Here is a 72,089-nt window from a genome sequence, read left to right as displayed (position 1 = left end):
AGAATTCTTGATTAAAAATAAGCTTGGCTAATTAAAGGATTAACGTGAGTTAATTTTTTTGTGATATTTTGGACTGTGCTGGAGTCAAAGTTTCATTCGAACCCATTCAAATCAGGTAGCAGTGGCCAGACTCAGCTGCAATAATGCTTCCTACTGGCTTATGACAGTACTCGCACATGTACAGCTTCATGTGTTTTTGATGCTTCACAAGTACGTTGGTACTATGAGAATGTAAGGCACATTACATTTAAATTGCACATAATTCTGCTGTGCAATAAAAATGAAGGGTCAGATTTATGAGGCCTTTACGCCGCTGTTGCTTCACTTTTTGTGACGCTGCGGCGGTGTAAAAAATGCACCACACTGCGCCATATTTACAAAATGACTCATCCAGGCAGATGCGTCGCTTGGTAAACCCCAGCATTACATTATACCTGCGAAAGGTATAATTTATACAGGGTGGTCGTTCCAGCGCAGAAAAGGCTCGTCAAAGTGTCACAGACACCTCTACGACCTCACTGCGTCAAATCCTTACGCCTGCTTGAAGCAGACGAAAGGGGTGACACAGGCCTTTTCACATGGGGCTTACTTGATTTTTTTAATGTTTGGTGCATGCATGCATGAATATTTGGGAGTGAGTGTTGTGAATGGATATGTGTGTGTGTGTGTGAATGCATGGTTGTGAGTGAGTGAGTATGTGTGCGCGTGTGCCCCTTTCACTCCCCTCCCTGCGAAAATGATCAGTCGCCACTGATCTGGACTCTAGAGCTTACCTCCCTCTGCCCAAGCACCCATCCCTAGGTTTACACTCCTTCCAACACTCTAAAAACAAACAGAAGAGCTCATATATCCTTCCCCTGATCATCAGTATTAGAAGATCATTCTCACAAACAGAATTGCCCTCCGATTTAAAAATAAAAAATTACAACTCTTATGACAATAGTGTCCTTTCTTGCTTACTTTCTCACGCCATTAACACTCAAACAGAAAAAACTAGAAACCCTTTCCCTAGAGATTGGGAGATAAAACATAGAAGTGAAAAACACCAGAGCGGCCATGTTTAGTCTCTCCAAAAAGTTGTAAGTAGCTGCCTGCATAAGCTTCTCTGACCTATTTCCGCTGGAGATCAAGACAACTGTCCCAAGACACCAGAGTAGATGTCCCTTAGAATCCCATCTTCTCTTTTCAAGTTTGAAATGCTTCATGGTGACCAGGAGTCAAACACAAAAGAGAGTAGCCTAATGAAAACTAAACTGAAATGCCTGCTCATCCCAATACAGACAGGACACAAATCATGCTCTTGATAAGTTTCTATACACAAAAAAATGCAAGCAAAATGTATCAAGACCATAACACTCAGCTCTTCCTCAGCAAATTAAAATATATCTGTAATGTCTGCAAAGTCTATCTCAGAATCTTGGTCTTATGCTTCTGAGAGAAACCCGATGAACTGAACAGTACCATAGGATTAGTTGATCATCCACCTTGATAAGAAGGCAAGACAGGGATAGTTTATTTCTGATACATAGCCATTCCATCTGCTGGAAGCCTTTAGAATAAGACTGGTTTTTATGTGTTCCACTTTTTGGCAGTTGAACTTACTTCTGCCTTCCTTTTACCTAGCTATCTCAATATCATATACCACCAACCAGAAAAAGAATTGATTATGGAACACTGTATCAAGCACACGACCCCCACAATCATATGCTTAAACAGTAGCATTTTATTCAGAGATGTCAATCCCTACTAGGAATACCCGAAGATCTAATTTCATTTGCATCTCCTGTGCCTTATCCTCATGTAAAGGGGCAGTTCTAGACCTCATCATAGCAAAGAAAGGCAGTCTTAGGATGGAAGAATCTACACTCGTGGGAAGGCCTGACCATTGCCAACTTCCCCTTTTTCTATTCTTTTTTAAAATGACTACACCTGGCCAAAGGAAACCCATGTGCACTTGGGCTGGCAACACAAAACTGTGGACACTGAAAAGCTCACCTCTTTCATTTCTACTAAGGAAAAGAAAATCCTCACTGAGTCTGGAATGGAATTGGGGGCAAATTGTTTTGTTGCAAAGTTAGAAGGGCTGCATGCTGTCAAGAATTCCTGTCATACGAGGGGAGGAAAACGGTAACCAGCGAAAACGGACTACATCTCCCAGGATGCTTAGCGGTTGAGAGGTTATGTAAACAGGAGAGCTGTTACATAACTCAAGGGAAACACGCCCTTATGTAAACAGGAGAGCTGTTACATAACTCAAGGGAAACACACCCTTATGTAAACAGGAGAGCTGTTACATAACTCAAGGGAAACACGCCCTTATGTAAACAGGAGAGCTGTTACATAACTCAAGGAAAACACGCCCTATAAAGGGAGGAACCGGGAGGTACAAGGCTGTCGGATATTGTGTTTACACCAACGTACCTGCTTCGTGAAGAGCAGTGTTCCGGAGTGGTGCTCCAGTAAGGCAAGAACGGAGGTAGGTCGAGTCGTTACTCCCTGGGCCGTGTCTTGCCCCATCGTCACCTGTGAAGGACCCGGAAGCTCTACCGGTCAACCATTGAGCTTCGCTTTTTGACTCGGCTGAGTCCAAGCGCTTTTGCTGGTTGGAGTCGTAACTCCCAGCCCGACCAGAGACACAGGGACTGCCAGCTGTAACGCACACCAGGAGGTGTTTGCCGCGTTACAGACTCGGAAGTCCACAGGATCGATCGAGCGGCTGCTCTCGGTTCAGTCTTCTTGCTTGTGATTGGGGTATCGGTGACGCATCACCAGGAGGTGACTCCGCGTCCCGGTGCAGTCTGAGGACGAGGTTGAGCGGCTGCTCCCTTCAGGTAGAGACCCCGGCTGGGTGTTTCCCTGACTCCTCGATTCTCCCCAACACTCTTCGTGCCCCTCACAGCCTACCGATTGGCATTGTCGGCCATTGCATTTCTGCCCTCTGTTGGCATACGCCGGGATCGGCGTATATGCAGAGGACGGTTAGGACCATCCGTGCTGTGGGCTGGTAATGTACTTAGCCTGGAGGATTCCAGTGACTATAACTTTTGTTTGTTCTTTGTATTTTATTTGCCTTCATTAAAAGAACTAACCCTTCACAAGTGGTTGCGTCCTCATTGTCGTGTCTGTTAAACGATCCTGAGACGTTCAGGGCGTTACAAAATATCCGACCTTAATAACACTAACTGTCTCCCGGTCGATAACAGACATGGCAACACTTGATGATGTGCTGGCTGCTTTAGCGGCCATGCAAGTTGAAGTGGCTCTAGGCAAGAAACAGCCGATGTAAAAGCCAGACTGGATGCTATCCAATTGGACCCGCTCACGCCCAGCACCTCCCTCACGAACCAGACCCCTGCGGTAGTAGTGGAAATGCCGGTAGCCATCCCCTTGGCAACACCAGAGAGGTACAGTGGGGATCCTAACGCAGTGCAGGTATTCCTCACACAAGTGGCGCTACATTTATCGTGCAAACCAAAGGCGTTCCCCACGAGTCAGGCTCGTGTGGCTTTCCTTATATCCTATTTGGCTGGAAACGCGGCACAATGGGCCGTACCTCTGGTGAGCAGGGACGACCCCCTCTCATGTGATTGGGGTGCTTTTCGCGAGGAATTCCTGAAGGTCTTCGACAGAAGGGCTGACTCGTACACGGCGGACCGTGAAATGCTTGAGTTGAGACAGGGATCCAACGACCTGGTGCAGTATCTCAACGCGTTCCGAAGGCTGGTTGCGGAAACCAAGTGGCCTGTTGCTAAACAGACGGCGCTCTTCCATCAAGGGCTGTGCGATGAGCTCAAGGACGCCGTGGCTCATATTGACCCTCAACCCAAGACATGTGAGGGCCTTATCAACCTGGTATTACGGCTGGAACATAGGCTAAGTGAAAGAAAGGGGGATCATGGGAGAAAAGGAAAATCCCTTCCATCCTATGTGACGGTGGGAAGTCCTGAAACTTCCACCGCATCCAAGGGAGAACCCATGGACATCAGCGCAATACGAGCGAGCCTCACAGCCACGGAGAAAGAGTCACGCCGTAAACAAGGATTGTGCCTATATTGTGGCAAAAAAGGCCACTACGTACGTGAATGCCCTGCCAAACCGAAGACGTCACGTTATCGGGCCAACCGGTCGGTAACAGCCGTGGTGGACATACCGGCGGAAAACTAGAGGACTCCAAGACCAGAGAAGGGGCATCTCGGAGTCACTCATCCATCCCTTCACTTTCCAACTCGGTCACTAAGGGACAACGACACCTGTTTATCACGGTGCACGTGGGAGTGCATGACCAGTGGATACCCGTTGTGGCCATGGTGGATTCAGGGGCCACTGGCATGTTTATGGACCACAACGAGGCATGCAGGCTAGGGCTAGTGCTTCTTCCCAAAGCAGTACCCGAAGACGTCTATGCGGTAGACGGAAGGCGATTGGTGACAGGGCCCATCGGACAGCACACGGGGGTCCTTCCGATGAGATATGGGAGGAACCATTTGGAACAAATCGATTTTAACATCATCCGAGCGCCCCAATATGGCGTCATATTGGGATTGCCGTGGCTACAGAAACACAACCCCTTTGTGGATTGGCCAACACATCGCATCGAAATGACGTCACCGTATTGCATCCTGCATTGTGGAATAAGAACGGAATCCCTTGACGCAGATGAGAGCGGGAGTCAGACGGTGGCTACAGCGGCAGAAAAAGATGTGGCTCTCCCCCAGGCTTATCACAGTTTTGAGGATGTATTTGATGAGGTGAAGGCGGAAGTGCTACCACCACATAGACAGTTTGACTGCCAGATCGACTTGGTGCCAGGGGCCAGCGTTCCCAGCGGCAGGCTGTATGCCCTGACGGAGCCTGAAAACGTGCATCTCCGGGGGTACCTGGATAAACTCCTCAAGCTAGGATTCATCCGCCCGTCCAAGTCTCCGGCCGCCTCGCCACTCTTCTTCATCCCGAAGGCTAATGGAGAGCTGAGAGCCTGTGTGGACTTTAGGGCATTGAATGCGATAACCATAAAAAAATCGGTACCCCTTGCCTCTCATCAGTGTACTTCTGGAACAGGTCAAGAAAGCTCGTATCTACACCAAGTTGGATTTGAAAGGGGCATACCATCTGGTGCGCATGAGGGACGGAGACGAGTGGAAGACCGCCTTTAAGACCAGGTTCGGCCTTTTTGAGTACCTCGTCATGCCGTTCGGTCTGTGCAACGCCCCGGCAGCCTTTCAGTACTTTTTGAATGAGGTATTCAGAGAGGAGTTGGATATCTACGTGGTCGTATATATCGACGACATCCTCATCTATTCGTCCAGTGTGGAGGAGCACGTACACCACGTCAAAGCTGTGCTCCAAAAGCTGAGAGAAAACATGCTGTTTTGTAAACTCAGCAAGTGTGACTTCCACGTCACATCCGTGGAATTCCTCGGAGTGATGCTGAGTCCAGAGGGACAGGAGATGGCAGAACGAAAGATCAAGGCGGTGAAAGAATGGCCGGTGCCCCAAAGCGTGAAGGACGTCCAAAGTTTCATTGGCTTCGCCAACTTTTACAGGCGGTTTATAGATGGATTTTCAGGAGTGGTGGCCCCAATCACACAGCTACTGAGGAAGTCCAAGGAGTTTGTCTGGTCCCCTGAAGCGAACGAAGCCTTTGAGGCCCTGAAAAGCGCCTTTGGTAAGGCGCCGGTGTTGGCTCACCCCGATCCGGATCTCCCCTACGTGGTGGAAGCGGACGCGTCGGATGTGGCGCTGGGGGCTATCTTGTCCCAACGCAACCACGACACAGGGGTGCTTCATCCCGTTGCGTACATGTCCCGCAAACTCAACGACGCCGAACGCAACTACCATATTGCGGAGAAGGAGCTTCTCGCAATCAAGGACGCCTTCACCGAATGGAGGCATTGGTTGATGGGGGCAAGACATGTGGTATCGGTGTACACGGACCATCGGAACCTACAGTTCATGACGGCCACTAGACACCTTTCTCCCAGGCAGCTGCGGTGGATGATCTTCTTTGCGGGGTTCAACTTCCGCATCACATATCGGCCGGGGACGGAAAACTGGAAGGCGGACGCCCTGTCCCGTCAATCTGCAGTTAAGGAACCATTGCCTGCAACCGAGCGTTCCATCATTTCCCCGAGGATGGTATTGGGGGTTATCCAACCGGATACTTTCCTGAGGGGAATAGAGAGAGGGATCAGGTCATTCGCATGGCGGAGGTGGCTCCTCAGTCACAGAGAATGGCAGCTGAAGGACGGGATACCCCTGAAGGGCAGGTGCCTATTGATACCCACGCCTAGGCTAAGGAAACAAGCATTCATCTGGTGCCATGACTCTCCATGCGCAGGTCATTTGGGCTTTGAAAAAACGGTGGCTAGCATGGGACGGCATTTCTGGTGGCCAACCATGAGAGTGGATGTCAGGAGGTGGGGACAGGAGTGTCCTACGTGTGCTACCATGAAGGCCGACCATGGCCGAACCCAAGGGCTCTTACATCCACTTCCGACCCCGGATAGACCATGGGATAGCATATCACTGGACTTCGTGGTGGGCCTACCGGTAGACCAGGGGATGACGGCAATACTGGTGGTGGTGGATTACTTGACGAAAATGGGGCACTTCATCCCCTGCAAGAGAGTCCCTACGGCCGGGGAATTGGCGTCACTACTCCTAAAGAATGTGGTACGACTGCATGGATTACCTGGGGTGATCGTGTCGGACCGGGGGTCGCAGTTTACTGCGCAATTCTGGAAGACTTGGTGCACTGCGCTGCATGTTAAGACCGCCCTGTCCACCAGCTACCACCCTCAAACGGACGGCCAAACCGAGCGCCTGAACCAAACGCTCAAACAGTATCTGCGATGTTTTGTGGACCAGGGCAGGGAAGAATGGGTCGACTTGCTATGGGTTGCAGAGATAGCCTATAACAACGCCACTCACAGCTCCACACAGTCATCTCCGTTCTATAGCAACTATGGCCAACATCCCAGGTTCTTGCCATTTCTACATCCGTTCAGAGAGGACAGGATTCCCGCCACAGCGGACAGGGTGGCACACATAAAAGACACGTTGATGCGCTCAAGGGCTGTCCTAATAGAGGCCAAGAGAAGATACAAGGCTGCGGCAGATAGGAAGAGAAGGCCCGGGCCACTGTACCGCACTGGAGACTACGTCTGGATATCCACAAGAAACATGAGGTTTCGAAAGAACAGTGTGTTCCATCCCAAGTACATGGGCCCCTATCGAATTACCAAGTGTATGGGTCCCGTGAACGTGAAGGTGTGCTTGCCCCAGTCATTGCGGATACACCCTGTCTTTCATGTATCATTGCTCAAACCAGCACCCTCCAAGCCGTCTGGGACACCTAGGCCGGTATGCGTGGAGTCAGAGGTGGAGTATGAAGTGTCGGGCATACGGGCGTCCAAATGGCGCAGGGGGAAGCTGTGGTACCTGGTTGCGTGGAAAGGCTATGGCCCGGAGGAGCAGTCATGGGAACCGGCTGAAGGGGTTCATGCTCCGCGCTTGGTCTCCTTGTTCCATCGGCGTTTTCCTGCCAGCGCTGGACCCGTGGGGAGCCGCTGAGAGGGAGGATGTACTGTCAAGAATTCCTGTCATACGAGGGGAGGAAAACGGTAACCAGCGAAAACGGACTACATCTCCCAGGATGCTTAGCGGTTGAGAGGTTATGTAAACAGGAGAGCTGTTACATAACTCAAGGGAAACACGCCCTTATGTAAACAGGAGAGCTGTTACATAACTCAAGGGAAACACGCCCTTATGTAAACAGGAGAGCTGTTACATAACTCAAGGGAAACACGCCCTTATGTAAACAGGAGAGCTGTTACATAACTCAAGGAAAACACGCCCTATAAAGGGAGGAACCGGGAGGTACAAGGCTGTCGGATATTGTGTTTACACCGACGTACCTGCTTCGTGAAGAGCAGTGTTCCGGAGTGGTGCTCCAGTAAGGCAAGAACGGAGGTAGGTCGAGTCGTTACTCCCTGGGCCGTGTCTTGCCCCATCGTCACCTGTGAAGGACCCGGAAGCTCTACCGGTCAACCATTGAGCTTCGCTTTTTGACTCGGCTGAGTCCAAGCGCTTTTGCTGGTTGGAGTCGTAACTCCCAGCCCGACCAGAGACACAGGGACTGCCAGCTGTAACGCACACCAGGAGGTGTTTGCCGCGTTACAGACTCGGAAGTCCACAGGATCGATCGAGCGGCTGCTCTCGGTTCAGTCTTCTTGCTTGTGATTGGGGTATCGGTGACGCATCACCAGGAGGTGACTCCGCGTCCCGGTGCAGTCTGAGGAAGAGGTTGAGCGGCTGCTCCCTTCAGGTAGAGACCCCGGCTGGGTGTTTCCCTGACTCCTCGATTCTCCCCAACACTCTTCGTGCCCCTCACAGCCTACCGATTGGCATTGTCGGCCATTGCATTTCTGCCCTCTGTTGGCATACGCCGGGATCGGCGTATATGCAGAGGACGGTTAGGACCATCCGTGCTGTGGGCTGGTAACGTACTTAGCCTGGAGGATTCCAGTGACTATAACTTTTGTTTGTTCTTTGTATTTTATTTGCCTTCATTAAAAGAACTAACCCTTCACAAGTGGTTGCGTCCTCATTGTCGTGTCTGTTAAACGATCCTGAGACGTTCAGGGCGTTACACATGCAAAGAGAAGCATGTACATAAAAGCATATATTTGAAGCAAAGCTGCTTCCATCATAACACAAATTGATTCGGCCACAAATCGTTTGAATAGATTATTTGATATTGTGAAATACGCTACTTGCCCTTCCATCACTCTTGTAATTGAGGATCCTGACAGAAAAAGCTGGGATTGTGACCATTTTCTGATGGTCTCACGGCTAGACTGCCGAATTTGGAGCCGGGAAACCAAGGTTCGAGCCTCGGGGTCGACTCCACATCCTGTGATTCTGGGTAAATCACTTAATCTCCCCATGCCTACCAAAAAAAAAACAAGCATTTGCAATGCAATAGGTCTCGCAGTTACGAGAGTTTCAGCTATTGGCATTGTAAATAACAATGCCTTTTATTTATGTTTTTAAAAGAAAAACAAAAATAAAAAGTATTATTATTTGCAATGTCAATAGCTCAAACTCGCGTAAATGCGAGACCTATTGCATTGCAAATGCTTGTTTAATGTGGCCAGTGGGCCTATACAGCCCATTTTTGCAAGAATAAGAAACCCACAGAAGAATCAATGGAGAACAATTGCGCACGGAGTTCTATTTACTTCACTAAGAAAAGGGGTCCTTTTTTTCTAAGTGTGCAAATTAATCAAAAATGGACAACCGCTTACTTAGATTCTGGTTGCAAGCAATCAGTAGTACAGGTGGATTTAGCACTCCGGTCACAGATAATACCAGGGAAATTTGTTAATATCCGATGTGTCCATGGGGATATAAAAACCTATCTGGTAGCCTGACTGACAATTACTACTACATGTGCTAGGGAGATAGAGGTTGAGGTAGGGGTTATTCAAGGCATCCCTGAAGATAATATACTACAGGTTGATAACCCCCACTTTCTGGAATTGGTCCAAGATACCATATTCAGTCAGGTAAACTAAACAAAAGGGCAACTCTTAAGAAGTCTCTTTAAACAGCCGACATGAATTACTACATTTTAAATTCCTGTGTAGAATATACATCACCCCAGCCAGATCTCACAGGCTTGATCCATCCAGACCTCATAACTGTCGTAAGTGTGATGCTCCATACGCTGATTTTGCCCATCTCACGTGGACTTGTCCAAAACTACAGTCATATTGGGAGGCGGTAAACAAAACACTAGGAGACATAACCGAACTGACCCTCGTCCCCACACCCGAAGTGGCATTACTAGGTTATGTGGTAAACTTCCCCAAAGGCATTAGGAAATTTGTCTCCCTTAGTTTAGTGCTGGCCAAAAGAGAAATCGCTATTCATTGGGGCCGCAAGACAGTTCCCATATTGCAAAGTTGGCTGAATAGCCTAGCATTCTGTAACACTAACAGTGAAGTCTATACCAGTACACTGCCTCGCTCCTCCCATCCCAAAGATATTTGGGGGCCATTCAGGACTTATGTGGAGTCTGTACACTGAGCTTCTGGCTCTCAGCTGGAACAAGGCATAGTCCCGGCTGGGGTGGGGTAACCAGCTTGTTAATCACAATTGTATGTTTACCAATGTTCCTCTGTATGTTGCAGAGGTTGTTAATTTTTTGATTATGTGTCTGTACCTGTAGCTGCTTATTTGCGGGAGGGCCAGATGTCGGGCTGATGGATGGCGGACATTTCCATTTTGGGGAGCTGGGCGGACCTCCGGGACTGCATTCTCAAGTTTTAATTAGTTCCATCTTTCCCTTCCTTTTCTTAATATATTGACTCTTACATGGTCAATATTTTTTCATTGTTCAATGGTAGTGGCAATGACAGTGAGCACTTATGTTTGTACTACTACAACGTACTAAAATGGTAGATAAAGTAAAAAAAAAAAAGGGCAACTCAAAGTCAAAAATCCGGCCCCTCAAGATGCTTTCTTGACTCCAGAACCCTGGATGATTGACCACAACTTTCGATTTATACCAATGAATAATACTATTCTTCAACCCATTTGGGATAAGGCTAGACAGAACAATACCCACACTGATCCTCATTATCAGATAAAAGAGGGGCTAACTAGGCTCCACTTTCCTAAAGCTGACCCTTCTGCTCTACACAAACCCAGTGGTAAGGATGAAGATGGGACTGTGTGTATCGGACAAGGGACGCAACAGGGCTGCCTGCTGTCCCCCCTCCTTTTCGCGCCTGGAGTCAATAAGGACATAGCTACATGAGGGCATCCCATTGGGTGATGGCACACACAAAGTGTCATTATACGCAGATGACCGGCTGGTCTATCTCAGGGATATGAGCAACGTGACGGAGCAGCTGGCCCAGATCCTCTGGGAATTTGCGACCATATCAGGACTGAAGGTGAACGTAGGCAAGTCTAAACTATACGCCTTCGGCAAAGGAAACCATGACCCAGGCCTTGTGCTTAATGGTGAGAGAGTGCAATGGAGTGCAGACACATTCTGCTACTTAGGCATACGAATATATCGCCAACAACCGGATCTATTCGACGGCAACCGAGGCAGGACGCTAACAGCCATTAGATCCCAGATGCAATTTTGGAGCACACTCACGCTTGCTGTTACAGGCAGAGTGGCACTTGTGAAAATGGTGGCCCTGCCGAGGTTCCTGTATTACTTTGCCAATGTACCCACTTATATACCCACCTCCTTCTTCGCCACTCGCAATGGGATACTCCAACTCAGCTCCTAGTTTTATGTCCTCTTCCCCAGTTATCAAACACACAGCCCAGCGTGGTCACCTAAGCAGTACTAGTCCTCATATGTTAATCATTACACAATAAAAATTAAGAAAGTCTAGTTGTTTCAAAAACACAATGCGAATATGGGCATGCACAACTTATGGGCGTCACCACACAACCATGCCCGCTGTATAAAGAACTGTGATAATGCAATTGCCAAAAATGTAATGCTGTAACAAAGTTGATACCACTGAATGCTAAAGTACGATGTGCTAATTGCTGCTGTTACAAATGACAAAATAGAGGGGCTCCTGTATTGGGTTGCAGGACCCTCTAACCCACCCCAACTACTAGTCCCCAAAGAATTCCAAGTTCAAATTATGTTCTATGCCCATTCCCATCTGCTAGCAGGTCTTCAGGACCCGAGAAAACAACCTGTTAAATCTTTCAACATTTCTAGTGGCCTGGTATCAGCTTCGCACACATAAAGAAATATTGTCAGGAATGTGAAATTTGTCAAAAGAACAATCTTTATCGTCTACCCCAGGCATTCAACCTTTACCTATAATAGGCACGCCATTAAAAAGAATTGGAATGGATTTAATTGGTCACCTTCCCAAGTCATCCAAAGGTCATCAACATGCCCTTGTGCTAGTCGACTATGCCACTCGATATCCAGAGGCATTTTCTATATGTAGCCCAGATGCAAAAACCATTGCGCAATACTTGGTAGGGTTTTTTTCTCAAGTGGGATTTCCAAAAGAAATACTCACCGATCAAGGCACTCCTTTTGTGTCGACTGATGTCACAGATATGTAAACAAGTTGACATCCAACATATAAATACCTCAGTATACCACCCACAAAAAGACAGCTTAGTAGTGTTGCAGGGATTCTGCGTACTCACAGAACTATGCTTTGGATTATGGGACCTTAGTAGGCAGGGACTGAGCTATCCTACCACCTTAGTACCCATGAGTCCAGGACCGACTAGTTATAGTGTCTCACTTGCCCTCCTACTCACCCACAGAGGAACAAGTGATTAGACACCCCAGAACACAAAACTCCCGACTCTCTCAGGAATCGCGGTTGCAAGACAAACCCTTTCGCTCAAGCTCATGTACTCGTCCACAATAAGACCTGACACGAACATTTTTAAAATGTTTACTTTAATTAACGTGCTCTAATATGCAGTATACGTGCCACAACCAATAGAGTTGAAGGTAAGCAGAACCAAAGAGTCTGTGTCGAATGTCCAAATTTAAAAACATGAGCAAAAGAGACAATTGAAAAGGCCGGGTACACAAAAATATATCCAATTACAGCATATTCTCGGTGCCCAATATATAGGTCGCCAAATGGAATGCTATAAGCTCTAACAAGGCCTATGAACCTTCCATAGAAAAAAGCGTTGCCATCCAATTAAGAAATTCAAATGAACAGACATGCTCCTCGCATCCAGTTGTCGTTAGGAGTATTCCCAGTCAACTTGTGTTGTTTTTCTTGAAACTCAGATCCAGAAGGCGCTGTGCACAGGCACAGGGACTCACTTGGGCCAGTGGCCCCAGAGATGGATTATACATAAGCCGCATACCCAAGGAACAGTCCTGGTTATGAGACATCAACGGACCCATCAACAGTTCAAAATCCAGGGTAATGTGTGACGTGGTAGCCAGGCAAACGTCTATGGCCCACTGGAAGGCCCACTGGATGCAGTAAAACACAGGTTACACACAGGTAAAGTAAGCATATCGGAAGGTTAGCCAAAAATCGATGTCCAGAGCTTCCAATGGCATCAAACCAAAGAGCTGTCGCATCTGATCAAGGTACAACTGCAGCTGTTCCAGGCCTAGTAGAACCAGAGATCGAGCAGCCATTGTGAAACAGTAGTAGCAGAACAAGTACACCACAAACCAGGAGGAGCAGTAGAGGTAACCCTCCAAATACGCTGGAAAAATAGAATGAATAAAGGCAGGGATCACTCCAAAAATAGTTTGAAAAGAGGTCACAAGGCCGGATCCCACAAGTTTAAAAAAATGGGCTAGGACTGCCGTCTTAGATGCATTAAATATTTGTTGTATTAATTACCCAAAATGTAGGGGGAGATTTGTGTTCAACAATGAGTGTATTTCACTTGATGTTCTCGCCAACTGCACTTTGAAGGTCTCACGAGCTGACGTGAGAGCCACTTGTTGAAACAATAGCGCTTTGAGTCTACTTAGCTTATTGAAATCTGTTTTCAAAGTTGGAATGGAAGGCCACAGTCAACTATTTACACCCCCATTTGGGGGGGGGTGGGATACAGGACATTTTTGCAACAAGTAACACGTTGTGAAACTGTTACTGTGTACGGGATGCCAGCCCACAAACCACAGCGGTTCTGATTATTAAGGATGAGATAACTGCCATTGGAAAGCGAACTGAGAGTTGGAATAATAGTAGGAACTGGGCATCCTTTTAGAAAACAACCAAAATTAGGGACATAAACATTGCATGCACCATGAAGTTTTACTTGCTGGCACATAGGAGAATGTCCGACAGTAGAATCACAATCCCCTCCTGTAAGAAAAAACTATTTTTCTGCACACTGACAACAAGATGTAAACGGCAAGGACCATAGCTCATGTATGTAGCTTCTCCCAAGCAATTCATATCTACACACTGGATAATGCTTCATGCAAGCAGAGACCTGAAACAGTGAGATTGCCAATAAAATAACTTCATGTATTAACCATACTGCTGAATCTGTCTGTGCCACAGTGAATGGTGATTGTTCTTGTTTCTCAATATGTGGCATAGTGTATGTAGCATCTTTCAAGGCCATTAATTTTTGTTTGTCTGTCAAATTAAAAGGTACAAACAGCGCTGATGCATTCAGGTAGTCCCATGGTACCCGCCTGTTTTTCAGTGTGTATAGTGTCCATCCAAATTACATAACGGATCAAAGTTGATTTTGACCATAATACAGTGTAGATATTTAATTTTGAACAATATCAATAATAGATGATACAATGTTATCTAAAGTGTATATACGAGATGATAATGTGTTAATACTGTTATCGACAACCGCAAGAACTTTATCTAAATTATTTTGATCTATTTGATGACAATTTCCAGAATTCATTATAGGCTGCATAAACAAAACGTTTAGCACGAGGGACCCTGGTCCTAGCAGAAAGTCAGAAAGGTCTATGTGTCTTGATAAAAGGAAAAGATGGTGTTTTACAGAAGATAGTGTGGAATGTTCTAACCATTGTTGACACAATTTACCAACCGAATAAGTGGTAACCATATTGGAATTGCGGGAATGTGGGTAGTGTGGATCTGGTCGATCTAGTGTAAACCCACTTGTAGTATTTATAAAGCGAGAATGACAAGCATTGGTATTTGTTGGCCATAATACCCACCCTTCTGGATTTACCATGGAAGAATTAAAGGTATCATTGTTTATCATTCAATTTAGTTGGTCTGCAGTGTAGTTGGTATAGGTTTGCCATGTCTCATAAAGGGCCAGGGGTGGCAGCCGGGGAGAATCAGAACAAACAGACTTCATAGGCTGTAGTAAGACATCCCGACATGGGATGCTTGTATGCACACTACTGAGTATCGGCCACATGGTGTAACTTGACATGTTCAATTGAAGTAAAGCGATTGTCTTTAGATCCAGGTAGTGGAGGTAAAATCACAGTAAAATCACAGTTCAGTGCCCTTAAGACCAAGGACTGGGACCGGAGCATGGTATGTGGGACCAAATTCTTTCTTGTTGGCCACCTTCTCCCGAACCAGATCATCAACTTTCGGTTGCCAGCCACAGACAAGAATCAGCACTGCTGCATCCGTTGGTGAGGAAAATGATTTTTAGCCATATGGTCACAATTCTTTTGTAGATCCTGTAACACAGCACAGTGGTTATCTACGTCAAATGTTGCAGCAGCCGCCACAACGTCTAGACAGTCAAGGTCTTGCACAAACATCTTAATGCCAAAGAGCATTTCGTACGGGATCCACCGTCCGCCCACCCAGAGATCTTCAAGGGAGATTATTAAGAGCATGTTGAACCCCATATAGCTGAGTTAACCAGCCACGGACCGTACCTAATACCCTTGCTGTGAAAGACTGCTTTAAGTCACGGTTCATCTGCTCCACAACAGAATTGCCCTCGGGCCTATATGGAGACGAGAAATCCACCTGCAACCCCATAGACTTCATTTAATCATGGTAAGCTTTCGAGGCAAAAGTTAACCGGACCTTGGTCTGAATGGAAGGTGCCTCAGGCATACATCCCTACAAATACATGCAAATCTTTTATAACAGTACGAGCGTCAGCAGAGCGCTGCTGCCAAACCCAGAGAAACCCAGTGCATGAATCCACTGCAACCAAAATATATTTGAAAGCATTATCGGACGTTAAGGGACCACAATGAAAAAGATAAATATATCCAAATGGATGGTTAGAAATGAACAGTTGAGTCTGCGGTGAACTCTTTATTTGTTGACAAATGTCACATTAAAGCACATATTTGCGAGTCTGTCGGTATAAACCATGCCACCAATAGCGCTGCTGTAAAAGAGAAACTGTAGTAGATACCCCCCCATGTAAAAAAGCTATGCCTTGATGGGCGGCTAAAATGATTCAAAGTCTGCGGTCATCGTTGGGAATTAAACGATCCCCAACTGTAGGGATAATTACAAAGGGTACTTTGTCAGTAGTCATCGAGATGACGGTTCACTGACAGAATATACAAGTAAAAAAATAGAAGTAAAAAATATTGATGAAAAAATAAAGAAGGCAAAAATATCGACTCCATATACTTAAACAGGTAATTACAAAAATATCGGGAAAAAATTGATGTAAAAATTATAATTGTACATGTTGTCAATTTTTATATATATATATTTATATATATAAAATAAAATAATAAATATGTTAAATAATAAACTTAATATAAAAAATAAAGTAGATTTAATATACATTTTAACAAATATAACAAATAGACATAATTAAAAAAGTTAAACACACATAATAATTAATATATATATTTACTTTAAATCAATTAATAAACTATTAATTTAACATTCTATTTTGAATAACTTTGGCGCCGGTCGACGAATCCTCGCGAATTTTTCAAAATAGGTGGGGCGCTATGCTCCGCTCCTACCCTGAAAGTCTCGGGGGGATTCGTCAAGCGGGGGCTGAGATAAAAGGGGGGTCCCAAAACGCGTTTTTCCCATGCATTTTTCCATAGGACCTTTAGACAGGGCTACAGCCCGAACGGCTGAACAGAATTACTAGAAATTTGGCAGAGAGGTAGTCCTCAGGTCAAGGAAGTGCCTTTTGTAGGTTTGGTGTAAATCTGTTCAGTAGATTCTGAGAAAATAGCCTTTAAATCAATATATATATCTGAGCCAGCTTACGGTGCGCTTACGGTACGCTTACCGTACGCGTACGGTGGCGTGCGCGAGCGCGATTATGATTGGCTCTTAGATCTTAGTAAACATTCGAATCGGCCGAAACCAGGAAGCGGCGGCCGCCATTTTCTCTCTCGCACTGAGAGAGATGATTAACAAACAAAGCACAAAAACATTTAAAGGGGCTGTTTTGACAGCTCCCACACACATAGCCATCCCGTGTGCAAATGGTGCCCGAAGGGCACCATTTGTGCATGGCTTATAACTATTGCGAAAAATTAAAATATTACCTTTAAAAACGAAGTGCATCATATGTCCTCCATGTGCGCACGGTGTGCGAAGCGCATCGTGCGTACTAGGCCCATCTAGCGCAACGTGGGCACGCGGTGCGCGTAGCGCACCGCGTGCCCACCGTGCGTGCACGGCACTAACTGCGTAAAGTGGGCGCGCGGTGCGCGAAGCGCACCGCGTGCTCACTGTGCGCGCACGGTGCGCGAAGCGCACCGCGCGTGCACGGAACGAACTGCGTTAAGTGGGCGCGCACGCCACGAATGGCGTAAAGTAACTTAGCATTTAAAAAACCGTACAAATTCACTGAAAAAACCATAGGTTTCACACACGTTATAGTTAGGAATTAGCATTTAAAAAACCTTGCAAATTCACTGAAAAAACCATAGGTTTCACACATGTTATAGTTAGCGGAAATTTTACTGATAAAAAACCAATGAAATTCCCCCGTTATAGTTAGTGCAGGCAACTATAACTCACGCGACCGCAATCTTCTGCTGATGACATATGTGTCTTTATGAAAAAAAAATATTTGTAATATATGTATAGCTAAAAATGTATGGAAGAAGACATAGGTAAATAAGTGTCTAAATACAGTATTAGCATCAGCAGAGGATTGCGTAAATCATATCTCAGTTCAGAAGCATCAAGAGGTGGCGAACCAGCACGAGACCTAGGCTTTTGTTGCTGCTTATTCTTGTCCCATGTATTCTTTGGAAAGACAGGACATCTCTACTTGTCAGGAGGAGGTTTACCCTGAGATTGGGTAGATGGTCTGACTCCTAAATTATTGTGACACAACGATGTATAAACATCAGAATCAATATTCGCCAACTGACGCTCCCGATCAACCTCTGGCACTGCCGCAAGGCGTTGGCGAACTAGTAAGCAAACTGCTTCACCCTTAATGTTAGAAAGAATTATGTCGGAGACTATGGGAAAAATATCCACTAATTTCATCCCCAAGTCTAGGGCTGGACCAGCCCCATGTTCATTCTGTACTTGCTACAGAACACTCATGGAGGGCAAACACTGTCCCCCAGGTGTTGCAGTCTGCTAAGGGAGGAATCAGACCACTCGGTAAACATATAGTAAGGATCCTGTTTTTCTTCACAGGACTAGTGTGTGGAAAAACAGCATCAAGCTGTTCAATCTTCTAAGCTATCTAAAATGGAAGGTCCTCATGATTCTGAGGATGTTTGCCTATCACCAAATTAATCATAAAAAGGCTAATCACAAGGTCTCCGCCTTGTATCTGTAATGGAGGCGCAGCTCCAGGCGGAACTACTCTAAAGCTCAAGAAATAAACTGGATCAGGCATCTATAGAGAAGAACTACTTGCACATATAGTAAGCGTACTCCCGCCATATTAGCATTAAGATAGTAAGGATGTGGCGTAAAACCAGCTAACACCGGCTATGTAGCCCGTCGATACTTAAGGGGCCCATACGAATAAATGAGATAGGATGGGGAAGGGCACCATTAAACCAAATTTGATTCTCCCAGGACGTAAGAGGAACCTCAATCACCGCATAAGGACGATCCGCTGCCTGTACAGCAGCCACCGTATGAGCATGAAAGAAATTATAATTTGCATCTACTGTGGGAAATGTAACCCAGGAATAAAAGACTTCAAAGCGGTATGCAGGATCTGCCATGACAACAAAGACAACCAGAGACCCTGAATTTGGGACCCGATGTTGTAACAAATGATGTGTAACGACAGCACAGCAATGTGCCGGAATCACAACCGGTTGAGCCATTGCATATAGCAAAAAAAGAAATGAAACAGTAGCACAAAACGGGTCAAAAAACCTTTTAGAATTCAAGCTTGAAAAACCTACACCAATAGGTGAATCCTACAAACTGAGGAGGTAAAGTCTACTTACCACGGACGTCTTTGGAAACCAGTGAGAGGGTATAGCGGACAAGCACAAGCGCTACTCAGGGGCCCCGTGAATAAATACCAGACAAAACGTTGGCGGGCCATGGTGCAGGGATTCTGTGTACTCACAGAACTATGGGGCTCATTAGGATGGTGGGCGGACCTGAGTCCGCCCGCCATCCCTGCGGTGTTTGGACCGGCCGCCAGACATGAGGCGGTCACGCACCACGAATTAGGATGCGACCGCCACCATGGGGCTCGCATTCTACAATTTAACATTGCGGCGGGTGCAGCTGCTGACAGCGATGTAAAAATCGCATGTCTAGCATTTCACTACACCACATGGCAGGCACCACACTGTGCCTGCCAGTTGTTGCAGTGAAATGTAGGGGGGTACCATAGGTAACACCCAAGTGCACCCCACCTCCCACAGACACAAGGCGGGCTCGCAACGGGCCCCCAAACCCAATCCCCGCCAGCCTTTCCATGGCGGCATCACCTCCATGGAAAGGCCTTTCATTTCTCACATCCTAATATGGCGGAGGGTGCCTGCTAGGCACCGCCACCATATTAGTGGCCCTGCTCCGCCCGCCAGGCAATCCTTACGATTGCCACTGGCGGAAAAGCGGCAGACGGACTTTGTGTCTGCCGCGATACCCACCGCCATCCTAATATGGCGGTGGGTAAATCTCATTGTGATGGCGGTGGCGATCGTCCCGCCATCGCAATGAGCTCCTAAGTTTGGGATTATGGGACCTTAGTAGGCAGGGAGTGAGCTATCCTACCACCTTAGTACCCATGAGCCCAGGACCAACTAGCTATAGTGTCTTCACTTGCTCTCCTACTCACTCACAAGTGATTAGACACCCCAGAACACAAAACTCCCGACTCTCTCAGGAATCGCGGTTGCAAGACACACCCTTTCGCTCACACTTTTGTACTCGTCCCCAATAAGATCTGAGAGACAAGAACATTTTTTACTTTTTTTATTTAACTAACGTGCTCTAGTATGCCGTATACGTGCCACAACATGTGTGGGCTTCGTTAGTTTACATCGCTGGTAGTTCTGTTGAACACCAGCTATGACAAAACTCGGAATCCCCTCTTGCGCCGCAATCCGGGGTAAATCAAACATTTTATTAAAATCTTATTTTTTCATTATTATTTTTTTTATTTGACCTTTTTTGTATTATTTCCTTACAATCTCTTTAGACCCGCACTCGTAACTACGGTGCACGGTAATAGCGGCATGGCATATTTCTCGATATTTGCTTATCTTTAAAAAAAGGCATTACCACCCCGAACATGGACGTTTATATTGAGCACTTCCGGTTCACTCAAGGCAGTATCAGCGAGTCATGTACCCGCGTGCAGACGCTGTCATCTCTGTTCCGTGTGAATATCACAATCTCCAAGCAAGCTACCATTCTTTTGAACGTTCATTCAATACGGGCATACTCTTGATTATTATCTTTCCAAGTGTTTTTATATTTTTGCCCGTGTACACGATCACCTGCTCATTTCCGTTTCCGGTTCAATAGAGCCAGAATCAGCACGAACCCCGCACGCCCAAACAAAGGTGCGGCCGGTTCTGCGCGGCCGTGATTGAGGCGGCAACTCCAATTAGCCACCACATATAAACCCGACCCTGAAGACGACTCATTTACCCAGCGGAGCCGTTCGGGGAGGTTGTACAAGGCAGGGCACTGTCCCAGGAGTTATAAGTACGGCATAGCCGACAGGAACCACATGCTGACAAGAATATTTCCATGAAATACCTCGCTGGTAACTACCTCCCAGGTAAAACACATTTCCTCTCATAGATAGCCTATCAGGCACTCCCTCCACCCGTCCTGAGGCTCATGGTGAAAAATCCTATAAAATTTCAAGTAGGTTTTTTCGGCTTGTCCAACACCATCATAGCGCTATAATATGTGTCTAGTAATGACATGGGCTCATCTATAGAAGTCCATTTTTAATAGAGTGTGTGCTTTATGTTTTGTGTATGTTTTGTTTTGTTATCGTCCTTTTCTTTCACACCAGGACACTTCATTGCACTAAAACTAATGGTAATGATATCTTGTATCACTATTTTTTACAGGTCAGTAATGCTCACAATGGATACAGCATATAGCTTGTAAAATACGTTCTCCTTTTTCCTTAATGTTTTTTACAGGTTGAAATGACTACAGACCGATTGAGGCTTTATAACTCCATGCAGTTAATTCCCCTGCTTATATAATCTTTCTTACACCATACATTTGTGATTATCCAACACATCACTGTGAGTATAGGAAGGGATCCTTAAGGTCCTGAAGAAGAAGCTTGGGGAGCTTCGAAACATGTCGGCAGATATGGGAGGTATAGTTCATTGAGGCATAGACACCTCCTTCCCCACCTTTTATTGATACCAGCTCAAAGGTATATTAAATTTTTTAGACCGTCGAGCCAGGTATCTTTTAATTCAACCCCCCACTCACTCTCGACCCTTCCTCTCACACCCCTACACGACACATAGTTGTCTCACAATAACAGTGCTCCCGTGCAAACGTAGGTCGCAGCACGCCCCATCCCGTAGAGGGGCGGGATGACCCCTATGATGAAGCATGACACCAAGGGCCCTTTTGGTGTGTGAGGGGTATTTAAACAACTAATGTGTATCTTCCACCATTGTGGGGCTACATACCTAATTTGGGAGGACCTGACGTATATATACACCTGTGGGTGGATCACTATGTTTACAAAGTATATGTGCCACAACCAGTAGAAAAATGCCTAACACAAATACAGTCAGCATAGCAAGCAGTCCGTAAATCATAAAAGGAGCTGTCATGTTATATGACAGAGTAGCCTAACCTCCCTTCCCTTATATAGAAGCAAGATGATTATATATTAAAATATCTCTGGGTGCTATCAGCAGACCCCGTACCTCAGTCTATATATCGTAGGTCTACATTACAGGTGCTGTCACGCTCTTCTCCGTGGAAAATTCCATCTCCAAGTGTGTCTTACCTATCCGTGTATCCTCATATGACCAAAGTACATGTTCCCAAACAACGGCTGCATCTGCATGTTTTGTCTTGGTGCTAAGGCCTGACCAGAACGGAATAACAAGGGGCATTGTTGTTCGACCTTGTTCACAATTTTCCGACTAATTGCCAGGAACTAGCAAAGAGCAAAAATAACAGCATGCTCCATGGGAACGTTTCAGTGTGGCACAAGCAAAATAATTTAGTGTAGTAACATGTGCAAAGCAGCGGACAATCAGCAACGTGCTCATGCTACCATAGGGAAGATGACAATGCCCATATGGGCCACGTGACAGTAGAATGCTACAATGGTTCTCTTAAACTGACCTAAAGAAGATGCTGTCTGGTGAAGGCAAAAACTGGGACCAGATGCTTCCTCTAGCCCTTTTTGTGTTGCAAAGTCAAGTGCAGATTAGCCTGGGTTGCTCTTCTTTTTAGCTACTATACGGGCATAACCCACACACCTTACGAGAGATTAAGGGAGGGCATAGCTAGTGGAGTTGTACTCTGCAGAATTCCACGGAGTTCTGCTAAAATGTTAGTACTAGTCAGTTTGTGTTCATGTTGGCGAGGACCTAGAGCATTTAAACACATCATTTGTTGAGTGCCTCTACAATAGTAATAGGATAAAATAAAACAATAGATAATGTTACCTTGAGTTCTGTTCCCTCGGAGTCTGTATCCAGGTTTTGCTTTTTGTAGCAAGTCGGCTCTCGGACCAGTAAAATTTGACCCAGCCGGACACGGCACTGAGGTGCGTGATGACTGAAGACCACTGAGCACCCTGTCAGCACCGGGGTCAGAGATGATGGCGTAGCTGGTCCTCTCAAAATAAAAGAGAAGGGCCCGCTACTCCAAGAGACATGGTTCCATGTAAAATTTAATTGTCAACAATATAAAATCCCTTGGAGGAATCAATTCATTCTATTCAAACATTCCACACTTCATTTCACTCGAGCTCATACATACATCTACACCCGTCTTGCGAGGGACTCAAAAGAAATTTTTTAAACAGTTTGTTTTTAATATATCACTCCAAGTGAGAAAAGTTTATACAATTTATATAAAATTCATACGTATTTTTTTTAAAACAATTTAAAAATCCCATAATAGACAAATATTGCACTGAGTGTCATAAACCATTATACCAAGAGAGACAACACATAAGACACACACATTTGTCAATTGAATGAAAGAAATCATATTATCTGAGCTTTTTTTTACTGTGTGGCTCATTGTTACACAAATTTAACAGAAAACAGATCGTCTACGCATTTTGGTGGGTTGGCAAAATAGGACTACCTTCTTCAGGGCAACAATAAATATTTTTCCCTCTATATGAATATGCTGTGTCACCTGCATGAAAATAAAACATATATCAGAGAAGTTGTTTTTTATATCTTTAAATATACAACCTATCATTTGAAATTCCTCATCATTAGTTTCACGAATGCAATTTAAAACATTCATCTAAAATCCAAATTTCACTAATTCAATTCACATTGTACTTATATACGGGCAAGTATAAATACTAAAAAACATTTCCTAAAGAAATAATTGTCAAACAAGCCCCAATCAAGACTGGAGTGTAGAACCTCACATCAACTTTCACTCGCCAGCATTCCTATACAGTCATGCTTCGGTACAAAAGAAATTCCTTCTCCAGCTGTTTCCTTAGGTGAGGTACACTGAGGACCAAAGTTGGTCTCACTCACTGGAGCTTTGAAGGTTAATACAAAGCTTGGGATAAAAGAAGTGGGCACACCGTTAACCCTACTAAGACTATATAAGAATCCCCAATCGTGCACAGACAGAATTTGCGTTATACACATACCTATATTATTATAGTTTATAGCTAACATATTTTGGTGGAGCATATCATTCTAAATGTAACTGTTGATGGGCTGTACGTTGCTGTTCAATGGATGCTTTCCCCTTCAATACAGTCCTACAATAGAGAGAAGATATAAAAAAAAAATATTTAAAAAAACCATAGACCCCAATGTAGGTATGTTGCTCACAGGGAACAGAATTTCCCTTAGTCCCCACTACATCTTAATATGTGCCCCAAACCCACCTATAAAGTTCTTGTTCTTTGAATCAAGAAATAAAATGGCAGTAATTACTGGATCCGAAACCTATTGTGGTCCCACACTTTTAGGAGTCCTAAACATATGCAAAGGAGAAAGAAAAATAAGGATAAAGTTTCACATATATATATACTTCTGTGTGGCAATGGCTGCTCTGCCTGCAGTTGAGCGGCAGGCCGACGGTCCTCCATCTGCAGCACGGCAGAGCACAGTTCAGCCACTCTACCGTGCTCCCTTCCAAAGTTCACCACCAAGCTGCGCAAGTCTAGGAGCACCAGCGTCCAGTACCCTGGACATGAACAAATCCTGGCCTTGTAATGCAGCTCAGACGGTGGCGGATCCCTCCAATGTGCTCTGTTCATACAGGGGTTGCGATTAGTACACAGGGGCTTAGAGAACCGAGTGACCTGGCGCTGCTCTGTGCAACATGCCCACGATACTAGTGAGCCGACAAGGTGAAGCATGCATGGTGTAGCAGAATAGCCGTGTACCGTGCTGCTTCCGGGTCTGTCATCGATCTGCGTTCATCAAAGCCGTTGCTCACCTTCAGCCAATAAAAGGCAATATTGCATACACGTACTCTTACCTGACATGTTGAGTGTGACACTGTATCATACTCAATAATACATAATATGAGTACACCAATCTGAACTGTGTCACAGTGCTGAGCACATTACCTCTCGGAACTGGTCTGCTGACGTCAGACTCCAGTGAAGCAGCCCTGGAGCGCAGCTAAGCTCACAGTATGGGTTATGGAGCCTCGCTTTTATCATTCTCTGCACTGAGCGCACCAGTAAACTCAGCTTCACTGGTTGGCAGAGTTTTTTGCCGAACTCTGAGTGGCAAAACACCGTTGACCACCCAGGACTACGCAGAGATCACCTGAGAGTCTTGGGAGAAATATAAAGACCCAAGACGCAGGAAATCTCCTAGAATACCCCCAACAGTTAAAACCTCGAATATAAAAACTCAGAGTGTTAGCTCATAATAATTTAGAGTACAGCCAAAGAAAGCAGAAACAAATTCATGATAAAGGGAAAAAACTGAGAATATATCATCCGGGTGAATAGGTTCTTGCATTAATGCCCACCTCTACGCACAAAATGAAATCTGAATGGAAAGGCCCTTTTAAAATAAGGGAAAGAATTGAAAGAGTCTCTTATGAACTACAGATAGGACCTCATAAGCAGAAAATCTTCCATGTAAATCTTTTAAAAAATGTCTAGGACCACCACCAAAGCCAATACTTCCCTACCCTGAAAACAATGTTAAGACAACAACCCTAGAAGATAGCTCTAGTGGTCGCTGGGGCTTCATGCTTAAATGCACGGACGTGGCAGTAGAAGGTAGGTCCGTGGTTTTAACCCCTTCGCTGCTAGGCCTTTTCCCCTCCTGTGCTAAGCCTTTTTTGGGCTATTTGGGGTAGTGCGCGCTTAGGCCCCTGTAACTTTTTGACCACATTAGGTATCCACGCCAAATTTGCGTCCGTTTCTTCCAACATCATGGGGATTCTAAAGGTACCCAGGGTTTGTGGATTCTCCTAGAGGGTTCCCAGAAATTAGTCAAAATACAGCAACATTTTGTTTTTTTTGTGAAAAATGGGGAAAAGTGGCTGCAAATGAAAGCGTCTGGGTTTTTCTCTGCAAATGATATCAAAAAAGGGTTTGTGGGGCTGAAATCACAATTTCTCCAGCTTTTAGGGAATGACAGATTTTTGTCAGAAATCCAACATTTTTTACACAGTTTTGACATTTTTCTGGGACATACCCTATTTTTGCTATTTTTTGTGCTTTCAACCTCCTTCCAGATAATGGTAGAAATGGGTAGAAAAGCAATAATGGATCCTGGAAAGCTATACATTTTTGAAAAGTAGACAACATTCTGAATTCAGCAAGGGGTCATTTGTGTAGGTCCATCAAGGTTTCTTTATAGAAACTAACAGTTAAATATAGGAAAAATTTACAAATTGTGGAAAAAAGCAGCCTTTTAAGTCAACGTTTTCACCTGTAACTTCTTCTAATTATGACATCACTTTGAAAGCAATGTACCGTTACATCCGGTGGACCTTCCTGGTTGTGGGGATATATAGGATTTGTAGGTTCACCAAGAGCCCAACGAACCCAGAGTAAAAAACTGAGCAGCATTTTGTAATGGTTTTTCTTTTTGTTCCGGGTATATAGCAATTATTGTGGGAAAACGTATACATGGAAAAATCGGTATGAAAGTCACCTATGTATTTCTGAAATAGGAACAAATTACAGAGTTTAGAAACAGTGCATATTTGCACATTTTCGAAATTGGGAATACTCATACTTGCATGACAATTATTGGTCATTTTTCAAAATGACTTTTTGTTTACACAATGTCTTTCATTTGGAAGGGATAAATGCATCGAAAATCAATAGGTAATAACAGTTGCTTTACAAATCTGAACTACCCTAAGTCTCCCGATAAAAATGGTACCTCACTTGTGTGGGTAGGCATAGTGCCCACGACAGGAAGTGGCTCAAAACCTAAGGTGAACACACCACATTTTCACACTGAAAATTTACACTTTTTTTGAAAAGAGTCTAGCTGTGGTTTTTGAACCCTAGCCCTGCCGGAACCTAAGGAAACCTAGCAAACCTATACATTTTTGAAAACTAGACACCCAGGGGAATCCAGGATGGGGTGATATGACTGCCTCCCACCATGGTCTGTTACCCAGAATCCCTTGCAAACGTAAAAAATTGACAAAAAAAACACATTTTCCTCACATTTCCGTGATGGAAAGTTCTGGAATCTGCGTGGATCCACAAATTTCCACCCACCCCGCGTTCCCCAAAGTCCTACAAGAAAAATGGTACCTCACTTGTGCGGGTCGGCATAGTGCCCGCGACAGGAAACGGCGCAAAACGCAACGTGGTCACACCTCAATTTTGCAGTGAAAAATGACCCTTTTTTGGCAAAGTGACTAGCTGTAGTTTTTGAACCCTAGCCCTGCCGGCACCTAGGGAAACCTAGCAAACCTATACATTTTTAAAAACTAGACACCCAGGGGAATCCAGGATGGGGTGACTTGACTGCCTCCCACCATGGTCTGTTACCCAGAATCCCTTGCAAACGTAAAAAATTGACAAAAAAAACTAATTTTCCCCATATTTCTGTGATGGAAAGTTCTGGAATCTGCGTGGATCCACAAATTTCCACCCGCCCCGCGTTCCCCAAAGTCCTACGAGAAAAATGGTACCTCACTTGTGCGGGTCGGCCTAGTGCCCGCGCCAGGAAACGGCGCAAAACGCAACGTGGTCACACCTCAATTTTGCAGTGAAAAATGACCCTTTTTTGGCAAAGTGACGAGCTATAGATCTTGAACCCTAGCCCTGCCGGCACCTAGGGAAATCTAGCAAACCTATATATTTTTGAAAACTAGACACCCAGGGGAATCCAGGATGGGGTGACTCGACTGCCTCCCACCATGGTCTGTTACCCAAAATCCCTTGCAAACGTAAAAAATTGACAAAAAAAACACATTTTCCCCACATTTCTGTTATGGAAAGTTCTGGAATCTGAGTGGATCCACAAATTTCCACCCACACTGCGTTCCCCAAAGTCCTATGAGAAAAATGGTACCTCACTTGTGCGGGTCGGCATAGTGGCCGCGACAGGAAACGGCGCAAAACGCAACGTGGTCACACCTCAATTTTGCAGTGAAAAATGCCCCTTTTTTGGCAAAGTGACGAGCTGTAGTTTTTGAACCCTAGCCCTGCCGGCACCTAGGGAAACCTAGCAAACCTATACATTTTTGAAAACTAGACACCCAGGGGAATCCAGGATGGGGTGACTTGACTGCCTCCCACCATGGTCTGTTACGTAGAATCCCTTGCAAACGTAAAAAATTGACAAAAAAAACACATTTTCCCCACATTTCTGTGTTGGAAAGTTCTGGAATCTGCGTGGATCCACAAATTTCCACCCACCCCGCGTTCCCCAAAGTCCTACGAGAAAAATGGTACTTCACTTGTGCGGGTCGGCATAGTGGCCGTGACAGGAAACGGCGCAAAACGCAACGTGGTCACACCTCAATTCTGCAGTGAAAAATTACCCTTTTTTGGCAAAGTGACTAGCTGTAGTTTTTTAACCCTAGCCCTGTCGGCACCTAGGGAAACCTAGCAAACCTATACATTATTGAAAACTAGACACCCAGGGGAATCCAGGATGGGGTGATTTGACTGCCTCCCACCATGGTCTGTTACCCAGAATCCCTTGCAAACGTAAAAAATTGACAAAAAAACCCACATTTTTCCCATATTTCTGTGATGGAAAGTTCTGGAATCTGCGTGGATCCACAAATTTCCACCCACTCCGCGTTCCCCAAAGTCCTACGAGAAAAATGGTACCTCACTTGTGCAGGTCGGCCTAGTGCCCGCGACAGGAAACGGCGCAAAACGCAACGTGGTCACACCTCAATTTTGCAGTGAAAAATTACCCTTTTTTGGCAAAGTGACGAGCTGTAGTTTTTGAACCCTAGCCCTGCCGGCACCTAGGGAAACCTAGCAAACCTACACATTTTTGAAAACTAGACACCCAGGGGAATACAGGATGGGGTGACTTGACTGCCTCCCACCATGGTCTGTTACCCAGAATCCCTTGCAAACGTAAAAAAATGACAAAAAAAACACATTTTCCCCACATTTCTGTGATGGAAAGTTCTGGAATCTGCGTGGATCCACAAATTTCCACCCACTCCGCGTTCCCCAAAGTCCTACGAGAAAAATGGTACCTCACTTGTGCGGGTCGGCCTAGTGCCCGCGACAAGAAACAGCGCAAAACGCAACGTGGTCACACCTCAATTTTGCAGTGAAAAATTACCCTTTTTTGGCAAAGTGACGAGCTGTAGTTTTTGAACCCTAGCCCTGCCGGCACCTAGGGAAACCTAGCAAACCTACACATTTTTGAAAACTAGACACCCAGGGGAATACAGGATGGGGTGACTTGACTGGCTCCCACCATGGTCTGTTACCCAGAATCCCTTGCAAACGTAAAAAATTGACAAAAAAAACACATTTTCCCCACATTTCTGTGATGGAAAGTTCTGGAATCTGCGTGGATCCACAAATTTCCACCCACCCCGCGTTCCCCAAAGTCCTACGAGAAAAATGGTACCTCACTTGTGCGGGTCGGCATAGTGGCCGCGACAGGAAACGGCGCAAAACGCAACGTGGTCACACCTCAATTTTGCAGTGAAAAATGACCTTTTTTTGCAAAGTGACGAGCTGTAGTTTTTGAACCCTAGCCCTGCCGGCACCTAGGGAAATCTAGCAAACCTATACATTTTTTAAAACTAGACACCCAGGGGAATCCAGGATGGGGTGACTTGACTGCCTCCCACCAAGGTCTGTTACCCAGAATCCCTTGCAAACGTAAAAAATTGACAAAAAAAACCACATTTTCCCCACATTTCTGTGATGGAAAGTTCTGGAATCTGCGTGGATCCACAAATTTCCAACCACCCCGCGATCCCCAAAGTCCTACAAGAAAAAGGGTACCTCACTTGTGCGGGTCGGCCTAGTGCCCGCGACAGGAAACGGCGCAAAACGCAATGTGGTCACACCTCAATTTTGCAGTGAAAAATGACCCTTTTTTGGCAAAGTGACGAGCTGTAGTGTTTGAACCCTAGCCCTGCCGGCACCTAGGGAAACCTAGCAAACCTACACATTTTTGAAAACTAGACACCCAGGGGAATACAGGATGGGGTGACTTGACTGCCTCCCACCATGGTCTGTTACCCAGAATCCCTTGCAAACGTAAAAAACTTGACAAAAAAAAGACATTTTCCCCACATTTCTGTGATGGAAAGTTCTGGAATCTGCGTGGATCCACAAATTTCCACCCACCCCGCGTGCCCCAAAGTCCTACGAGAAAAATGGTACCTCACTTGTGCGGGTCGGCATAGTGGCCGCGACAGGAAACGGCGCAAAACGCAACGTGGTCACACCTCAATTTTGCAGTGAAAAATTACCTTTTTTTGCAAAGTGACGAGCTGTAGTTTTTGAACCCTAGCCCTGCCGGCACCTAGGGAAATCTAGCAAACCTATACATTTTTGAAAACTAGACACCCAGGGGAATCCAGGATGGGGTGACTTGACTGCGTCCCACCATGGTCTGTTACCCAGAATCCCTTGCAAACGTAAACAATTGACAAAAAAACCACATTTTCCCCACATTTCTGTGATGGAAAGTTCTGGAATCAGCGTGGATCCACAAATTTCCACCCACCCCGCGTTCCCTAAAGTCCTACGAGAAAAATGGTACCTCACTTGTGCGGGTCGGCATAGTGGCCGCGACAGGAAACGGCGCAAAACGCAACGTGGTCACACCTCAATTCTGCAGTGAAAAATTACCCTTTTTTGGCAAAGTGACTAGCTGTAGTTTTTTAACCCTAGCCCTGCCGGCACCTAGGGAAACCTAGCAAACCTATACATTATTGAAAACTAGACACCCAGGGGAATCCAGGATGGGGTGACTTGACTGCCTCCCACCATGGTCTGTTACCCAGAATCCCTTGCAAACGTAAAAAATTGACAAAAAAAACCACATTTTTCCCATATTTCTGTGATGGAAAGTTCTGGAATCTGCGTGGATCCACAAATTTCCACCCACTCCGCGTTCCCCAAAGTCCTACGAGAAAAATGGTACCTCACTTGTGCAGGTCGGCCTAGTGCCCGCGACAGGAAACGGCGCAAAACGCAACGTGGTCACACCTCAATTTTGCAGTGAAAAATTACCCTTTTTTGGCAAAGTGACGAGCTGTAGTTTTTGAACCCTAGCCCTGCCGGCACCTAGGGAAACCTAGCAAACCTACACATTTTTGAAAACTAGACACCCAGGGGAATACAGGATGGGGTGACTTGACTGCCTCCCACCATGGTCTGTTACCCAGAATCCCTTGCAAACGTAAAAAAATGACAAAAAAAACACATTTTCCCCACATTTCTGTGATGGAAAGTTCTGGAATCTGCGTGGATCCACAAATTTCCACCCACTCCGCGTTCCCCAAAGTCCTACGAGAAAAATGGTACCTCACTTGTGCGGGTCGGCCTAGTGCCCGCGACAAGAAACGGCGCAAAACGCAACGTGGTCACACCTCAATTTTGCAGTGAAAAATTACCCTTTTTTGGCAAAGTGACGAGCTGTAGTTTTTGAACCCTAGCCCTGCCGGCACCTAGGGAAACCTAGCAAACCTACACATTTTTGAAAACTAGACACCCAGGGGAATACAGGATGGGGTGACTTGACTGCCTCCCACCATGGTCTGTTACCCAGAATCCCTTGCAAACGTAAAAAATTGACAAAAAAAACACATTTTCCCCACATTTCTGTGATGGAAAGTTCTGGAATCTGCGTGGATCCACAAATTTCCACCCACCCCGCGTTCCCCAAAGTCCTACGAGAAAAATGGTACCTCACTTGTGCGGGTCGGCATAGTGGCCGCGACAGGAAACGGCGCAAAACGCAACGTGGTCACACCTCAATTTTGCAGTGAAAAATGACCTTTTTTTGCAAAGTGACGAGCTGTAGTTTTTGAACCCTAGCCCTGCCGGCACCTAGGGAAATCTAGCAAACCTATACATTTTTTAAAACTAGACACCCAGGGGAATCCAGGATGGGGTGACTTGACTGCCTCCCACCAAGGTCTGTTACCCAGAATCCCTTGCAAACGTAAAAAATTGACAAAAAAACCCACATTTTCCCCACATTTCTGTGATGGAAAGTTCTGGAATCTGCGTGGATCCACAAATTTCCACCCACCCCGCGATCCCCAAAGTCCTACAAGAAAAAGGGTACCTCACTTGTGCGGGTCGGCCTAGTGCCCGCGACAGGAAACGGCGCAAAACGCAACGTGGTCACACCTCAATTTTGCAGTGAAAAATGACCCTTTTTTGGCAAAGTGACGAGCTGTAGTGTTTGAACCCTAGCCCTGCCGGCACCTAGGGAAACCTAGCAAACCTACACATTTTTGAAAACTAGACACCCAGGGGAATACAGGATGGGGTGACTTGACTGCCTCCCACCATGGTCTGTTACCCAGAATCCCTTGCAAACGTAAAAAATTGACAAAAAAAAAGACATTTTCCCCACATTTCTGTGATGGAAAGTTCTGGAATCTGCGTGGATCCACAAATTTCCACCCACCCCGCGTGCCCCAAAGTCCTACGAGAAAAATTATACCTCACTTGTGCGGGTCGGCATAGTGGCCGCGACAGGAAACGGCGCAAAACGCAACGTGGTCACACCTCAATTTTGCAGTGAAAAATTACCTTTTTTTGCAAAGTGACGAGCTGTAGTTTTTGAACCCTAGCCCTGCCGGCACCTAGGGAAACCTAGCAAACCTATACATTTTTGAAAACTAGACACCCAGGGGAATCCAGGATGGGGTGACTTGACTACCTCCCACCATGGTCTGTTACCCAGAATCCCTTGCAAACGTAAAAAATTGACCAAAAAAACAAATTTTCCCCACATTTCTGTGATGGAAAGGTCTGGAATCTGCGTGGATCCACAAATTTCCACCCACCCCGCGTTCCCCCAAGTCCTATGACCCTTTTTTGGCAAAATGACGAGCTGTAGTTTTTGAACCCTAGCTCTGCCGGCACCTAGGGAAACCTACCAAACCCACACATTTCTGAAAACTAGACACCCGGCGGCTTCCAGGGAGGTATGGCTTGCGTGGATCCCCCAACGTTTCCTTACCCAGAATCCCCTGCAAACCTCAATTTTTGCTGAAAAAAATCACTTTTTTCACACATTTTGGGGTGGGAAAGTTGTGGCATCACCGGGCTCACACAAATTTACCACCACCCAGCGTTCTCCCAGGTCTCCCGGTAAAAATTGGTGCCTCACTTGTGTGGGAGGCCCAAGTACCCGCGGCAGGCAAGGGCCCATAACGTAGTGAGGCGACATCAAAATGGCCTATCGCAAAACCACCTGGTTTTGCAAGGGGGGGTCACTTGGGTTTTTGGCCCGTTGCTCGGCGGCCATCTAGGGAAACCTACCAAACCCACGCATTTCTGAAAACTGGACACCCGGCGGCTTCCAGGGAGGTATGGCTTGTGTGGATCCCCCAACGTTTCCTTACCCAGAATCCCTTGCAAACCTCAATTTTAGCTGAAAAAACACTTTTTTCACACATTTTGAGGTGGGAAAGTTGTGGCATCACCGGGCTCACACAAATTTACCACCACCCAGCGTTCTCCCAGGTCTCCCGGTAAAAATGGTGCCTCACTTGTGTGGGAGGCCCATGTACCCGCGGCAGGCAAGGGCCCAAAACGTAGTGAGGCGACATCAACATTGCCTATCCGAAATGTCGCCTCACCGGGCCAAAACCCAAGTGACCCCCCTTGCAAATCCAGGTGGTTTTGCGATAGGCCATTTTGATGTCGCCTCACTACGTTTTGGGCCCTTGCCTGCCGCGGGTACTTGGGCCTCCCACACAAGTGAGGCACCATTTTTACCGGGAGACCTGGGGGAACGCTGGGTGGTGGTAAATTTGTGTGAGCCCGGTGATGCCACAACTTTCCCACCCCAAAATGTGTGAAAAAAGTGATTTTTTCAGCTAAAATTGAGGTTTGCAGGGGATTCTGGGTAAGGAAACGTTGGGGGATCCACGCAAGCCATACCTCCCTGGAAGCCGCCGGGTGTCTAGTTTTCAGAAATGTGTGGGTTTGGTAGGTTTCCCTAGATGGCCGCTGAGCACCGGGCCAAAAACCAAAGTGATCCCCCTTGCAAAACCAGATTAACTATTGTTCCTACAGCGTGAGAATTTTGGAATAAAATTGCAAAGAAAATGTGGCAGACATTTTGAGGTTTGCAGGACATTGGGGATAAAAAAAACTTTTTAAATTCACAAGAGAGACATCACCATGAACTCCCATGGGTTTTCGACAATATCTACAGTTGGTGGGTTATTCTTACATGGAAAGTGTACCTTGGCAGAGAAACTAAAGACAAAGATTCCTGCACAACCATCTATTCCTCAAACACACACACATACTGGTTGGATTTGGCACGAGGGCGAGTCATGGTTCAGTGTATTAAAGTTTATTAACTAGAGATTTCACAAAAATGAAATGCACTGTCAATAATTAAATTCACAAAAAACCAAACTCGCAGCTCGTGAGCTGTAAAACCACGTCAAGGCACCAACCACTTTACAGGCCATTCACACACCTTTCATACGTGATACAAACAAGACCATTCGCACCACCAGGTACAAAAGCAACACATTACAAAATTCACCAAAAAGGGACAAGGTACACCCTGCTTCAGAAAGACAAATATTACTGCACAGCCATCTAATCCGCAAGCACACACACATACTGGTTGGATTTGGCACGAAGGTGAGTGATGGTTCAGTAGATACAATTGTATTAGCAAGTGATTTTACAAAACATGAAATGCACTGGTAATAATTGAAAGGGCGAGAAACTGAACCATTGACTCACAGCTCGTGAGCTGTAAAGCCACGACAAGGCACCAACCTCTTAACAGGCCATTCATACACCTTTCATACGTGTGAGACATACAAAACCATTCACACCGCCAGCCGTGGGCCCATCACATAACAAAACAAACACCAGCACACAGCGCCGTTCAAGGGCCCATCACTTTCACACGCCCACAATCCAGACACAGCAACTACACAGGCTGATGGATTGCGTGGAGTGGCACTCAGCTAGCAGTGTGTGTAGTGACCAGCAGAAAGTCACTATTCACATACAGCCAGCCGAGCTCCAGTCCACACACACCGCTAGCAGAGCGCCAGTCCACACACACCGCTAGCAGAGCGCCAGTCCACGCACACCTCTAGCCAAGCGCCAGTCCAGGCACACCGCCAGCCAATCGCCAGTCCAGGCACACCGGCAGCCAATCGCCAATCCACGCACACCGCCAGCCAAGCTCCAGTCTACGGACACCACCAGCCAAGCACCAGTCCGCACACACCACCAGTCCACGCACACCACCAGCCAAGTACCAGTCCACGCACACCGCCAGCCAAGCACCATTCCACGCACACTTCCTGCCAAGCTCCAGTCCACGCACACCACCAGCCAAGCTCCAGTCCACGGACACCACCAGCCAAGCACCAGTCCGCACACACCACCAGTCCACGCACACCGCCAGCCAAGTACCAGTCCACGCACACCGCCAGCCAAGCACCATTCCACGCACACCGCCAGCCAAGCTCCAGTCCACGCACACCACCAGCCACGCACCAGTCCACGCACACCGCCAGTCCATGCACACCGCCAGTCCACGCACACCGTCAGCCAAGCACCTTTCCACGCACACCACCAACCAAGTGCCAGTCCACACACACCAACAGCCAAGCGCAAGCCTACACACACCGCCATCACATTTAGGATTTTTTTAGAAAAAAATAAAAACACAAACAAATCGCAAATAGATACAAATCTTCTAACAGAAAATCAGTAACTAAATACATTGCACTAACACCAACCTTGAAACAGAATCAAATTCTCCAAAGAATACAGACCAGGCAGTTCACGTTACCACTCATGAATGCTCCCAAAAATTATTTCGCGTGTGGTACGCTCTAAAACAAGCAGGGACACACAGTGCAGGATGAGAAGGACAGTCGGGGCAGTACATACGACTCTCCTTCCGCGTACCTCTTCGCCAACAGACTCTACATCTCCTACTGAGAAAATTTTTTGAGGGTGTGGGAGGAATGTGATCTGGAAAGTGGCGATCTTTCAATCTAGCAACATCCTCCACCACTCCAACTCTAGGAACACTTGCCTGTTCCACTACAACAAGGCTGCCTATTACAGACTCCTAAAACTTAGCAAAAGTCATCTTTGACTCAGGGCAAGAATCCTGGAACACAACAAAAGCATTAAACATTGCCAAGTGGAAAAGATGGATAGCCAACTTCTTGTACCAAATGTAAGCCTTACGAAGAGCAGTGTAAGGTTCCAACCTCTGATCTACTCTGTCAACACCACTCATGTGCCTATTATAGTCTAAAATGCACACAGGTTTGCGCGCTTCAGCGACCTGACCCCAAACAGTCACAGGTGCAGTGCTTTCATCATGGATAGTAGTCAGCATGTAGACATCTCTCCTGTCTGAAAACTTCACAGCAAGAAGCTCCTGGCAACGAAACGCACTGCACTGTCCCCGCACAAGCTTTTGACAAACAAGTTCTTTCGGGAAACCTTTACGGTTAGAGCGGATTGTGCCACAAGCAACAGTGTCCACTTTGGCCAATTCCCTGAACAACCGCACACCAGTGTAGAAGTTATCTACATATAAATGGTGGCCTTTGTTAAAAAATCCTCTACCAAGTTCCCAAACAATTTTCTCAGTCACTCCAAAAGTGGACGGACAACCAGGGAGGTTAATCCTAGATTCCTTACCGGTGTACACCCTGAAATTAGAGACATATCCAGTCCTACTGTCACACAGCATATACAGCTTTATTCCATAGCGTGCCCTCTTACTAGGAATGTATTGCCTAAAAACCAAGCGGCCCTTGAACAACACTAAAGACTCATCCACTGCAATTTCTTTCCCAGTTCATAAATCTCAGAAAATCGATCAACAAAGTGATCAAGGACAGGCCTAATATTAAAAAGACGGTCACACTCAGGGTGATCTCGTGGCAACGCTAAACCATTATCAACAAAATGCATCATCCGAAGCAGAAGCAAATACCTGTCATGACTCATGACTGCCGGAAAAATAGACGTTGCCATCAAGGGACTGCTAGACCAATATGAAGACATTGATGGCTTCCTTAGCAAGCCCATCAAAAAAGTTAAACCCAAGAACTTCTTCATCTCTTCAACATTTGAGGGAGTCCACCGGGTAGCTCTAGAGTATGGCTTAAGACTGGCACTGTTGTCCCTCAAAAACTGTTCGGCATACACATTAGTCTGCTCAACAATCTCTGCCAAAAACACATCGTCCATAAACAACTGAAAAAAATTTACCGGCAAAAAGTTTTCAGTATTCACTCTAGACCCTGGAACACCAGTAAACTCTGGCAATGCCGGCTGCACCATGCCAGGGGCAACCCAGAGGTCATCACTTTCAAAGGGAAGCCTTGCAGCCCCAGCCTGCAGCCCAGATGCCTCTTGCCGCACTACACCAACGGGAAGCCTTGCAGCCCCAGGCTGCAGCCCAGAAGCCTCTTGCCGCACTACACCAACGGGAAGCCTTGCAGCCCCAGGCTGCAGCCCAGATGCCTCTTGCCGCACTATCGGCACATCAGTCTCCTCCTCTAACACAGGCACTTCATCCGCACTAAGAGTATCTTCATCATCTGATGACTCCATACGGAGAGAAAACTCACTGCCAGAATCGTCCCCTGCCTCCTCTCCCTCAGATGCAGAGTCAGTCTCTGAACCATGGTCAGAGGAAGACTCAAACAGCAAACCAACAACCTGCTGAGCAGTAATCCTGCGGCTAGCCATTATACTTACTAAGATAGAAGACTGCACAAACAAGTCAACAACAACCAACAATGTGCAAACCAAGTAAGTAAAGAAATGTGTACCTTTATCACAAAGATCAATGTACTCAAAAACTATACAATTCAATTACAAGAGACAGCTGCACTCACCAGAAACCAACTCTGCAGTGACACAGCAAAAACCAACGATATCCAACTAGAAAGAAGAAAAAAAAACAAATTACTCACAAGACAACAAAATACACATCGAGCACCAATGCAAAAAGTTTTTGACACTCAAACAACAAACATACTGCTATTATTACACCATTTGCAAAAAAAATTCATGCAGAGAAATCAAACACATTTACATTGTACAAAAAAAAGTCTCTTACCAAACTACACAAACAGCAGAACCACCAGTAACAACACGGCAAACTGAAAAGAGCAAAAGCCTTCACCTAGAGCAAAAAAGTTTTTAAAAAAACATTACTATTGCAATTTACAAAAAATATAACAATAAACATTATAACACGCTATGTTACTACCCAAATGGTCAATCGGGTTGTGTGCCAGGTGGGGCAGAAAACAGCAGGAAAAAAAAGGCTACTCTGTCCCGGGGCGGGTGGGCCAAATACATATTATAAAAATTGCACCCTGGAAGCGACACTTGCCAAAGGGGTCACTTCCATTTTTATTTACACTAATTCCCTGGTGTCTAGTGGGCTTTTCTGCCCCCCCCCTGGGGCCAGAAACGGACCGAAAGTCGACTGATCTGCCCCCAGGGGGCAGAAAAGTCTGAGCATAAATTATTCCCCCTAGGAAGCAACCCTTGCCCAAGGGGTCGCTTCCCAACTGAAGAAATAGACATCCCTGGTGTCTAGTGGGGCATCCCTGCTCCACGATCGCGACGCTGTGCGCGATCGTGGGACAGGAATGCCCAGCATTGAGACATCAGGGGAGAGGAAATACTCTTTCCTCTCCCCCGATGCCTCAAGGCCTCCGAATTCCGCCCCCCCGCCACACCGCAGCCAAACACTTACCCTCTCCGTTGGACGCACTGGAAGAAATGAATTCCAGCGCGTCCAACGCTTCCTGATGACGTCGGCACGCGCTGTGCGCGCTGACGTCATCAGGAAGCGTGGGGGGGCTCGGGGGTGGCAGCGGAAACTCTTCCGCTGCCATCCCCCTCTGTGGGGGCACGATCGATGCCCCAGGGGGGGAGAGCCAGCGCTTCCCCCAGGGGCTGTGCTCATGACGGAGCGGTTCCGTCATGAGCACAGCCCAACCGATGCTCATGACGGAACCGCTCCGTCATGAGCATCGAAGGGGTTAACACTGCGTTATTTATGCTTTTGAATTGCCCTTTGCACCTTATTGCTCTGAATAGTTTTCTACTATTGTTAATGAATTTCTGTTTTTTAAACTTGTTAACATGGAAACAATCATTAAACGCACCAGTGTTTCTTGATCGGGGGTCTGTGAGGGGAACTTGTGCAGCACAGGCAGTGAGGAGAAGGGAGCCGTCTGGTTAGACAACTAGAGCTGCCATTTTTTTGATTGTGTGTGCACTAGTGGTCACCAGAGCTTTGTGCCTAAATGCAGTCATGCTGCACGGAGGCGCGCAGTCTAGCGCCCCGCTGGCATGCCAAAGATGTGCCTAAGGCAAGCCGGTTTGCGCACGTCAGGGTCCCAAAAGCGACCAGCGCCAGTCATGCTGCCCGGTAGCTCATAGATGGTAAGATGCACATCAGCTACATGGATCTTGCGCAGGTGAACAAGTGCCAAATAGAGCCTAGGCCCCCTTTCGATGGAGATAAGATATACTGCCCAGGCTTTCACTTTTATTACACGTGGGGCACTGAAACAGTTCAATACACCTTGCTTCATTCCTCAAAAAAAAAACACTGCTCCAGTGCGCGCTGCACTGATAAATGCACGCTCAATGCAAAAATACGCATACAGCACTTATGACCTAGAGCAGTGGTCTTCAAACTTTTTGATGTCGAGACCCCCATGTCAAACCTTTTTAGGCGTAAGGACCCCTTCTGCCAAAATTTTCTAGAAACTGGTTCTCCTCATCAACATCTATCGACAACCATAAATGCCCCTGTTAAACCTGGCATCTTTTGGCATGTTTCCCCTGTTTTTTTCCTTTCTGATCTCCTAGTTTTTGCTGGTTCAGTGTCTCTGCGCACTTTCTCACTGCTTTTCAGTGTTAAAGTGCAAGTGCTCCTATTGTAAATTGTATTATGGATTGCTGTTTCCATGAGTGGCATGTTTGACTTACTAGTAAGTCCCTAGTAAAGTGCACTTAGGCTGCCAGGGCCTGTAAATCAAATGTTGTTGGTAGGCCCGCAGTACTGATTGTGTCACTCACCCATGCAGCCCTGAAAAGGGTGATCAGACCTGCCACTGCAGTGTCTGCGCGGTTTGCAACTGCCATGTCGACCTGGCAAGTGCACCCACTTGCCAGGCCCTAATCTTCACTTTTTTTTTTTTAAATCTAAGTCATCCCTAAGGTAGGTCCAAGGTACCCCTGTGGGCAGGGTGCCATGTATATTCAAGGTAGGACATGTACTGGTGTGTGTGACATGTCCTGGTAGTGAATTTGTGTTTTTCATTTTTCACTATGGAAAGGCTATCTGTCCCATAGGATAGAATGGGATTTTACTTATAACATTTTATAAGCATATCTTCCCATTGGGACAAGATGGAGAAATGGGGTTTAGTATGCCTGAACTCAGAATATAAAAATGCATCTTTTAGTAAAGATATTTATTTTCTGTGTTTGAAAATACTATTTTTAGAAAGTAGGTATTTTCTTGCTTAGCCATCCTGTGTGCCTCCATTGGGTTTGTGGATTGACTGTCTGGCTTTGAAGTGACAGGGTTTGGGGATGTGCATTCTCATCTGACAGCCACTGGGGGCATCAAGGTGTGTCCTGCCTTTCCTGGAGGAGGCAGGGCTGGGCTGAATAGACCTGGGCTGTATTTATAGTAGTGGGAGGAGATTTCCTTGCACCTGAATGGGCCTGGTCTGCCTTGGACAATGATGTCTCCACCTCCTGCCAGGAAGCTGGGCCACAGAGGATGGAACTGGTTTGGGCTGGGCACAGGCACTTTCTGCCCAAAAGCACAAAGAGAAACTGAGTATACATATTGGGGTCCAGACACCAGAACTTTAGAACTCGCTGGAATGAAGGAACCTGCCAAGAAGAAGAGCTGGAAGAACTGCCAAGAGGAGTACTGCAACTTTGCTATGTTGTTGCTTTGTTGGTTTGGCCTGCAGTTGCTGCTTCTGCCTTGACCAGTGAAAGGACTGGACTGAACTTTCTTTACTTGTTGCTGAGTATCTCCAAGGGCTTGAAGTAGAGCTTGCCTCCTATTTTGAAGTCTCAGGGACTGCAATGACTTCACCAACCACTGGGTACCGCCTCTGGAACCGTGGTTTCACTTGCCACAGATGGGGGAAAGCAACTTACTCAGTCACTGACTCCGTCGCTGTCTCCGTGTCCTTAAGGTACCGCAGAGGGCACCGCTGCATCTCGCAACGCAATCCTGGTCTCACTGACGATGGCCGCCGAGCTGCTGCTTGCACCGTGACCTGTGGGCACCGCACTCTGCACCGCCCCGCTTCACTTCGCCGCCCTGGTCTCACCGACGCGTCGCTGACTTCGACAACCGTGACCGCACCGTGGCTTGGGAGCACTGCTCGTACGTCTTGCGACACACTGCCCCGTCCCACACCGCAGTCCAGAACGACCGACACCAGCGCCCCGCAAAGTGCATATTTTTAAGTACTGTATGTTGGATTAATATAGTTTTGGACTTGTTTTGAATATATAAAGTATTGGAGATTTTTCTAAACTGGTGTGGTGTCCTTTTGTATTGTTTTCACTGTATTACTGTTGGTTATGTGCAAATCCTTTACACACTGCTTCTGAAATAAGCCTCAATGCTTGTGCTAAGCTACCAAGGGGGTGAGCAAGGGTTATTATTTCAGTAGCATATCCCTCTTACCCTGACTAGAAAGAAGGGTCCCTACTTGAACAAAGGTTCAAACCATTGCCAACTAGAGACCCCCATTTCTAACAGCGCCCAATTACCACAGCAAATCATTTTTACAGTGGTAAAATTATATTAAACAGTGTTTAGCAAAGGTCATTGAGCGTAGGGGTGTAGCCAAAGGTGTAGCTAAAAATATAGGGCCTCATTTATGAGGAATTGGCGTAGGGCAGTGCTGCAAGTCTTCTTGCGGCGCTGCCCTATGCCAATGTGAAAGGGCAGAAATGCACCATATATATGAAATACGGTGCATTCCAGTCCTTTTTCATTCACAAATTGCTGCCTAGCACCAAGGTAGGCAGGTATGTTTTTGTACGGGAAAAGGCACCTTCCTTCACCAAAACAATCCTGAGGGGCATTTTCCTATTTCTATGTGAGCTGCGGAATGCAGCACACATGAAAAGAGGAAAAAAACAAGGAGAAATGAAAACATTTCTCCTCGTTATGCCTCCACTGGGGAGGCGTCCGTTTTTGGAGCTGCCCCAGGTTTACATGATTTTGTAAATATGGATCAGTATCAAAATCCACGGGCTTTGTGTGGGATCCCCACGCAAAGCCCATGGAACACCTCCTTGACGCAGAGTAATGCAACGCAGTGACTTTCACTACTATGTCTTACTCCATATCTTTGAGGCAGTGTAAAGCCATGCAGGGTGACTTTGTATTGCCTCATAGATATGGTTTAGATGCTTGTGCCACTGGAGCATCAAAATAAGTGATGCTCTGGTGATGCAAGCCTCTCATAAATAAGCCCAAAATATTCTGTAAGTTTTTTTTAGGTCTTTCACCTTCAGGTATCTATATATAAAATAATGGGCAGCGTAAATGAAAAGTAAATAAAAGTTATTGCTCAGTGGGAAATGCACTGTAGTACATTATGAAGCCTCTATTAGTTAATGCACTGCAGAGGTCTGTGTGTAACCAGAGAACCACAGAATTAAATCTTGATTGGTGCAGTGGAGAATAGTGATGTGTATTCTTTTAGCGCTATGAAGTCACAGCATGGGACAGAAAAGCACTGTGAATATGTAAGTCCATTTTTTATACTTGCATTACATACAGGGTAAGATAGAATGCTGCAAAATGTGCAAATTGTTTTATGATAAAATGGTGCTTTTAATGTGGGTTTTAATAATACCAGAGCGTATATAATGCAGTTTTCTTTTTTTTACATGATAACTGTCCCTGCAACACCTCTTTAGGGGCACTAAGTGCTGTGTAAATGCAGTTAATATTAAAAGCAAGAACTTCCCAGCCCAGTTGTTGACTCATTGCCCTTCCACTCAAAAAAACACATCTTTGTCTTCACAAAGAGCCAGAACTGCTCCCAAATATTCTATAAACTTGCAGATTAACTGATAAGGCACATTTGCCTTTCATTCAGGCAAGCAGCTGATAATGATCTCAATTAGCCATCCCAGGAGTGCTGTCTTTTTGCAGGGACAAGTGAAGCTGGGAAATCTGCGACCCCCTTCCTAGGACTCCACAACCCCCCTGGGGGTCGGGCCCCACAGTTTGAAGACCTCTGACCTAGAGTAAGGCAGCCTGGATTTTCGATTTTCAGAAGAATCAAACCCTACTATCACCAATGCTGTACTGAAGTGTTTTAAAATTATTAAAAAAAAGACAGACCAGAAGGCAGGGGAGGCAGACTAGCAATTATCCTCAGAGAAGATTGGGGTTTCCAAAATACAGGGGTCAATGACCTGTTGGGCGTGGAGCCATGGGCTTTTGTATCTCTTTATCACACCAACAATCAGTAGCCAGGGTGCTAGTCTACAGACCACCGGGCCCGGCTGGCTCTTTTTTGAAGTCTCTTGATCAAGCTATCGCACATTTAGCCCTTAGATATGACCATTTCATGATCTAGGCGATTGCAACACACATATGGCTAAAATAGATAACGAGGAAGCTTTAACTTTTAAAGAGATAATGAATCTGCTTAATCTGAGCATGTACGTGGTGAAAGGCACACATCGAGGTGGACACATGCGGGATCAAGTGTGTTTCAACGTACCTATTCAGATTGAGGATCCGCAACCACTGTCTTGGTCAGATCACCTCCTAATTAGATTTTCGTGGCAACGACCAGTTATACAGGATCCTTCCCAAAACACGCTGACCCGTAACGGGAAAGCCTTTATTAGAATAGTTCTGCAGCAATTCTTGAGGGTGCTAAAGCTACATCTTCCAGAATTATCTGGCATTCTGAATGACAATCTCACGAAATATGAGTTGGATTAGAAATGCTGTAGAAGATCTGCCCCAGGTTTCCTAGAGCAAAGCACATAGAAATACGCCTTCTAGTTCATTCATGGTTTTCAGCTGCCTTCATTATAGAGGAAAAATATTGTAAGACACTTGATTGTAAATGGAGGAAAGTATTATACTCCAGCAGACAAAGAGATATTTAAGCTGGCACAAAAGGCATACTATGTGGCTATAACTAAAGCGAAGCAAGCCTATTTCAAGGAGCACATTGGTGAGGCAGCAAATAGATCTAAAGCAATCTTTTCTATTGTCAAGAGCTTTATGTCCCCAGCGGCTTGTACTTATGCAAAGGCAGCCTTAATCGACTGGTGTGATATGCTAGCAAACTTTTTACCAACAGGATTGTTAGCATTCAAGCCTCCCTAGTTATTGGATTGCTACCTCAGGTCAATGCCGTTAAGAAGAGTCTAACAGCCAGGACAAACCTTAGTAATTTTGAAACTATTCAGTTGGACTGTAAGCTGAGGGTTCTTAAAGCCATCATATTTGGCCCTCCCAATGATCCATGCACCCGAATTTGCTGGCATTGGTGGCAGAGACTATCAATCCAATTGTAAACAGGGTTGCAAATACCTCAATAAGTACAGCCTCAGTCTCCAAACGTTTGGAAGCAGGCAAAGATCCTTCCACTTATTAAAAAATCAATGGTGGACCTGGCCATTCGAGCCAATTATAGACCAATTTCATTGCTGCTAGCCTTATCCAAAATATTGGAGAAGCAGGTAAATATACAACTGTCAAATTTCTTGGAAGCTAATAAGTCGTTACATCCAACCCAACCTGGCTTTAGAGCCTGCTACAGTAGAGAAACTGCATCGGTTGAGTTATTAGAATACATCAAAGGATCCTTAGATAGGGGGACGGCTGTACTGGTCAGTGGCCTTTGATAACGTGCCTCATTCACTGCTGCTTGACTGCCTCCAGGATATTGGAGTGACAGTGCGTGCTTTGGACTGGCTAATATAATTTTTTCAGAAAGAAGCCAGCAAGTTTGGATTCTGCACTGTGCAACTAGCCCAAGGAAAATGGGACACAGGTGTTCCCCAAGGTTGTGCCCTGAGTCCAAAACTTTTCAACTTAGACCTTGCACCCTTGCCATTTCTAGCAGAACAGTTGGGAGCAAAGGTGATATCTTATGCTGATGACACTCAATCACTTTTCTCCTGGTGTAAGGGATCTGAGCCAAACGGCACACAAATTAAAATCTGCCTTACCACAGTTCTTTACTGGTTAGCCAAAGCTCGACTGAAAAGTAACGAAGAAAAACATAAATCCTCCTCTTTGGGACTGTTCCACCTAATTTCAGGCCAACTATTTGGCCAGATAATGTTTCCTCTACTGGCCCTCAAAAGGACTCAGTAAAAAATCTGGGAGTAACCTTTGAGAACAAACTATCTTTTTGTTGGCAGGTCAAAAAGCTTGTGGGACCATGTTTTGGAATTTTGAGGACTTCCAAGAAATTTCTGCCCCTGTTCTCTTTTTCAGCAAGGAAAACAGTCATTCAGGCATCGGTTACTTCCAGATTACATTACGGTAATAATCTATACCTGGGCTTACCGCATTAATTCATGGATAAATTCCAGTTGATCCAGAATGTGGCAGCTCATCTTCTGTTAAATGTTTAAAAAAGACAACACATTAGCCCATACCTGGGGGAACTTCATTGGTTACCCATTAGGGAGAGGATTACATTTAAGGCTCTAACATTGGTAGATGATGCTCTGTATCAGACGGGCCCAGGATACCTTAGAATCAGATTCAGCTTTTATAACCCAGCTAGACTTTTACAATCCACCAACAAACTTCCAGCAGTGATTCCAAAGTACCAGCGTCAAAGATCTGGAGGAAGAAATTAAAAACGTGGCTCTTTGTGCACATCTAATGTCTATTTGACGGACCTCTCTACTTTAGCGCTGGGAAAGTCCTTGGAGTAGCTGCACGCATTATGAATTGCTTATCATATCATATAATATAATATCATATCATAGAACAACTCCCGCTAATGAGGAGTTGTCCAATGAACAAAAAAAAAAAGAGTTGAAGGACTCCTTACGGCCTTTCTCAGATATATTTTCAGACATACCCGGAAAGACCCCCTTGACTGAACATACTATACACACTCCAGAAGGGAAAGTTGTAAAACTGAAACCTTATTGAATTCCTGCTGCAAAGAGAAAAGCTATCTGTACAGAGGTAGATCAAATGTTAAAGATGAGAATCATAGAATCCTCGCAGAGTAACTGGTCTTCTCCTATAGTACTTGTTCCAAAATCCGATGGGAGTATACGGTTTAGTATAGACTTCCGTGCTGTGAAAAACCTCTCCAAATTTTATGTTTGCTCAGTTCCCATAATCAACTAACTAATTGAGAAATTAGGAGGCGCCAAATATATAACCACTATAGACCTTCCCAAAGGCTATTGGCAGATGCCATTAAATAAGGAAGAAAAAACAGCTTTCTCTGCGCCTTTCGGGCTATTCCAGTTTATGGTATTCCATCAAGAGTACTCATCAGCATACTTAGATGATATAATTCTATTTAGCCCCACTCGGAATTAATACTTAACACGCCTCTCAAAAGTACTGAACAAATTAGTAAAAGCTAACCTACACATAAACGCCAAGAAATCGAAATAATATTATTAAAAAGTAAAATTCCTAGGGTACATCTAAGTGAATGGGGTCATCGAACCGCAATATGGAAAGGTCAAAGCTATCACAGGAGTCCCTTAAAATAAAAAGGAAGTCACAGCCTTTTTATGGTTCAAATTTCTTTACTGTTATTCAATCACAGCGTAAAAGAGCAGCGTAGTGGCCTGTGGACCACAGGATACATTGCGTATGAATGTGTAATTATCCCAAACTTCCACCTCCCTTCCCAACCGGGACCTGTTACATATCCAAGAAAAAGGTAAACAGATTTTGCTGTCACCCAGTCTGCTTAGCCCTGAGCCTAAGGCTCCTACGTGGTGTCTGTAGAGGCCTCGGACAGGTTCCGTGCCCTGTATAAATCTTAATAAAATTCCCAAAACACCACCGCTATAAGCAGGTTCACTTTCCTTTCTCTACCCGTAGAGTCTATTACTGGTTGGACCGGTGTTCCTGATGCTCGATTGGTAGTCTATTAGCGAGAAAACGTCTGCACCAGTCCCTACCGACATAGTATCTGTGCCAGAGGCGAGGAGCTGCGTATTCCACCCTATCCACATCGATACCAGCCAATTGAGTCCTGGCAGCTTCTAGTTGACTTCAGACCCTAGGGGCTCCGGTCTTTTTGTGGATACATTTGAGTTCCGCAACTTGAAGGGAGAGACGCTCCCTTTTGTCCCAGCGGAGTTTGTTTTCAGAGGCTGATCAGGCAATTAGTTCCCGCCTGACCACTGCCTATAGGGCATCCCACAGGGTTGAAAATGCAGTATCAGGGTTGTCGTTGATGGCCAAATAATTGGTAATGACTCTAGAGATTTGCTCTATGTTTTTAGGGCATTGCAAGAAACCTTCCCATGGGCGCCAGGTTGTGGAGAAGTGGCCGCTTCGTGTGGCTGCGATTGTAACTACCACAGCTGCGTGGTCCAACAGAGACAGGGGTTCAATAGTGATTCTCTGTACTAAGGTGAGGTCAGACGAGCCTAGGAAGTGATCCAGCCTGGCATAGGTTTTGTGTGCAAAAGAGTAGTACGTGTAATCTTGGGACTGTGTGTGGAAGGTTCTCCAGCTGTCAGTTAAGCCACTTTGCCCCTGAGTGGAGAGGGCTCCCATCTGGCCAAATCTCTGTGCCGACAAAGTTAAGGTCCCCCCACACCAAGACCTGGTGGTTCTGAGTTCCCCGAATCTCTTTCACGATGAGAATGCCACTGGGCCAGTACTGGTGCATCTTTCTTTTTCCAGGCCGACGCAATCGCCTTTTTGGCCACCCAGATGCATGCCCACATAATAGCCCTGTCTGCCGTTGACTGGTGTTCCAGTCCAGGGTCTCTGATGCCGAGGAGCACTGCCTCCAGTGAAGTTGGGATTGGGTATCCCACCATATGTGCTAACATCTCCTCCCAAAATGGTTTAATGGTTGGACAATCCCACCAGATGTGGTGGAAATCTCCCAACAAGCCGCCACCCCTCCAACATAGGTTGGAGGCTTCGGAGAATATCTTTTAAATTTTCGTAGGATAGAGATACCAGTCGAGAGTGTCTTATAGTGAGCTTTCCTTAGATCTAACGAGTGGTTATTCTTAATGATATCCCTCCATAGGTGTCTCCATTCTCCCTCTGGGATTTCCCTCCGTAGGGTATGTTCCCATAAGCTAATGTGTCGGGTCCTTGGAGCGTGCAATGTAGATAACAGGAGTCTGAATAAGAAGGAAATCACCCCTTTCATGGTACCCACCCATTGCACGAAGGTTTCTATGAGTGTCAAATCTCGTGTGGTAGCTTCCCTGGTCTGTGGGTGTAGAGCCCAATGTTTGAGCTGGAGATAGTGAAAGTACTCACTGGAGGGGAGTTAAAACTCTCCTTGGTAATGTTTGGAAGTTAGAATATCGTAGTTGTGGAAAAGATTAGACAGCACCAGGCACCCTCCCTTTCTCCAAGCGTCAAATGGTCCCAGCTTCACTGCTGGGGGAAACTTCGAGTTGAAATGGATCGGGGAATAGGAAGAGGGAAACATCGTCCAACCAGCCTTTTTAGTGACGGCATCCCATATCATGAGAGGGGTCTGGGTAGGGGTACTCAGGTAAGCATTTCGAGGTCTATCCTTTATTGGCTTCCATAGTACATCCCATAACGTCCTTCCCACTATTGCCCTGTCCATGTGGAGCCAGTGTTCATCCATGGACCATTCTGCAATTACCCAAAGTTGTGCAGTCAAAGTCGAGCAAAGCCACTCTCCCTTCCCCCTTTAGGCGTCTCAGCAAATTAAAAGGCAGTCGCGCCCTGCCATTTTGCCACACATAGCGGGTGATGAGCGCTCATAGTTTAGGGAGGAAATGTCGCTCATGGTCGATCTGTAGGGCCTGTAACAGGTACAGTAGTTTGGAGAGTACTGTCATTTTAATCACGTGAATGTGCCCCAACCACAAATTATATAGGGGATTCCAGCTTCTGAGGTAGTGTTGCAACTGTATAAATGGGGGAGGGGGGTAGTTTGCTTTAAACAGTTCCCCTAATTGTGGCGTGATCTTGATCCCCAGGTATGTGAGATTGTGTTTGGCCCACTGGAATGGGGTGTCCTCCCATAACAAAAATACCTCTCTTTCTGACACAGTTATATTCAAGATAGATGATTTGGCCAGGTTTACACAGAAACCTGCAACATTTTCAAACCCTTGCAGTTCCTCCAGAAGAGCTCGCAGTGAGAATTGGGGAGAGGTAAGCGCCAGCAAGAAGTTACCTTTTCGTCTGTAATGTGGGACTCTGCTGCACGTTCTGAGTGGCAGAGACCTTGGGGAGATCAGTCGTGTCCAAATAATTTAAATGGGCATTAGGCTCTAAAGTTGTCGCCTGGTATAGCTCCTTCTAAAAAGCTCTGAATATGTTAGCTTTTCCCTCATCTATGTAATCCAAGAGACAGTCCCTCACCGTTATCGATCCCTCCAATGTACTCCTTTTCCCTTTTTTCTCTAAGCTGTGGTGACAGGTGGGCACCTACTTTATTCCCTTGGGTATAGGAGATGCTCTGTAAACGCAGGAGAGTGTATTCCGTCCTATTGGTGTAAATTGCATTAATTTTCCCCTTTAATGCACTTAACTGACGCTGGAAAGCCCACATGGGAGTTTTTTATGTTCTTTTTCTATCTCTCCCTGTTCTAACTCCAAGTCCTCCTGCTCCCTTACCCTTTGTCTGTTCAAGGCGGCGTTAAGTTAGATGCATTTACCTCTCAGCACTGCATTAAAGTCATCCCAGTTATTCAATGGTGTGGTGGGCTGTGGCAAATTCAGTTGGAAGAATTCCTTAATTGCCACTCGCATCTCTTCGCGCAGCAACCTGTCCCACGTCACTGAGACAGGAAAGAACCATCTCGTCCCGCCCCTCAAATTGAACCCCAATTCAGACAAACCAATACAGGGCAGTGGTCTGAGATAGTAATAGGATGGATATTTGTGGCTTGAAGGGACCCCAGGAGACCTTGACTGAGAAATATATAGTCTAAGCGGGAATACGTATGATGTACGTGTGAGAAGAAAGTATAATCGCTTGCAGTGGGGTGTGGAATGCTCCATGCATCACTAAAACCCATATTTTGCATGGCCTGTTTTACGCTTTTAGAGAAACTTTCCATGTAAGCTCTGTGGGGTTGTGTACTGTCTACTTCTGAGTGCCATGTGAGGTTGAAAGCCCCATGAGTACTATCTGGCCTTCTGCAAAACCGCCCAACATGTTTAGTAGAGTGATTATAAAAGCTAGTTGCCCCGTGTTGGGAGCATATGCTGAAACGAAACAGGGTCTCCCTTTTACCATAATCACTCTTCTCTCTTTGTCCGATTGTATACCTTCCTATTGGAATTTTGTGGCGTTATGGAACATTAGTGCTACCCCGCTCTGTTCTGTTCCCACTGAGGGCATATAAATGAGAGGATAGCTTTTGTGTTGCAGCCTGAGCTCCTCGGATCGCTTAAAATGTGTTTCTTGTAGTGCCACAATGTCGAATTGGTGGTTGCCACATATTTCCAATCTTTGTGGCATTTGAGAGGGGAGTTCAGGCGCTTCACGTTCCATGAGGTCACAGTGATCACCTTAACTTATGTCCCCCCCCTTGGGCTTCGCCCTGCTTGATTAGTCGACCTGTCGCGTCTCCTTCGCCTCATCCCGCCACCCTCCCTGTGACCTGCCCCCACCTGTTGCTGAAATACCATGTTGCCTATCTGAACCCACTGCGTCCCCACCACCTTCCATCTTCAGTACCCCCCAAACTGGTGAAACTGGTAACATGACTGAACATTAGCTGTGGAGTCCACTGACCCCCAGCCACTGTGCCAACCAAGAAAAATGGTATGCCGGCAGCCATCTTGGTCTAGGACCGCCTCCCCGGCTGTCTCTTAGAATATAGAAATGTAGCCTGTCCTTTTATTTTGCTCCAGATTATGTTCGGACAAGCCAGATTATTTCCATGGTCGCTCTCCCACTACTCCTCCAGTTGAGTTCTTTGTCTCCTCCGTTTTCTGTCAAGTCCAACTGGCCTGTTTCGGCCCATGCTCTTCCCTCCGGTCCTTGATTATGAGTGAAAAGACGACTCCTCCCCACTCTAGTTCTTAGACTGTTGTCCTTAGGGGAGAGTCGCCACTGAGAAGATTTGGTACGCTCTGTGCCTTTCCCTTTCGACGAAGTCTGAGTGCTCGCGTCCTCTGGTGACGGTAATCCCAGGATCTCCAGCCCTTACTCCAGTTCAGTGATGTGTCGAGCTTTGTTCTTGAACTCAAAGGCCAACCCAAATGGGTAAGTCCAGCGATATTTGATGTGGTCCATTCGCAACTTTTCTGTTATTGGTCCGTTATTGATCTGAAGTGATGTCGTTGTTGTAGAGTGGCTTCTGCCAGGTCTTGAAACAGCCTGCATGTATAGCCCTGAATGATATAGAGTCTTTCTTCCTGGCCGCCTGTAGTATGGGCTTCCTAACCTTAAATGAGTGGAGCTTTACCAAAAGGTCACGAGCGCGTCTTCGTTCTCCGGGCATCACACTTATGAATTCCCCAAAAAGGTTCTTTCAAAATTCATGATAAATAGTGAAATAACTGTACTATTCATTTACAAGTTATTTAAATATTGTTAAAAAAAACCTGACATTTTACAGCCTTTTGTGTCACAATTATTGCCAGGTAACTCACTTGACAAAATCACTAACTATAATAAGAGAAAGAAAGTAAAACACATTTTCCAGGAACAGATAAGCAGCAATTAGTAAAAAGAGAAACTGACATTTGACCTCTGTCCTTGAACAGGGAGCAAATGTAAAGGTCTCTTTATTGCTCATTCACTCTCTGAATGAACAGAACAACTGTTCATTCCACTTTAAATTAACTCGCCAGCAAGGTCAAGTGAATGCTAGCTCAACCTGATAAAATCTCACTCAGCAATATGAGTGGATTTTTTGAGGCCTGACATTAAGAGTGAATACCACCAACCAATCCGACATTGGGTAGTGTTATGCATTCCACAGTCCCTTACTAGATGAGTGGGCGGAAAAGACAAGACAAAACTAACATAACGTACGTCAGGGTCCATGTCTCATAGTATATTTGCCTGGTGGGGTATCCATGGCTGCGGTCTCCCCCCCTCCCCGCTCGGGCCCAACCGTACCCAGAGCAGAAGGACAGCATGAGAAGAGAGGGTGAGGTGGAGAAGGGAAGAGTGGAAAATAAGGGGGTGGGAGCTGCAGAAAGGGAGCTAGTCTGTGTAGATTCAGGGTGTTGCTGGTCTGGAGGGATCTCTGGTTAGTGTTTCTATGATGGCCTACCTCTCCTTGGCCATGGTTTCTGGGTCTGGATGGAGTTCGATTGGAGTCGATCTTGTGCCTTTCTGGCCTCGGACTCTCTGTCTGTCACGGTCCTGGTCCTCGCCTTGCATGGGCTCGAAGGAGCTTTCTTTCAGGTCCAGAATGCGGTGGGCCTCTGTCGTGCCTGCGGTGGTTGGTACAAGCCACGGCAGGGTGGAGCTTATCGCGGTATGCAAGCCGCAAAGAGAGAATATAAAACACTCTCGACCCCGCACAAGAACGCTTTGCGTTCTAGTGTTTTGTTGACCTCCACGTAATTCCGGATACTCACCTTTCTTCCGGTCGAGGTCATCGGCGTTCTGGTCTCGGCATCCTCGGCTCCCACGTTTTTTCGGCGTCATCGTCCTCTCGTCTCCTGGAGAGCGGTTTTCCCTAAACAGTGCGGCGGCGTCTCCTCTCTAGTCCCTGCCTCCTCCTGGCTTACTGAGACTCCACTTCTTCGGGTCTTAGAGGTGTCCTGTGAGTCCACAATTACTGCAGCTTCTTCTTCAGCTGTCTACTGTCTTCTTGTTCTTCTGGCAGGATCCTTGCAAAACAGGAATATACAACTCAGAATGTAAAAACACTACAGTAGTTTTCTTATGAACATTATTATTAGCAGTGATATAAAGCCATACTGTTTTGAAACTTGCCTTTGTAGGCTCCGTTGTCTTTGGGGATCTGCCTAGTTCTATCAATTTTGTTTTGAGTTCCTGCAAAGGAAGAAAAATATTTATGCTAAATATTCTGAAGAATGCACTAGGCCAACCAAAGGTGTAATTAGTAACTTCGTTTCTTTATTGGATTAACATTTCTAGAATAGGTAAGTGATTTGTATTCTTTATTGTTATCAGAGTTGTTTTCTTTGAGGGTATTTAATTTAGTGTTATCTTTTTTTATGCAGATACTCACTATTACAGTGTGTTGTATAGTATCACAGTGTATTACAGAGAGATTCCATCACACAGTAATTGAGCTAGTGTATTGTTAATGCAAAAGGAGAATATTCGGGTATAAACAACACAATCATTTGTCCATTATCTAATTCCTTAGAATATGGACTCCAGAGTTCACTTTCTTCTGTGTTACCTCATGTAGATGTTCTCCTGATTGCCTGAGTGGATAATTCACCTAGAATCGTCGAGGGACAGTGTCTTTCTCTTTTCCTTCCCCTCTTCCCACGATTTACCAGTGGGCTTTGACGTAGTTGGGCACCATTGGTGGATAGGGGACGTTGGGATCTTTTACGACTTGCATATTATTCCCGCGGAAGATACTGGAAAGAGTCTGACAGAACGGGAAGCCCACATTTATCTTTCCGCCTCAACAATATGGAAGAAACCCAGGTGTCACCTGCAGATTTAGCACATATGATTGGTACTCTTGAAAAGGAAACTCAACCTTTGTTATTACGAGTGGATTCCTTACAACAGGGTATTAGGCCAGATGTGAGTGTAGGTATTTGGCAGAGGGTGTAGGGAGTCAATTCCCGCTTCACACATCCTCTATTGCAAGTGCCCCGGTAATTCATGTGACCACTCCTCCTGCTGTTCCATTGGCCCCTCCTGAAAGATTCATGGTAGATTCTACAAAATTTGCTACCTTTATTAGCCAATGCCAGCTTCATTTTATGTGTAAAGCCTCTTGTTTCCCAAACGAACATGCTAAAGTGGCATTCGTTCTTTCTCATTTGGGTGGAACAGCAGCTTGTTGGTCCATTCCGCTCATAGAACGTAATGATCCCCTACTGTATAAGTATTCAGCATTTAAAGAAAAACTAAGGAAATTGTTTGACAGGTATTCTTTTATGCTGTCAGTAGACTCAGAATTGCTCAATTTAAGACAAGGTATGAAGGATTTAATGACTTATATCACAACCTTCAATAGGTTGGTAGCGGAAGCAGGATGGCCTGAGGAAAAGCGTAGTACATTGCTTTACAGAGACCTCAAAGATGAATTAAAGGACTTGTTAACTCAAGTAGTTGATCCTCCAGAAACATGCAGCGCTCTTATAGATTTAGTGGTGAAACTGAATCATAGACTCACTGAGAGAAGAAAGGAAAAGGGGCGCTCTGAAGGCCGAACACTTGTATATAAGGAAAGAAAACCAGATAGTGAGAAACCTGTAGAGGAACCAGAACCTATGCAGATAGGGAGTATTCGGGGTCGCCTTACATTAGAAGAGAAACAGAGATACAGTGATAAAAAATGCTTGTACTGTGGCAAGCAAGGGCATTTTCTTAGGGAATGCTCGGTGAAATCCAAGAAAAGAAACAACCCGTAAAACTAGTAAGCCTGAACTCTGGTGGGACGAGGATTTTGGGCGGATCAGGGCTAATAGTCTCACAACACAGTTTACAAAAGAATTCTCTGTCGTCTTCACATAATTGTTTTCTTCCATTCCAGTTGTTATGGGGGCATCAGACCTGCAATTTGCAAGTCATGTTAGATTCAGGTGCCACAGGCAATTTCATGGACCTTTGTTGGGCAAAAGCTCAGAACATTCCTTTTGCTTGCAAAGATATTTGGAAGGAGGTTAAGACCATGGATGGCAGCCATATTAGATCTGGTCCCATAACCCATGCTACTGTAGAACTCACGCTTATTATTCAAGAAACTCATAAAGAAACCATATCTTTCAACCTCATTCAATCTCCTCAGTTCCTGGCTATCATAGACCTTCCATGGTTGTGCCAGCATAATCTTTTAATCAACTGGGAAAAATCTCTAGTATCTTTTCGTTCTGAGTTCTGCACCTTAAATTGTGAAAAGAATGGGGAACCTTCAAGAAAGGTGGCTGTGATCATACCTGCTTTACCTACCTGTTTTTCTGATTTGAACAACATTTTTGATAAAGAAAAGGCTGCAATTCTTCCTCCTCACAGATCTTATGATTGTAGAATAGATTTCGTACCTTAGGCCCTTATACCATGCAGCAGAATCTATGCGTTAACTGAAAAGGAGAATACATAACTACGAGAATATCTAGAAGAGATGCAACAAATAGGATTTATATGGCCCTCTCATTCCCAAGCCTCCTCGCCTCTTTTTTTTATTCCAAAACGTGAAGGAGGTCTTAGGTGTTATATCGATTACAGAGCTCTTAATAAAGTGACTATAAAAAAACAGTATCCTTTACCCATAATCTCCTCACTACTCGATCAAGTAAAACACAATAAAATCTTCACCAAGTTAGATCTGCGTGGAGTGCACCATCTGGTGAAGATTAAAAAGGGGGATGAATGGAAGACAGAGTATTGCTCAAAATATGGCCTGTATGAATAACTGATTTGTGCAATGCTCCATCTGCTTTTCAGTTCTTCATTAACGATGTGTTAAGAGATATGTTAGATTCTTATATAATTGCATATATTGATGATATCTTGGTCTACTCCTCTTCAGTTGAGGAACATCAAAAACATGTTAGAACTGTTCTTAAGAGATTACGGGACAACCACTTGTACTGTAAGTTAGAGAAATGTCAATTTCACACTTCTCAAGTGTGATTTTTGGGCTTTATTCTAACCCCTCAAGGGGTCAGTATGGATCCTCAGAAAGTGGATGCTATTACTCTCTGGCCGTCCCCTAAAAATATAAAAGAACTACAAAGCTTTTTGGGATTCGCCAATTTTTACAGGCACTTAATTGAGGGTTTCTCAAACCTAGCCTCTCCCATAACTAGGTTACTAAAAAGGGGGATTGTCTTTGAATAGACCACAACAGCTGAAGAGGCTTTTCATAAAATGAGAGAGGTTTTAACTCATGCCCCAATATTAAAGCACCCGGATCCTTCCAGGCCCTTTATCGTAGAATTAGATGCCTTGCAAATAGCTGTAAGGGTATCATGTCACAAAATGACCCGCAGACTGGATATCTTCACACAGTAGCATAATACTCACACAAGCTAACGCCTTAGGAGACAAAGAGTTGCTTGCCATCAAAAAGGCCTTGGAAGAGTGGCATCAGTACTTGTTAGGAGCACTGCATAGGGTTACGATACTCACCGATCATAGAAATCCGCAGTTTTCGAGGTCGGCAAAAGCCCTGTCAATGAGGCAATTACATTAACCATAATATTTCAGTGCTTTTGACTTCATTATACAGTTTCAAGCTGGAAGTAAAAATGGAAAGGCAGATGCTTTGTCTTGTTTAGGCTACGTACCCGAGAAACCCTTGTGTGACCCTCCTCCTATAATAGCTAGAGAATGTGTCATCGGTAGCATTTGTTCTGAGAAAGAATTCATGAAAACCGTAGCCGAGGCACAGAAAGTCATAGATTTAGAATGACTAACATTACGTTATACGCTGACTAAAAGACAAAACCTATTATATGTTCGGGGGGTCTGGTTCTACCTACTCAACTTTTGCAACAGCAGGCATTAGAGTGGTGTCACACTTATCCACTCTCTGGACATCCTGAATATAAGAAAACTTTAGAGTTATTACAACGTCAATTTTGGTGGTCTAATATGGCAACTGATACTAAGCAATATGTTCAGAATTGTTATGTATGTGCCCAAGGAAAAGCATCTCACCAGGTTCCTGCAGGATAGTTGCACCCTTTACCTGTACCTCCTAGTCCATGGCACACAATTTCCATGGATTTTATTTTTGAATTGCCCAAGACCATCCAAGGGAACACAACTCTTCTTGTAGTGATGGATTTATTAACTAAAATGGCCAATTTTGTTCCTTTAAAGGCACTCCCTACATCTCAACAATTGGCCTCCCTGTTTGTGCAACATATAGATCGGTTACACAGTTTCCACTCAATAATAGTATCAGATAGGGATTGCCAATTCATCTCTATCTTTTTGGAAGTGTTTAGGTACCTTGCTTCACACTGATGTTAGATATTCATCAAGTCATAATCCTCAAACTGATGGCCAAACTGAAAGGTTTAATCAACATTTGGAACAATTCTTGAGATGCCAGCTTTAACATTCCACATCAGACTGGAACACACTCATTTGGGTAGCAGAATGTTCTTATAACAACTGCTGTCATTCCACCACCAACTACTCCCCTTTCTTCTGCAATTATGGTTTTCATCCCAGGTTTTTTTTACCACTCCCTTCTCTATCGAACCCTGTTCCTGCTACTGTGATTTCGTTACAACCTTACATGACACACAAAGAATTGCCACAAAGAATTTAGAACAGGCATACAAGGAACAGGCATATCTCCATAGACGTCCGGAACCTGCATATACTGTAGGTGACAAAGTATGGTTGTCTACTAGAAATATAGCCATGAAGGGATCCTGAAAACTAAAACCCTGTTTTATTGGTCCTTACAAAATAAGTAAGGTTATCAATCCTGTTACAATGAAGCTGGATAACTGAATGGACGTAATCAGTTTCGGCTCCAGAGCTCTGCTACTGTTCCGGACCTGCAAACACAGCATTTTAAAGTCCTACCTGCATGGAAAGCGTTCCTGTGGAGTACGAGGGACTGGAGCAGAGAATGGTCTGCTAAGCGATCATCGAGCCGCTCCTGACCGCCGCTGGACGAGCTCGCACGGAGGCCTGGACGCAAAGCAACATGGCGGCCGTTCCCGTGAGCTGTGAGGACCACCCCAATTGAGGCCTCCTGCTGTCCCGCACCATTATATCCGGACCCCCGCTGCTCCGGGAGTTAAGGTGAGCGGGGGGCGTGGCCGAAGGCGTCAAGATGGCGGTCGCACTTTGAAAGTGCTCTGGACCCCCTCTGTCATCCGCCTTCTCTCCGGTCTCATCTGCTGCCTTCTACCCGTGTCCCGTACTGCCGGAGCCTCCGTACATCTTCCTGCGCTGTTCTGGAGGTTTCGGGCTCGAGATTGGTGCTGCCACCGTAGGTGGGTTTCAGTTTACCTGGCCAGCCGCTGCGGAGCTAAGATGGCAGCCCCATCGGCGTCCCGCTCTGATGTTGCGGGGCCCTGACGCTGCTAACCCCTCCCTGGCCGGGGCTCTCCCAGTGGCGAGGAAGGCGGCAATTCCTGGCTGCTCCGTTTGGGGGGACTCTGACCCACGCTGAGGAGGAGCTACATGGATAGGCTGTTCCTGTGCTAAGCGTGGGAACCCACAGTCTCCTGACTCTGGTGAGTGTGGATCTTTGGGTGCGGTGAGCGGGAGCTCGGCTGCCGGTATCGGGCAGCGGTGCGGGGGCGGCTGATCGGCAGCGGGGCCGCACCTGTGTCCACCAGCCCTGAGGGCCGCTGCACATAGCTTTGCATCGGCTTCCCCCCTCGCGGTAACGCCTGAGCTGCGGGGGAGGTGCGGCCTGCAGGCCCCGCGGCAGTCCTGGGCAGCGTTGTTTCGGCGGCCAGCGGGAGGATCTTCCCTCCGCCCCAGGTGTGTACTGGCCAGGCTCTGAGGACATCGGTTCCTTCCTTGGAGGCCGGGGAGTCCTGGATGGCCCGGGGCGGTCAGTCTCAGTCTAGCCCTCATAGCGGCCATCTCGCCTCACTTTCCTGGGTGCCCCCCTTGGACTGAATTGGCTGTACGGAGTGGGGGACCGGCTGGAGGGTGCGCACCGCTGCTCTGAGGGCTTTGTTCATCATCCTGCCAGTTACCCTAAGGAACCCAGGGCCTTTGAATTGTGGCTGATGGTGGGTCGCAGCGTGGCTTGAGCTGTTGGTCCCCTGGCCTGTTCTTTCAGCACCCACCTCCAGCCTGATGCGGGTGGGCCCGGGAGGCCTGGTGAGTCGCTAACTTTGGCTACCAGGGCAGGTAGCGTAGGGTAGGCCCAGGGTCGGGCCGGAGGTCTGTCGGGGCTCCTGGGGACGTTGGTGGTTGCGGAGGAGAGTCCAGGGGTCCGCCGATCACGTCGAGGGTGTCCCTGGTGAGTGGAGTTGGGGTCGGGGATCGGCCACTATGTCGGGTGGCAGGGCGGCCGGGGCGGCCGGGTAGTTTGGTGCCCTGCCCCCCCCCCCCTCCATTGTCACCCTACATTTCCACTCTTCCTCTGGTTCTGGATTGGATCCTTCCACCCGCCATCGGGGCCGACCACTGGTTTGCTTCTCTAGCGGAGCCTCTAGCCAGGGGGCTAGGGTGGAATTCAGCCACCGTGTCGGGTGGCGGTGGGATGACGCCTCCTGCCCCCCCCTGTTGGAGTAACGAGCTTTGCGTCCTTCTAAACCGCGCTCCCTGTCGAGAGGCGCGTCCTTGGCCCACCTGGCGGAAGTTTGGGGAGGGGGTTTTACAGATCGGATCCCGGGCCTCGGCCCCCACCTGGACTGCCTGTTTGTCACAGCCCTCTGCTTTGCCCCCGAGGGTGAGGTGGCTGCTACTAGACGGGGGAGACCAGTTTTGAAAATGCTGTAATAGTGGTCGCCGCAGGGGATGACCGTTCCCCGCTGGATCATTGTGCAAGGCCTACCACCAGGAGCGACCCAGCGATCTGAGACCGCCTTCCTTGGGCTTGGGGTGGACTTTGGGCGCCCAGACCTGAGTAACGACGGTCTGGGCGTCGCGGGTTTTCCCCCTCTCCTCCTCCGCGGACCGGCTCGCCCGGCCTGTGTCGATAGGAGCCAGCTCTAGTGGTCATGGGTAAAAGCCGTACCCAAAAGGCTCCGGCCCCTCAGACCCAAACGAAAATGGACCAATTTACCACATCGGACAGGGATCTTGGCGGCGGAGCGCCCAATGGGTCGGGCGCCCCCGGGGGCGACCTCACCACCATCCTGCAAGCGATAGGCGCATCTCAGGCATCAGTCGAGAATAAGATCGGAGAAGTACAGGTCGACATTGCTCTCATCCGTCAGGATTTGCGCAACGCGACGGCACGAGTCGCGGAGGAGGAGGCCCGTATCTCGTCAGCGGAGGACGACATCGGCCAACTCAAGATCCAGGTGGTGCGCCTTCAGACTCAGACCTCGGAGCTCCACCGCAGGGCTGAGGACGCCGAAAATAGGTCGCAGCGTAACAACCTGCGCCTTGTGGGGTTTCCCGAAAGAGTGGAACAAGGTCGTGTTGACACTTTCGTGGAATCCTGGGTGTGCTCCTGGATGCCTAAGGACTCCCTCTCGCCTTGGTTTGCTATCGAGCGGGCTCACCGCTCCTTGGCTCCTAAACCTCCACCCGGAACCCCGGCCCGTCCCATAATTTTGAGGGCCCTTAACTTCAGGGACAGAGACGCTATCCTGGGAGCGGCCAGGGCAAAGGGCCCGTTACACTTTTAGAATGCCAGAATCATGGTCTTCCCGGACTACACCAGGGAGGTACAGGCTCAGAGGCGAACTTACAACGAGGTAAAGCAGAAGCTCTGGAACTTGGGTCTCCGGTACGGCCTTCTCTTCCCGGCCCGGCTCAAGGTCCTCTTCCAAAATCAAACTCTCTTCTTTGATACCCCGCAGGCGGCCTGGAACTGGCTCACGGAGGAGCGGCCCCTTGCGGCTCGGTCGTCCTCCTTCTCCGCGCATCAAGTCCCTTCACAGTCGCTCCTGACTGCGCCTCAGCCCCGGAGGCGCCGAACCAGGTCCCGTAAGAAGACCGACCGTCGGGGGGAGCGTCACCATCGCTGGGGGTATCGTCCGGGTGCCCCCCCCCTCTCAGGCTTCGATCCGGGGCTCCGGTTCCCCAGGCCCGCCTGCCCAGCTAGTGGACTTGAGTGGTAAACCGGGCCACCCGGAGACCATGCATCAGGCCGTGTCCGACTCTGACCTGTCTAGGAGCCCGGCGCTCCACGGATCTGGTGACGACGAAGTTGCTTGAAAGAGACTGACACCAAACACTTCCCGAGTCAACTCTCGAACTCTTAAGTGTGGAGACGCTCTCCAGTCCCCTGGGGCAGAGGCCATGCGGCCTTAGGTTAGAAGTCAATGTCGTGATCAGTCCCCTGAAATAGTTCTGGACCCACTCGTCCGTCCTATTTGTTCTGGACTAGCGCACGCTTTCGGGGCTCTCCTATGATATATGACTAATTTCCTCCTTCATTCCCTGGATTCACTTGCAGTTCATAATGTAAGTAGTTCTATGTGTAGTGGCAGCTGATGTTACATTTCATCCTTACCAAAGAAGGGGGGTCCATCTTCGCAGTGTTCCTGCCACGCTAACCGTTTTAGTTTAGCACCTAGTCTGATTGTAAGGTTGTTGTTTTGACCTATTTCCTTTCAGGGCGACAGATGCTTCCTTTTCAGAAGTGTAGGGTGGAGGGAGATGCGGGGATGAGAGGGGGGAAAGACCGTGGTCTCCCGAATGTTTGTTGTTTTTAGCCGTCCACGGGCCGTTGTTCCTGGGTTTTACTGGTAGACACACCTGCACAAATGCCTTCCACGATGACAAGCGACTCCTTAACCCGACCGCCCTTTGCGCAGAGGCCTTGGGCGAGGTTCATTGTTTCCCTTGGGTTCCGGGATTGCCCAAGCAGCGGTCCCCCCTTACGCACACTACCCACCAGGATGACGTCCACTCTACATAGGGCCCTACACATCCTTTCCTGGAACGTGAACGGTCTTTTGGACCGGATCAAACATACGGCGGTTCTTCGCAGTGCTCAGCGCCATGGCCCTGACATCCTGCTCCTACTGGAAACACACCTCCTGGGCTCCCGATGTAACTTCCTCGCCCGATACGGGTTCGATAGGGTTTGGCATTCGGGTTTCACGAGGGGTTCCCGGGGGGTGGCAATACTGCTCCGGAGAGGGCTTCCCTTCACCCTGACACAGGCTGTAACGGATTTGCAGGGCCGGTACGTGGCCCTGACGGGCATGATCAAGGGGCATCCCCTTAACCTTCTGTGTACCTACATTCCTCCCGCCAATCTGGCCTCTACCCTTAGCCAATTAACGCAGGTCCTTGCCTCCCTTCCCCAGGGTCTGATGGTTTGGGGGGTGACTTTAACGAGGTCCTGCATCCCTCGCGTGACGCGACGGGCACCCCATCGGCTTCCCGTTTATCTTCTACAAAGCGACTTTCTGACTGGTCCTCCGCTTTGGGCCTCTGTGACGCATGGAGAGTATGGAATCCCCATACATCACAGTACACACACACATCCGCAGCTCACGGCATGCACTCTGGTATTGACCTGCTCCTGTTACCTGCTACAAACTGTCAATTGGTGACCGGGGCCGCGATCCTACCCAGGGGCATCTCCGATCACTCTCCCATCTCCCTCCATCTCGGAAACCCCCTTACTGGCACCCGTACAGTTTGGTGGATGAATGCCTGGTTCCTGCAGGATACGAACTTTGTTGAATCTCTCAGGCAGGAGTTGAAACATTACTTCTCCACCAACGCGGGCTGGGTCTCCTCGCCGGGGACCTTGTGGGAGGCCGGCAAGGCTGTGATGCGGGGGGTGGGTAGGGGTCTGGTCCATGCGAAGCGCAAAGAGCAATCCGCCAGGCTTGCACAGCTGGAGGCCCTGGCGGCGCGGTTGGAGGGCGCCCAGGCTGACCTTGAGGATGCCGTCTCCATTCGTCAGCTCGCATTTATCCGAGAGGAGGAGATCTGTCAGATCTCGCTGGAATCTGCCAAAACGCTTTGGCATTCCTCGGTCGCACGCATTTATGGTTGGGACGACAAAAACAGCAAACTTTTGCATAACCTGGTGTCCTACCCCAGGGCCAACCGCATCATTCCAGAGATCCGGGGTGAAGGGGGGGCTCATCATGTCACCTCTCGGGCCATCGCTCGGACCTTTGCCGGCTACTATGCGACCCTTTATGCAGCCCGAACCCCTCGGTCTTCCTTGGGGGCCCTACTAACCGACACTGGGACCCAGTTGCCCTGCCTCTCTGTTAGAAATGAGGGGGCTCTGGTTGACGTAGGTGTGTACCCACAACAAGCAGGGACCCTTTACTTCTTGTCAGGGCGAAGGATGACTCCCCAGAATAACCCCTGCTCACCCTCTAGGTGCGTGGCGCGAGCAGTCTAGGCTAAGTCTCAGGCGTACACGGTTAAGCAAATGCAATTACACATACAGTAAACCCCTTGCATGCACCACAAACGGACACCAATCAGGAAGTATATAAAAATAAGCTTTTATGTAGATTCAGCAGATTCAAATACAAGGCCCAGTAACGTTGAACTGATGGGGCCACAACTCTTGGAAATACGGTAAAGTCTCTTTGTTACGGAAAGTTCTTTAGGCGGGCACAAGGTAACTGTGGGCCTCAGCGCACTTCGTGCTGAGGCGGCGTCCGGGAAGCACACGGCAGATGACAGGGAAATCAGAACGTTGCGGACCCTGGATCCGATGCGAGCTCGCGGTCGAGTTCGTAAGTACAGTACCTTGTTTCTTGACGCAAGGGCGTGTGCGGGACTTCAGCGGCTCTTCGACAGAAGGGCGAGGCAGCGTCTGAGGCTCCCACACTTCACGATGGGGGTCTGATCTTCAGGCTCACGACAAGAGCGGGGTGTTGCAGGTGGCGGGTGAACAAAGCGGGGCAGCCGGGCACGCAGGTTACGTCCGGGCCGTCCGAGGCTTGGAGATGCTCACAACGCCGATTCCGGCGGGAGGGTGAAGGTGCACAGCGAGCCTCCAGCGAGCGAGGTGACAGGGGCAGCCCAGCACAGCGTAGGGGGAGCGGCTTCGATCGAGCGAGGCTCTTCCCAAGGCGGGGGCGGCTAAGCAGTCCGGGTCACGGCTCAGGGAGGGACTGGGGCACGAGGGTCACAGCTCCGGCGAGGGAAAGGACACCACAGTCCAGTGGCAGGCGAGTGAAGATCAGGTAGAGCCCAATGGTCCTGGGGCTCAGTTCAGGGGGCAAGCTCAGTTCCAAGCCCTTGGAGATCGTTTTGGAAAGCACAAGTCTTGAAAGTAATAATAAGGCAAAGTTTTCAGCAAAAGTTTCTCTTCTCCCCTTTGGTAGCAAGGTCACCACTGCAGGCCAATCCCCCAGGATAGGGACAGTCTTCCTCCTACAGCTTTCCCGGTGCCTCCTCCTCAGGCAGAGATTCTTCTTGGTCAAAAGCGGATCTAGTCTCTTAGGAGCAGGGCTCCTACATTTATACAGCCAATCTTTTGTTCTCCCAGGCCAGGGGGGCCCTTGCCTAGTCCAGTCCGGTTTCTGAGCACTTTGTTTACGTGATGCAGGCTTCTTCTTTCAGAGTGCAGGGCAGAGTCCTCAGACGCTCCACAGGGGGCGGAGCCGGCATTGAGGTGGCAGAGCACTGTCCTATTCAGAGCCTAGGCGTACTCCTCCCCCCCCATCTACCTGTCGATCGTCCTATTCACCACCAGGCTACCTAGCCCTGCCCATCTGGGTTCCCCGAGCCCTGTCACTCACACTAGCCAGACATCAGATACACATCACGCAGAGGCGCTCTGAAATGTTTAGGCAAGCAAAGGCCAGCTTTCTAAAAGCGGCATTTGCAAACCCGGAATATTAAAATAAACCTTGGAAAAGATGTACCTTATAATCCCGAGTTCAGGCATACTAAACTCGATCTTCTACCATGTTCCCTGGGTCGGTTAGGATCATAGGGTGTAACAATCCAAGCCGCCCATACTGGCCTATGAGAACAGGGTAGTCTTGCAGTAGTGAACAACAAGATGGCGGTAATTCACTACTAGGACAGGCCACGCATCTAGGCTTGTCCTACCTTATGCTTACAACGCACCCTGCCCGTGAGCCTACCAGAGGGGTGACTAACATGCAGTTAAGGGAAGGTTTCAGGGACCGGCAAGTGTGGGCACTTGCCAGTCAGCATCTCAGTACCAGACTGCACGCAGGTTCTGCGATGGCAGACCTTAGACATATTTTACCGGCCGCTTCTGTGGGTGGCACAACCAGTGCTGCAAGCCCACCAGCGGTGTTTGCCTTTACATGCCCTGGCGCTCCTGGCGCCCTTTACTGGGGTCTGACAGTAAATCAAACAATCCAATCATGGAATCCAACCATCATATACAATTTACATAGGGAGCACTCGCACCGCGACACTGGTTGGCAGTGGCACAGCGCGCTGAGCGGCCAACACCATAAAAACACATGAGGCACAGCGACAAAAAAGAGGAAGGGAGACTCACGCCAAGGTGCCAGGTCTAACACGTGTCCCCTCCAGCTGAAGAGTAGAGAGAACTACCCTACCCCAGGGAGTTCCTCATCACTAAGGCGGAAAAATCTGGACAGACCGTCAGCATTGGCGTGATCTGTACGAGGGCGATGTTCCACCGTGAAATCCATACCCTGTAGGGAAATGGACCACCTCAACAGCTTTGGATTCTCACCCCTCATATGCATCAACCATCTGAGGGGCCTGTGGTCCGTCTGAACCCGGAAGTGAGACCCAAACAGGTAGGGTCTTAGCTTCTTCAGCGCCCAGACCACAGCAAATGCCTCACGCTCAATAGCACTCCACCTCTGTTCCTGTGGAAGTAACCTCCTGCTAAGAAAGGCTACGGGTTGATCTAGGCCCTCCTCATTAATCTGTGAAAGAACAGCCCCCACACCATGCTCTGAAGCGTCTGTCTGAACGATAAACTCTTTGGAGAAGTTGGGAGCCAAGAGCACGGGCGCCGTGCACATAGCAGTTTTCAAGGCCTCAAAAGCTTTCTGACAGGTGTCAGTCCAAATCACTTTCCTGGGCTGCTTCTTCGAAGTCAGCGCTGTCAAGGGGGCAACCATGTTGCCATACCCCTTGACAAACCTCCTGTAGTACCCGGTGAGACCTAGAAAGGCTCTCACCTCTGTCTGGGTTTTGGGCGCCTCCCAATTCAGGATGGTTTCTATCTTGGGCTGAAGGGGTGCCATCTGGCCACTCCCAACTTGGTGTCCCAAGTACACCACGGAACCCTGCCCGATCTGGCACTTACTCGCCTTGATCGTGAGGCCTGCCTTGCGCAGCGCCATCAACACTTCCCAGAGGTGTCGCAGGTGTTCTTCCCAAGTGGAGCTGAACACCGCGATGTCATCCAGGTAGGCTGCACTGAACGAATCCAGCCCAGCCAACACCTGGTTGACCAATCTCTGGAAGGTGGCAGGGGCATTCTTCATCCCAAAGGGCATAACCCGGAACTGGTAGTGCCCATCTGGGGTGGAAAATGCTGACCTCTCTTTGGCCCCCTCGGTCAAGGCGATCTGCCAATACCCAGACGTTAAATCAAACGTGCTGAGGTAGTTGGCAGCCCCTAGCCGATCGATGAGCTCATCAGCTCTGGGGATGGGGTGGGCGTCAGTCCTAGTGACTGAATTGAGTCCCCTGTAGTCCACACAGAACCGGAGTTCGGGTGTGGCTCCCGGCGCTGCAGCCTTTGGGACCAAGACCACGGGGCAGGCCCAAGGACTGCTAGAAGACTTAATTACCCCGAGTGCAAACATCTTGGAGACCTCCTCCTTGATGCATGTCCTCACCCTGTCAGTCACCCTGTAGGCCTTGTGCCGCACAGGTGTACTATCCCCAGTGTCCACATCATGGACGCACCAATCAGTGACACCAGGGACCAGGGAAAACAGATCAGAAAATTGTCCCAGCAACTGGCGACAATCATTCTGTTGCTCAGGGGTCAGGGTGGAAGAGAGGATGACACCATCCACTGACCCATCTTGCTCCTTGGCTGACAGGAGGTCAGGAAGAGGTTCTGTCTCCTCTTCCATCCCAGCATCTGTTGCCAAGAGCATGCCCACTTGGGACCTCTCCAAGTGGGGCTTGAGGCGGTTCACATGTAGGACCCGTAAGGGGTTCCTAAGAGACTTCAGGTCCACCACGTAGGTAACAAGACTCTTGCGCTCCACCACCTCAAAGGGACCGGTCCACTTATCCTGGAGCGCACACGGCTCCACGGGGGCCAAGACCCATACCTTCTGTCCAGGCTGAAGCTCTACCAGAGTGGCATTCTGGTCGTACCACCGCTTCATCTCCTCCTGGCTGGCTTCCAGATTTGCCTCAGCAAGTTGCCTGAATCGCCTAGTCTGATTCCTGAAGGCCAGCATGTAACTATATACATTCTGGGGAGGTTTCCTGGGAGATTGCTCCCAGCCTTCCTTGACCAGACTTACAGGTCCTCTGACTGGGTGACCATACAGAAGCTCAAAGGGACTGAACCCCAGAGACTTCTGTGGCACCTCACGGTAAGCGAAGAGAAGGCATGGTAAGAGGACGTCCCACTTACGCCTCATGGGTCCTTCTAGGCCCATTATCATGCCTTTGAGGGTTCGGTTGAATCTCTCAACCAACCCGTTTCCTTGGGGGTGGTAAGGTGTGGTGAACTTGTAGGTTACACCACACTCTTGCCAAAGAAATTTCATGTACTTGGACATGAAATTGGTACCGTGGTCAGACACCACCTCTAGAGGGAACTCCACTTGGGAGAAAATTCCCATCAGTGCACGTCCCACCACGGGGGCCGTCGCTGTCCTCAGAGGAATGGCTTCCGGGTACCGGGTGGCATGGTCCACCAGGACCAGGATGAACCTATTGCCCATCGCTGTCCTGGGGTCCAGTGGCCCTACAATGTCAATCCCCACTCGCTGGAATGGGGTACCGACCACAGGGAATGGCTGGAGTGGAGCCTTCTGCTTCCTTCCACTCTTTCCACTTGCCTGGCAAGTCTGGCATGTCCTGCAGTGAGTATCCGAACTCCTGCGCATTTGAGGCCAATAAAAGTGGGTGACAAGCCTTTCAAAGGTCTTGTCCTGCCCCAAATGCCCTGCCAATGGCACATCGTGAGCCAGCCCCAGTAGGAAGGCTCTGAAGTCCTGGGGTACCACCAGCGCACGGGCTGACCCAGGCTCAGCAACCTTAGGCTCTGTATATAGGAGGTCGTTCTCCCAGTAAACGAAATGTGATCCTGACTGATCACCTGCGGCCTGGTCTGCAGCCTGCTGCCGCATACCCACGAGAGAAGGGCACTCCTTCTGTGCCTTGCAAAAGTCCTCCCTGGTGGGACCCCCTTCCTGCTGCCAATGGGTCAGCTCCGGCAGGTCTCCCAGTTCAGCTATCTGCTCCCCTGTAGGCTCCAGGGCATCCCCCTCAAGGTCTGCTTCCTCCTGGACCGTGGGAACTTCAGGGGCCGGCTTCCCGCGCCCCTTGCTCCTTCTCTCTGAGGCCGGTTCCTGGGCCTCCCTCTCAGGCTCCAGGACCTCTTGAGTCCCTCTACTGGCTGCCATGGACCGTGTGGTGACACACGCCCAATCCGGCATACCCAACATCTCTAGGTGAGCACTCCGCTCCACCTTAGCCCAAGGTGAGCTCTCCAAATCGTTCCCTAACAAACAGTCTACAGGCATGGCGGGCCTCACAGCTACCTGAAGAGTACCAGAGACCCCCCCCACTCAAAGGGAACCTGAGCCACCTTGCAGTGCCTCTCTGTGTTGTCAGCGGCAACAACGGGATAGAATGCATTGGGGACCACCTGCTCTTGAGACACCAGGTGACACCTGACAGCTGTCACACTGGCTCCTGTATCTCTAAGAGCTTCCACTCTATGGCCATTTATGGTCACCCACTGCCTGTACTTCTTAGTGTTCTCAGGCAGCTGGGTTGGAGGGACCACTTCACGGTCTCCTAGCGAGACCAGGGACATCTCTGCGGGACCCCACCCACCCTGGACATCCCTCTCCTCCCCCCAAGGCTACACTAGTCACCTGCCGGGGTGGAGCACCAGTGGGTGCTGGTTTACCAAACAATGGACACTTTACATCAGAGGCAAAATGCCCCAAATTGTTACACCTGTAACATCTGACGGGCCCCTTCTGAACAGGAGGGCCTGTCGGGGCCCCGGTCGGTTTCTGGGGTGGGGGAGGCTGAGAACCCTTCCCTTGGTTCCCTTGGGGACTACTTTGGGGGCCTTTTTGGAACTGCTTCTGTTTACCCCTGTCCCCCCCACTCTTCTGCTGGGGACCCTGCCCACCTTTGGCGGAATCTCCCACGGGACCCTTGTGGACCCTGGTACTGACCCAGCGGTCCGCCTCCTCAGCAAGCTTCCTAGGGTTAGTCAGCCTACTATCTATCAGGTGCTGGCGTAGCTCAGGAAAACAATTACTGGACAAGTGCTCCCATGCCATCAAATCAAGAAGCCCTTGATAATCTTTTACCTTACTACCCTTTACCCAACCATCCAGCGCTCTGCAAAAGAAAGTCACATACTCCACATACATACTATTGGGAATCTTAGTGCAACCCCTGAACCTCTGTCTATATAACTCAGGGGTCAACCCATACCTAGTCATCAAGGCTTCCTTCATATGGGCGTAAGAATTATGAACATCAGCAGGTAAATCTAACAGTGTGTCCCGCCCTTCACTCAGGAACCGTCCCCACAACCCCGCTCCCCAATCTCTCTCAGGGACCCGGTGGGAAGACATGGCTACCTCGTAGGCTCTGAACCACTGCCCGATGTCGTCATTCTTGAAGAACTCCTTCACTACATCCTTGGGAATATAAACTCTTGGTTCCGCCGGTACTGGCGGTGTGCTGCCACCAGAGGGATTAAGCTCCAAACTTTTTGCTTTCAGCTCCAGCTCCCTCAGCTTCATGTCATGCTCTATTTGTAGTTTCTTTTCTTCCATGGCTAATCTTTGTTTTTCCATATCCATTTGCCCATGAAGTTTTGCCATCTCTACTTCATGTGCCCGGGTTGCTGCCCTGTCTGCCAACTCTTCTGGCGACAGGTCTCTGCCAAACTCATGGACACTTTCTGGTGGAACCATTTCCACCTGATTCTCTGGTGCCTTTGACTCATACCAGGCCCTCGGCGCCTTCACGAGTTGGTCCTTCTTTTTCAATCCAGTTTGGGCAATTCTGAACTTGGAGCAAAAACCTCTCAACTCTTCATTGGTACGATCCTGAAGTGCGCTTTCTTCCCAATCTATGTCCTCAAATCCAGAGATTATAGAAGCTGCCCTTCCGGCGGGAAGTGAACCAGGCATGGCTCTAACAACGGAGATTCTTGGCAAAACAAAAACAATTGCTAGTCTTGTGGCTGCGTTACTGGTCTGCTCTCACTACGTGGTGATCAGTGGTTCACTATACGCAAACCGCAAATGCAAATCCGTAAATCCTCACCGCTGCCACCAATGTTAGAAATGAGGGGGCTCTGGTTGACGTAGGTGTGTACCCACAACAAGCAGGGACCCTTTACTTCTTGTCAGGGCGAAGGATGACTCCCCAGAATAACCCCTGCTCACCCTCTAGGTGCGTGGCGCGAGCTGTCTAGGCTAAGTCTCAGGCGTACACGGTTAAGCAAATGCAATTACACATACAGTAAACCCCTTGCATGCACCACAAACTGACACCAATCAGGAAGTATATAAAAATAAGCTTTTATGTAGATTCAGCAGATTCAAATACAAGGCCCAGTAACGTTGAACTGATGGGGCCACAACTCTTGGAAATACGGTAAAGTCTCTTTGCTACGGAAAGTTCTTTAGGCGGGCACAAGGTAACTGTGGGCCTCAGCGCACTTCGTGCTGATGCGGCGTCCGGGAAGCACACGGCAGATGACAGGGAAATCAGAACGTTGCCGACCCTGGATCCGATGCAAGCTCGCGGTCGAGTTCGTAAGTACAGTACCTTGTTTCTTGACGCAAGGGCGGGTGCGGGACTTCAGCGGCTCTTCGACAGAAGGGCGATGCGGCGTCCGAGGCTCCCACACTTCACGATGGGGGTCTGATCTGCAGGCTCACGACAAGAGCGGGGTGTTGCAGGGGGCGGGTGAACAAAGCGGGGCAGCCGGGCACGCAGGTTACGTCCGGGCCGTCCGAGGCTTGGAGATGCTCACAACGCCGATTCCGGCGGGAGGGTGAAGATGCACAGCGAGCCTCCAGCGAGCGAGGTGACAGGGGCAGCCCAGCACAGCGTAGGGGGAGCGGCTCCGATCGAGCGAGGCTCTTCCCAAGGCGGGGGCGGCTAAGCAGTCCGGGTCACGGCTCAGGGAGGGACTGGGGCACGAGGGTCACAGCTCCGGCGAGGGAAAGGACACCACAGTCCAGTGGCAGGCGAATGAAGATCAGGTAGAGCCCAATGGTCCTGGGGCTCAGTTCAGGGGGCAAGCTCAGTTCCAAGCCCTTGGAGATCGTTTTGGAAAGCACAAGTCTTGAAAGTAATAATAAAGCAAAGTTTTCAGCAAAAGTTCCTCTTCTCCCCTTTGGTAGCAAGGTCACCACTGCAGGCCAATCCCCCAGGATAGGGACAGTCTTCCTCCTACAGCTTTCCCGGTGCCTCCTCCTCAGGCAGAGATTCTTCTTGGTCAAAAGCGGATCTAGTTTCTTAGGAGCAGGGCTCCTACATTTATACAGCCAATCTTTTGTTCTCCCAGGCCAGGGGGGCCCTTGCCTAGTCCAGTCCGGTTTCTGAGCACTTTGTTTACGTGATGCAGGCTTCTTCTTTCAGAGTGCAGGGCAGAGTCCTCAGACGCTCCACAGGGGGCGGAGCCGGCATTGAGGTGGCAGAGCACTGTCCTATTCAGCGCCTAGGAGTACTCCTCCCCCCCCCATCTACCTGTCGATCGTCCTATTCACCACCAGGCTACCTAGCCCTGCCCATCTGGGTTCCCCCAGCCCTGTCAATCACACCAGCCAGACATCAGATACACATCACGCAGAGGCGGGCTGAAATGTTTAGGCAAGCAAAGGCCAGCTTTCTAAAAGCGGCATTTGCAAACCCGGAATATTAAAATAAACCTTGGAAAAGATGTACCTTATTATCCGAGTTCAGGCATACTAAACTCGATCTTCTACCGTGTTCCCTGGGTCGGTTAGGATCATAGGGTGTAACAATCCAAGCCGCCCATACTGGCCTATGAGAACAGGGTAGTCTTGCAGTAGTGAACAACAAGATGGCGGTAATTCACTACTAGGACAGGCCACGCATCTAGGCTTGTCCTACCTTATGCTTACAACGCACCCTGCCCGTGGGCCTACCAGAGGGGTGACTAACATGCAGTTAAGGGAAGGTTTCAGGGACCGG

The 72,089-nt window shown here is 47.7% G+C and overlaps 1 long non-coding RNA gene across 1 annotated transcript; it reads right to left on the bottom strand.

Annotated features, from left to right (window-relative positions):
* Positions 1-23,144: 23,144 nt before the first annotated feature.
* On the bottom strand, positions 23,145-52,380 carry LOC146860275 (uncharacterized). Its single transcript, XR_014979124.1, has 3 exons — positions 52,246-52,380; positions 23,749-23,862; positions 23,145-23,270 (listed from the first exon to the last, which is right to left on the bottom strand). It is a non-coding gene; the product is annotated as an uncharacterized LOC146860275 (long non-coding RNA).
* Between the last annotated feature and the right edge of the window lie 19,709 nt (positions 52,381-72,089).

This window comes from Triturus cristatus, chromosome 3_1, assembly GCF_964204655.1.
Source record: "Triturus cristatus chromosome 3_1, aTriCri1.1, whole genome shotgun sequence".
Taxonomy (NCBI): domain Eukaryota; kingdom Metazoa; phylum Chordata; class Amphibia; order Caudata; family Salamandridae; genus Triturus; species Triturus cristatus.
Note: the sequence above shows the minus strand (reverse complement) of the source record. Positions and strands in the feature narration are given on the sequence as shown.